Source organism: Thalia democratica, chromosome 5, assembly GCF_965202585.1.
Source record: "Thalia democratica chromosome 5, ktThaDemo2.hap1.1, whole genome shotgun sequence".
Lineage (NCBI taxonomy): Eukaryota > Metazoa > Chordata > Thaliacea > Salpida > Salpidae > Thalia > Thalia democratica.
Window position 1 is genome coordinate 60,168,666 of NC_139169.1, and position 64,014 is coordinate 60,232,679.

Here is a 64,014-nt window from a genome sequence, read left to right on the forward strand (position 1 = left end):
AAGTTAGTTTATTAAAAGAGGTGAAAATTATAAATATATCTTTTTTAAACATTTATATAAACTTCACAGTGTTGAAACACATACGAAAACTAAAAGATTTTTTAACTAGTAAAAAAATAAGTAATGCAAAAGGTTATGATAAAAACATGTTCAAAATTGACTCGATAACCGGAAGGTTTTTTCGTACTACAAGTCCTAGGACTAAATTTTTTGAGAACTTTTTTGTCGTTTGTTCAGCAAAAAGTTTTAACAAAAGTTTTAAAATTAACTCACTTTGTTTCAAACGTATTTTCAACAAATTGCCTAATGATTGAAGTTTTTCCAACTTTAGCAGCTCCCATCACTGCAACTGTATATTGCTTCATTTTGCTTCAAGTAGAATTTAAAAAACAGCTGAAAGCTTTTTAATAATTTTATATAATAATGAAAAAGTTAAAGAAAAATGTGGTTAGTGTGGTTAGAAAATAAAAAAACTAAACAAATCATTACAAACTAGTTTTGCAATTTGTCTAAATATGTTTCTTCTTTTTTTAGGTTAAACTAATATTAAAACAAACCTTAATAAATCTTTTTATAGAATTAGAAAATTTAGAACGACACCTTAAAAAATTGAATAAAAACTAAATAAGTAGTTTAAAAGTTTTGTACTTAAAAAATTTAGAAATGTCATGTTCAACGTACTTATTTGACACATTATAAAACGAGAAATCTAAAAGCAGGTAGACCGTGAAAAGTAGAAACATATAATTACCTAAAAATATAAACAATAATTTTGACCTTTTTATGATTTCTTGCAATTTAGTTTATATGAAGATATAAAGAAGTTAATTTAAAAACTATTCGACTGGCTAAATAATCTGAAGCGTTAAAAATAAAGCTATTAAAATTACAAAACAAAATTTAAGTTTTAAGCTATCTTTAAAGTTTTGTAAACGACATTTCAATAACATATTACCTTTTACTCAACTTTTTTTATTTTTTTGAAATACTTGACAAAAAATACTTTAATATAATAATACAATTGAAAAAGTTAACTTTTGTAGTTTAGTAATTTTTCTTAAAAAATAATTACCTTTTTTATTATTTTTTATATTTTCACTTAACGTGGGCCTTAAACATATAATATGGTGCTACCATATACAAACTATTCAAGTCTATTTACAATAATAAAATTTTAAGCGTTGATTAGAGCAGCGGAAATAATGTAGTAGTTGCTTATTTCTTATGAAACTTTTTAATAATTATAGCTGTTAATAAATCACAGAAAATGGTACGACTTTTTGAAAGAGAATTGTTTGTTTGTTCAAAGTTGACATAACATTATGATAGACCGACAATTATCAAATAATTTATTGTTGATTAAGTTGTTTTAGAAAAAATAAACTCAAATAGTTGTATTTAAGTACAACAAATATCTTAATCTTTTTCAAACAAATCGGTCATGAGTTTTGATGAGCAAATATTATGTACATAGATTTTATTGTTAATATTATCTTTTTACTCTTTAGATATTTAAACTTTTAGTTAAAAGATTTGATGGAAATTTTTAAGTATCATTTTTAGGTTAAATAACAAATTTTTATAACATATTAAGTTATAACATATAATAACATATTAAATTTTTAAGAATTGTTTTTTTTTTTTAATAAGCTTTAGAAAATAGAAATTTAAAAAAAAGTTTGCAAATGAACTCTGTTAAGTTGAAAAATTATCATAGTTCAATATAACTAATTATCTTTCTACTGTACAATTTTTCGAAAGTTTGTTTTTGTTATTTAGAAATATTAAAAGTTGATAGTGAGTAAAACGAACTGAAATATTTACTAGAGACTAAGTTAAGTTCATATATTTTTTCTCATGGTTACCTTTTAGTATGCCAATTTTTTAAACTGCACTTATAGATTTTATGTGCAACAAGTTTTATTTAAAAATGTACTTTGATTGTTAATTCAAACACTTAACTTTGTTACCAAATTTAACTACTCGAACTTGAAAACAGTTAAAAATAGTACAAGCTCAAAGATCAAAGCTACAAGTTTGGTCTTAAATATAACTAAGCTTAAATTTTAATGCAGCTTTTACGTTTTCAAAATTAAATAATTTTAATTTGATTAAAATTAATTAAATATAGAAGAAAACGAGTATAAACTTTTAAACTAGTTTTTTTTTTTAATGAAAGAAAGTACTTAGTACCTAAATTTATTATTATAAATGTTGACAAAAGTATAAAATCTTTTATAAAACATATTTTCTACTTAAAAGTATATAAAAAATATGATAAGATAATAAATTGTATAAAATATAAAAAACAAACAACGTCAGTAACAAAAAAATAACAACAGCTTTTGATATAAGTTTAACACACCATACACTTTGACTTTATAAGCTGTTTTAGCAAATACTTACTAGTTACTGTTGACAGTAATTTTTAATCAATTTTCAATCTAATTAACCGATAGAAAAAATAAGCACACAAGTTTAATTCATGTTTTATAGGTTTTACGTATAACAAAAATAAAATAATGAACATTCTACTCGAAATTAAAACTGCTGACTAAAATACTGAAACGATCTGTTAAACCATTTAGCAATTTTTTTCTTAATAATAAAAAAACTTTAATGTAAAGCTGATGATAACTATAAATTAGCAAAAAAAGTATTTACCACTTTTGAAAATATTGTTTTAAGTTTGCATTAAAAACTACATTTGACTTTTTTATAAAAATTTAAGGTTAGATCACATTAATTTGTTCACTTTTCTTGCAAACTTTAATTTAGTGTTGCTTTTTAGTAAACTAAAACTTCATGATTAGTTAAGTTCACTTTGGTCAAACAGTCATTGTATTTGCATTCTTTAAGTTAGAACTTTAACAAAACAATGCTTAAATAGACAATAAAAATTTTAGTAACAACGCAAGTAAATATTAAAATCTTTTCAATCCAAAAACAAGTTTATTGTATAAATTGAACACATTTTTAACTCGAAGTTAAAAATCAACTATTATAATTTGATATTAAAATAGTTGATTGAAATATCTTAATACCTTAAACCTTCATAAAACTTCTTTATAAAGCAAGTTTAAGTACTAATTATCATAACAAAAACTAATTCTTAAGTTATCAAACCTAACTATGTATAAAATTAGAGTTAGCAACTTAACTTTTGCATATACACAGTTTCTAATCACCTTAGTTTACTTAAAGTTAACTTTTTGGTACACATATTAAAATATTTCAAAACTGTAAATCTTAATTAAGTCTTTGTTAATTCTTTTTTTACTATAAAGTCAAGTTTGTAATATGTAACTTAACTAACGAATATATATATATATATATATTTGTTATAACGGAAGGTTTCTTAAAGTAAATAAAAAGACATGTCAAACAAAAATTTGATTTTTAATAAAACTTCTTTACTTTAAAAAATTCAAACAAGCAAAAACGAGAGTTTGTTTGAAGTAAAACTTACGTCGTATATATACTATAATTAATACTTTATACTACTGGTAGTTAGTTATCTTTTTTTGTAAAAAGAAGTGTATAATTCTACTAATAATACAAAAAAGTTGGAAACTAGATGAAAAATTATTCTACAAACAGTTTTTCATTATAAATAAAGTTCTTTTCCTTATAAGTTTTTTTCAAGTCATTATAACTTTAATGAAAAACTTTTGTTTTTTTGTATACAACTAACTTTTGTAAAAGTAAAATCAAAATACAAATTTGGTATGAAATTAATATTAAAAACTCTATACGAACTATTTTGTTTTAATTTAACAAGTTTAAACACTAATCTACCACTAAAAGGCTTATAATTTTATTCATCTCAACTAGTTGTATTATTACAAGTAGATTTTAAATTAAATCACAAATCTGTTTAGATAACTAAGCTGCAAAAAAAAATAGAAAATAATTATTTTAAGTGTACATAAAACTTTTTTTATACAGTTTTCTTTTCGCCTAAACTACTCTAAAACATAAACTAATTTTCAAATTGATTTCTTTTAAAAATTTGAATATTAAGCAAATAAACTTAGCAAAGTAATTTGAAAAATATACAAATAAAACCCTTTATTGTTTAGACTACAAAATCAAAAGTTTGTAAGATGTTTTACTAAAATAGTCATTTCTCTCAACATTACCTACAGTACTATCATTTTATCAGTTGTTTTTATGTTTTGTGCGGTTTGAGAAATTTTCATGTAGCACAACTTTTACACACACCAGAAAAAAGAACGTAGACAAAACATTGAAACCATAAAATACTTGTTCTACTTTTGTATGACAAGTCGCGAAAAGTTTTATAACTTGTGATAAAAACACCCAAGGCATTTTTATGAAAGTAGAGTTTGATATAATTAAAAACTATTTAATATTTTTATCATTATAGTAACTCAGTTAATGCAACTTGTTGAAGCGAGTGTTAAGATTTTAAAAAGCAATTAAAGTTTAAAAAAGCTCAAACTTAAGTTTTTTAACACTGAATTTTAACATTGGTAAAGCTTATCTTTTTACAACAACATATTAATACAACATTTTAAGACTCTTATCTATTATGCAAGCTTAAATATATAACAATCAACAGTGGAAGTTTGAAAAAAAATTAAAAAGCAATATATATATACATACAAATGATTTTTATACGCCTAAACTTTAATTGATTTTTGCATATATGTCTACTTTTTCAAAACATATTTAAAAGATTTTGGTTAAAAAGTAAAGATAAAAATATAAAATTTATCAAAAAATTCAACCTTTAAAGTTTAATAGCAAGTCTTAGAGATCAATCACCAAATGTATATTTTGTTGACTTATGCTTAAAGTATAACTCTAAATTAAGTATAAAAAACAAATTTGGTGATTGACCAGTAGAAGATGTTTAGAATGAAACGTTTTTATCGTTACATTACGTTTTCAATAAGATACAAAGTGGATGAAAGTAAGTAAATTTAATAACTAAAATTTTTTAAGTTAACTTTTAAAGTTTTAATATTCATATTCACAAATAAATTTCGTAAACATAATTTAGATAGTCAGACTTTATAAAACGATACACTTTATTTCTACAATATTTCAACTGTAAGTCAAAAATATAAAATTCTAACTGTAAGTCAAAAATATAAATGTCTTGGAATAAAAAATTGTATTTACAGCTAAAACTCATACCTTTTAACTAACTGCGTCTTAAACTAAAACAAAAAAAACGTGGGAGAACAATTTTAACAAAAAAAAAAGTTTTTGTATTACACTTCACTAAATTTTTTTTTTCTATTGTTTACATGTTGTCACCTGTTTCATTCATTATCTAAAAGCAATCATTACTTAAAGGAGCTACATAATTTAATTAGATAACAAAGCTTCAAAGTTTTGTTGTTCTTATATAACTGTATCTATATTTTTATTCTGTGAAGAATCCTTAAAATACCGATACTCATTTTTTTTTAAGTTGTTTTGTGTTTGATAAAAAATATATAATTATATTTTTTATTTTTATACCAAAAAAAATAATTATATAGTTTTATTTATTAAAAAACAAGTCTGTCTCTACTACATTTTTTTTGTTGAAAATTTGTGTATAGAATGTTATTTTAGTAAAGTTCATGTGTTTGATAAGGTATTTTTAAAATATTTAAGTTGTTTTATTTTCAAGATATTTTTAACTCCAAACTTTAGTTTAATGTTGTACTTTTTAATAAAACCAGAATACTATTTTGATGTTTGAAAATTATTTTACATATTTTAAATTACTGATAAGCTTAATAAATTTAAAAAATTAAACTTAAAAATAGTAAACCACGGCATTATGTAAAACGTTTACTGCTAGTCTAATTCATTTTTAGTACTTTTTTTTCAAAATTATAGAAGAATTATACGGTTAAGATAAAGGTTATAAGTTTATCTTCTTTAAAAAGAACATATAGTTATAATATAATAGACTATGAAAGTCTCCTCTAACTCGACAATGTTAAAGTACTCAAATACTAACGTGAGCAAGAATAATACCGAAAAAGTTTATTAGTACAACCTTAGTTTCACGGCCTTATAAGGCATAGTTGTACTAATAAACGTTTTTTTATAGTATAACAACCAATAAACTTATAATATCTTAATTTTAATCTACTGTAGTCAAATACGCATTTTTTTGTAACATTAAAGCTTTATAAAAAGTAGCAATCAACAAAATATTTATCTACTATTGTAGAAAAAAAAGTACTACTCAAACAAATTATGTGTTTAAAAATATTTTTAAAATGAAATTTATCTTTTAAGTTAACTTTTAGCTTGTACTCTTAAAAAAGTTTACTATTCAAAAAGTTTTCAGAAAATAATATTTCAATCATCAAAATTATACTATTTTTATTTTACATAATTTTTTTAATTCTTCTTCTTGTAGCAAATCGTTGTTTATAGTAAAACATGATTTTTTATAACTATTTTGCAGATTTTTTAGCTTTTTTACTTGTTTTTTATAAAGTATATAGTTCTTAAAACAAAATACTTTAACAACTTTATCTAATAATTTTTTATACACAAATGTTTATATACTGTTTCCTTTTTACAGCAGCTAATTTTTTTAGGCAATAATCGCATAATTATAATGTTTTTGTTATTTTTTGAAACAACTTGTCAAAAACTTATTTTCAAAGTTTAGCTTTAGATTTTTAAAGTGGTATAGATTGTTAGTTTTCAGATTATTAATATTAATTAATAGTTAACATTTTTAAAACGACAAATTGCAATTCTTTTTTTTTTTTTGAAACTTTATTTTTTATAGACTGTTTGTTCATTAAAACTCAAATGCTTAAAATAAAAAATAAAACTACTAAAATTAAAACTCACTTATTCTACTTCCCTAAAAATTTCATATGTCACACAACAAAGAGCAAGCTAGTAATGTTTTGTATTTAAATATCAAAAATTATTTTACAAAAAAAATAGATTATCTAGTGCATAAAATATAAAAATAGCTTAATTCAGTCTTTAGTTTAAAAGCCATAGCTACTTGTTAATTTTTATTAATCTCTATTAATCGATAATGTTTTATTAAAAGATCATAAGTATAAAATACTAAATAAGGATGTTACCTGTGAGTATTTAGTTAAAACTTAAGAGTACTGTATAATAGTTACATAAAATTTAATTCTACAAAAAAAAAAGTTGCTTAAAAAGTTTAATCTAAGGACCTGGTGTACAAAACAATCTTTCAGTTATCGAGCCATACTTCACGAATACAGTTTAATGTCTTGTTCAGGACTAGACATCGTAATAGAAAAATGACAAAACACATTGAGTATGACGCAGGTGTTTTGTACAGAGTGCTTATTTGAGTATACAGGTATTAAGTTAGCAAAGGAGGTCACTTTGGAATTGTTTCGCTTTTTACGGGTAACAGCAATTTGTTAACACCATATTCCTAACTTTAGACCCTGAATCAAATAATCTACTTATTATTAAACTTTAAAGTATAAGTCTAATTCGTAACCATAAGCATTAACCGTAATTCTGAACCGTATATCTTAAAATCTTAGATATACTTGTAAACTCCTAACTTGAATATAAATATCTTAACCTAATTATTTATTTTCAATAATCCGTACCTTAGCTCTCAGTACTAATTTGATTGTTTAATAACAACATTTATCCCTTATAAATAATCATATTAATATCACAGATGTTCTTGTGCTAAAACTTTATTCCGACTAACGGCGTTTCACTGCTCTCAAATAAATTTAAGAACAGATCTACGGAGTCTCAAAAAGCTCTAAGAGCTTTTTGAGACTCCGTAGATCTGTTCTTAAATTTATTTGAGAGCAGTGAAACGCCGTTAGTCGGAATAAAGTTTTAGCACAAGAACATCTGTGATATACATTCCGATAAGCTTAGCTTATCAGGATCTCCAGGATTTAACGCCTTATAACGTTACATCTTATAATCATATTAATATTAATTTTTCACTTAAGACCTGTCATTACAACCAGCTTTCAGTTGAATACATTTAAAAACATATAATCTCCTAATTTTCCAAAAATCCTGCACAAAAGTACAACTTGCGTGAAAATGATAACTTTTCAAAAACATTGTAAATGTAACAAAAACATCCGCTTAGATGTGAACTTGCTCTTATCACACTAAAGTAATGCATATTTATCTACTTGCAAAATGTTTGCATTTCTAACTCTTACATCGTTTATTAGTAGTTTTGGTAAATTATTAAGCTTAAAGTATAAAACAAAACTATTTTGTTAGAAAAATATCGTTCTGAGTTTCCTTGACTAATTTTTTAATAAGTACCTTCAAAAAACAAAACAACTTTACAGCTGTGTATATATAAGATATCATTCGGTTAAATAGACAGAAAACTCAAAAGTTATAAATTTAAAAACAAATCCTTTTTTCTTGGCGACATAATAAAAAATATATATTGTAAGGTTATACTGAAACATGTTTGTATTTCAAAACTATCCGCTTTGTTTATTTATTTTTATTCGGCATGAAAAATTTAAAATCTTTCATGCATATAAATTGTAAAGCCTAAGTATGTTTAAAATAAATGAAAAATATTTACCAAATATAAGCAGTATAAAATACAAATTTTTTTGATGGTAAGCACGTTAAAAATATTTGAACCAAAAATCATGCAGAACAATAAGTGAAATAGATGATCTTTTTCAAAGTCTAAAAATAACTTTAAACTTAAATTGAAACTGAAGTTAAAACTATAGGGTTTGTGTAAGTCATTTTGTGTATATATAAACATAAAAATAAGTTAATTTTATTGAAGCAAATAGAAATTTCTTTACCTATAGTATTTTAACATCTAATTAGTACCTCTACTAAACTAAAAATTACAATTTAAAAAATAACTTTCATTACAATTTTAACAGGGGTTTAAATCAAACCCTTTGGTAATTACTTTCATTAATAAAATGTAACCTCTAATTTACACTTGTGGATGACAATACATACCTTGGTGACTTGCACACACTTTTTAGACAATATTCTAGTTTAATTTTATTTATAAATTAGTCTATTTTTAAATTTATTCTTATATAACCTAAGCTCTTGAAATTTTTTGATTTTTAAGTCATTAATTTTTTTTTATGTCTGTTGAAGAAAAATCAGATGTCTTTCAGATGTAAACAAGGCTAATAATTTATATATCTGAATTAAGAAACAAGTAAGTATCCAGGAATTTATTAAATGCTATGCCAAAAAATGTTCGTAGAACTTAAAAATTTAAGTTAAATAAAAGCACATTTCAGTACTGTCTTTTATGATTTAGCTACAAGCATTTTTTTTTAATTTATAAATTTTGCTTAAGTTTATGTCAGCTGTTAAACAAGTTAAATTCTTCTAGTAAATCTTTTTCGTGTATTATTTACATTCTTAAAAACTTGTATTTTTAGTTCTTACTACTAATATTTGTTTATTATAGTTCTTTTTGCGAAAATGACAGATGATAATTTTCGAAACAATGGTCAAAATAAACTTATAAAACTGATTTTTTTTTATATATGTTTATAATTATGTTTGAAAGTTAAATTATCTCTAACTGTGTTGTATTGTAAAACACTTAGACTTAGTACTAACAATTAACTAATTTCACTGAAAATCAAAAACTTTATTTGTTACTATTTTTTTATATAACTTGTTTAAAACCACAAATTTTGGATTCCATTATTACATACATGTACATTTGGCACAAAATTCTATAAATTTTCCTTAAAAAAAATCACTATAATTAAATAACTTATTGTGTAAGTATGAAAATTAAAGGCTCAATTACTATTTTTTAACATAAGTTTCAAATTGTTCACTCTTGTTAGTCTAGCTTGAATTTTTTTTAGTTGATACATTTATTTTCATTGAGTTAATTTTTAGAATTTTTACTTTTTATAGAAAGTTTATTTAAACCAGCTTCATAATGGAAGTTGCAAGGAGCTAGATGTAACGTAGTAATCTAGTTTCAAATAACAAATAGGGATTTAATTCTAAAATTTTAGTTGACAGTAAAGTACCACATTTTTGTTTAATATAAATGAAAATATTTTACATATAACAAAAGAAAAAAAACTATTTGACTCAATCTTTAATTTGAAAAGCAAAACTACTCATGGTTTTTGTTTAAATTGTTTTAAACAAAAACTAAATGTATATTTCAAAATCCTAAGTTTAAATGAAAAAGTCAGACATGGCCAGTACGTGGGATCGAACCTGCAACATTAACTTTATTAGCACGTTTAACCAACTGAGCTCTTCGACCCCACACCAAAAAAAAAAAAACAGTTTATTTAATTAACAGATAGTAGTACTGTATGACATCATAATAAGTAAATGATTGCCAAACACATTGAGTGTGATAGATGTTATATATTCTTTAGTTCGCACAGTGTTAACAGTGATGTCTCTTTTGTTCGGGTAACAGCAAGTTGTTAACACAATACCCTCTCTTGTGCTCAAAATACTATTGAAACCCACAACCATAAGCGTTAATCGTATCTCTGGACCACATAGTTTTAAAGTTTAGGTATGCAAACCTGTAAACTTTAAACTTGGACATTAACATCTAAAGCTAAAGCTTTTATTTTAACTCCAAAATCTTATCGATACCTAACGCTTTCGCCTCAGCTCTTAATACCTTTCTGTTCAAACTAAACAGTTCACCTCAATACTACATCATCTTAAAATTAACTATGACTTATTATCAATAACAACCAGCCTTCAATTTAAGACATTTTAAAACTCTTTTACCTCTAAATCTAAGCAAACTTTTTTAGAAACCCTGCAAAAAAATTAGAAATTTCGTTAAAATAATTATTATCAAAAAATGTGTGAATCTAAAAGTGACTCCATTAAATTGTGAATGCGTTCTTTTCAAGTTAAAATATTTTTTTTTATTTTAAACTCGAAAAATGTTTATGTATCTAGCTTTTAAATCGTTAAAAAGTAGTCTTGATATATTATTTATTTTTAGTAAAAAAATCATCTGTATTATTATAAAAACACTGTTTTAAGTCTACTTGTCTAAATTTCTTAACTTCTGAGACTTTCAATAAAACAAAACAACTTTAGAGCTGAATATATGCAATTCAATTTTGTAAACTGCATTAAAAACAAAAAACTTAATAACTCTAACATCTCAGAACTTTTTATTTTACTTCGTTGACAATAATAAGTAATATATTATAAGAAAATACTAAAATATAGTTGTGACTTAATTTTTTCAGCTTTATTTATATTTATATGATCAGCATAAAAAATTTTAAGATAAGATCTGGAAATCTTTTAAAAATAATATTCAGCTCACTTTTTTGAAATCCAAAACTTATAACTTTCAAAACTATTATTGCTAAACTAAAAAATACAATTATAAAATCTTATGTTACCTAAAAATCTAGTAAACGGGTCAGTCTTACCAAAAACTATCTCGGTTCGGACACATTAAAAATAAGTTTTGCTGGGCTATGTAAATTAAAAAAGTTTCACTTCTTTTTATAGGCAAAACTGTATTAAATTATAATTTAGTATGCTATACAATACATAGAATTTATATTTTTTTAATTCAAGTCTCAATTTTGGTCATTTTGCACAAAGTATGTCGCGCATAAGTGTTCAGTTACGTTTCCCAAACTTATCATTATCTTCTAGACTAACTTAACGAAATTGGATAATCTATTTCTGATGTATTTCTTTTCAATTCAATAAAATTTTTATTAGATTAAGAGTATACAGAACCACTACTGCGTTCTAATTACCAAAACCGGTGCTATAATAGAAGTTGATGAAAAAATTGAACACAGAAACTTTAAAGTTTGATACTACTAACTTTTATTGTGACTTAAGTGATAATTGCATGGTTATATTAGGTGCAATGACATATTATAAAAACTTAATTCAATTTTACAAAATAAATTATATAAAGACGAATAAATGTTACTGGTGTTTCAAAAAAGAAAATATTTATGGGTCAATCACCAAGTATTTACGAATATTCATGCTAATTAAGTTATACTACCTATACATTTTTAATCAAAATGCCAAGTATTCCGGTACTACATACAAATTAAGTAATCTAACTTTTGCTTTATGGCTTTACTTTATCATCCTCATCAAGCATTCTTTCAATACTAACTTAAGTCATGGTTGCCACTTTTTTCAAAAATACCAGATTTCCTAAATTTAATTTCTTTCACGTTTAATAGTACACCTTTTTCGGTCTTTTTTAATCTAAAGTTAAGTTGAAGGTAAGAAATTGTATTAGATAATATATATATATTGAAAAGACTGTATCTAAAAAGTTTTTAAAATATTATGGTAACATATTTAATTTATTATTTTGGGTCAAATTGAAATTTTACTACTGGACATGTGGAAATTCTTTAAAATTCATTAATCCAGCTTTAGTATTTTCAAGCTATCAACCGTAAAGCCTAAATTAAAAATTACTATAACTTGTTAAACTATATTCAGGGCAGGATTAGACATTATTGTAAAAACCTTAAGCTGTTTTCAATATAGCTGTTAATTTAATTATCTCGGGTTATCTTACTTTTATGTGAAATATAAGAAGTAAATGTTCAACACAAGTATTGCAAAACATTTGATGTTCTTGATTCATAATCGGCAATGTTAAACAGACTCATCAATCTAGTCAAATTATCAAATATCACAACCCGAAAAAATTGCCTAAAGACTGCTACTTTTTATCATTTGTCTACATTTCTTCTTTATAGTATAGTAACTTCACTTTACCAAGTACGTGTCCCCTCAAATAATTCCTATTTAAAGTTATCAGTTTTCATTTAATAAGTTCCATCTACAGAAACTGTTTATTTAAATTTTTACTGTAGAACTTTATGTAATGTATTAAGAATAATATTTGTTGATTATTCAGAAAACTTATGTTTAACTCACTATTTGTGCGTCGGATAAAAATAATAACAGACAACAAAATATATATTAACACGATTTATTCGAAAGAAACGGCAGCTTAAAAATAGTGGACCAGCCGTGAATTTGCTGAAAACCTCGAAAGCCAACAGTGTTTTCAGCAAGGCATGCGTCCAGCCAGCCATGACACTGTTGGACAAAAATCGTGTTTTGTGACGTCACATCGTCGGAGCATTAGTCGAAGAGACCGAATCCCATATCGTCATCGGATTCCTCTTCAGACTCCACGGCTGCGGCGGCCGCCTCTTCCTTGGGCGCTTCTTCGGCGGCTGCTGGAGCTGCTGCTGCGAAGGCGGTTGGATCGGCAAGGTAGGCCTTCATCTGTGGTAAAGAGATTTATATTTAAAATATTGTTAAGGATATAATTTTTAATACATGAATTACTTCAAATAATAACAAGACTCATGTCATGTAATGTAAGTAACAAACAATCAAGTTTTAAAGTTAAAGAGAATATGTTTAAAACAAACCTGCTCAGCTTCTGGGAAGGTGATTTCAGTGGCAGCAGCAATGGCAAGGAGATCCTTGAATCCGTTGATGATGCTGTGAGGAGCAGATGCCATTGTTGGGTATCCAATGCTCAAAGAAACACTGGCAACGTCGGCAAGACCTGATAAGAAAAATGGTTATAGTACATTTAAATAAATAAAAAAATGTGTTTTCATATGTAATGTCCACATGATTGGAGGCAAGTGGTTAAGTTTGTATTTCAAAATAATGTATCTAACAACAAAATCTTACCCTGGGTGAACTTGGCGCGGAGGTCATCCTCGGTGATGTCAAGAACGGCTGGTGAGAAAGTGGTGCCGTTGTCGTAGACCTGGCAGACTTCAAGACCGTAAGTGAAAGGAGAAATCTTCAACATGTTCAACAAGGTTGCGTCTGAAGCTCCGACCTTGTCACCTGGCTTCAACAGATGGACAGAGTTCTGTAAGGATAAAGCAAGTTTAGTATTGATAACAGCATTTATTAAATATTGATTTGGTTTTTTTTTTAGCACTCAGACTCGTCTTGAAACATTTTGGATATATCATTAACACAAGTTTCACCAAGAAATTGTTGTTATCATTGTGCTTATACACGTATATAAATTCATTCAATAGTATTTTAAACAACATATTAAAAAATTATATTCTTAAAATGGATCAGATACAATAAGTACTTCAGATCAGAAAAAAATCAGTCATACAAGTTTCACATCAACTTACCACGATTTCAATAGAACCCCTGGAAATTTTGGTCGGGATGCTCAAAGCCTGGAAGAAAGAGGTCTTCTCAGGACCAAGACCAGTGTTCTGTGGGGGGATGATGACATCATTGGGTGCAATTGCGTTGGCACGAGCTGGGGCGGCCACCTTGTTGGAAAGGATCAAGTCACGGATCTCTACAAGATCTTCATCAGTCAAGACCATACCAACATTTCCTCTGATGTGTGGAAGAAGTCTGTTTACAAAAAGGTTAATTAGCATTTGAGGTAAATTAATTTACTTAGCTCGAAAGAGCATTTTAAGCACTCAGACTCGTCTTGAAACATTTTGGATATATCATCAACATAAGTTTCACCAAGAAATTGTTATTATCATTGTGCTTGTATTTTATTCAACATTTAAAAGTATTTGTTAGAACTTTCATAGCTATGTTGAAATTTAATTTACAGGCATATATTTCAATTAAGTACAAGTTGTACTTAAGATTAAGCTTTAAATTCTTTATAACAAATTAATATTGAAATTATTTAAAGCTTATAAGCTTATTTCAAAACATTGAACTTGTTATGTAGTTTAAACTAATAATAAGCTTTTCAGACATCTAATAATCATTCAATTTTGTAGTAGAAAAGAAAACTAGTAAAAAAAATTCATCATTGTATAAAAGTTGAAGTATTGTACAGACATATTATTTCATTCCTTTTATAACTATTTTCTAATGTTGACTTGGTAATTAGATTAAAATAGAAAAAAGTCTTATTATGGTTTAATTTACATAAGAAAAGTAAATTTACTAAAACCTTAATATATCATTATCAAAATTTTAACAGTTATTATTATTAAAATAGCTTGTTCTCTATTATCAACTCTATCTGTTATCTATTATCATTTTAAATACTTTATACTAAATGATTCACTTAATACACTTACTTTTCCAACTCAGGATTGTTTTCAAGATGTTGGGTGATGGCACGCCTCATCATGGTGTTCTTTCCCATCAAAATTTCAGCCTTACCTCTCATGGAAGCACGGATCTGCTGCATTTGTTTGGAAGAGACATTGTCTGCTCCGACAATGAAACATTTTGGATATTTGTCCAAGAGTGTCTGAAGTTAAATTACAATTAGCATTGCGGACTCAAGGTGTGGGTATTAAATTAACTAGTTTGCAAACTACATAATTTCCATAGATACTTTGGTTATAGTTAATTTTAGGTGAGTACCAATATCAAGCTAAAAATATATTACATTTAGGGTCTTATTTGATCAAGACATTGAATATATTACATTTTCAGTTTGTTATTGATGCTCTCCTTAAGTTATCCAGACCATAACAGATACTTTTTATCAAACTGCATTAACAACCTCTTTTTTTCAACTTGGTACATTTTAAGGGCTAAGTTGTCTGATTGAGATTTAAGGGTGCTTTTTATTGAAACTGTTAGTTTAGGAATTTTTTTATAAACTAATACAATATACTGATGGGTTTTCTTAAAATAAAATCATTATTTAAGTTAATTAATTAATTGCTGAAATTATTACACTTGGGTGCAGGTTTTACAAAAATTCTGACTACTAGAGATATAATATCTAATGTTTGCTGACAAATAGCATATCTATAAACTTTCATAATTCCTGCAAACTTATCCTTAATTTTATTATGAAATTAAAATTTCATGGAGTTAAATCCTGAATATACTATGCAAGCTGTGTTGTATGATATTTTTCATTTGTAATCTAATTGACTTGAAACTAATTTTACTAAATATCATAGGGATACTTGCACAGTAAGTGGTACTAAAATAAATATTAGCAAATTGAGGCTTTTCAAATCATTAACCATCAATAATAATAAATTATTATAAAATAAGTGTTAATTCAATGTTTGAATTGGTATCATTGGTCCCCAATAACATAAAAGTTATTGTTAGAAGTGTGGGTTTAAATATGGAGCCCAAAAAAAGCATTTGGTTTACTTCAGATATCATTAGTTCAATTCAAATTTATATCACTCCTTACTTTTATAATAAAAATTAGTGATAACAAAATAAAACAATTAAATACACTTTAGCAGACTCTTCTTAATTTATTTATATTATCTAGAAGTTAACTACTTAACTTCTAGATAATATAAATAAATTAAGAAGAGTCTGCTAAAGTGTATTTAATTGTTTTATTTTGTTATAGTTTAAATTCTCATTGTTATTAAATTTACACAAGTTTTTTAAGTGTCAGATGGATTATTGCAGTGTCTTTAAAACAAGATCAAAGGAATAAATTTTTTCATATATAAAAAACACTAATATGTATTAATTTTTATAATTGATTGAAAATAATTTAATAAATTCAGCTTACCACAACTTTGGTGAAGTAGTCAGCTTTCCACTGCTTTTTGTCCCGTAAACCCATATTGATAAGTAAACTTTTTTAAGGTACCTGTTCAAAAACATTTAAGTAATTAGTCTTCTATTTACATTTCAATTATTAATATCTAACTGGTGGTAACTTAAATATCAAAATTTTACAATTGTGCATTTTATAATTTTATTAAGGTATAAATTAACTTTAACAATATAACTATGTAGGGGTTCTAAAACTAATATTGATAAAAGATAACTGCTAATGATTATGGCCAGTACTTAGATTTAATACAAAATTAATTTATACAGTAATCATAAGTTTCTTTTTAAATTACATTTAACCTATTACTTATTTTATTACATTAAGCTTAAAACAGGGTTACAACTTGGTTTTTTTTATAATATTCAGGTTTTTTAATTTTCTTCCAGGTTTTTAAAAGTAAATACATTTGGGTCTATTTTTAGTTAAAAGTTAATTTCTATAATTGAAACTGTGTTAAAAAGTACAAAAACATTTAAAAGATGCTAAAGTTACTTTAAATGTGTTTTAAATAAAAAAAATTTGCTGATGACAAAAAAATCTTGCTTATGTGGTAATTTTTTTTTTGTGTCTATTAAAATTTTAGCACTGATAATAATAAAAATTCCAGGTTTATATCAAAATTTTTCAAATTCCAGATTTTCCTGATTATTTTTGCTAAAGTTGTCGTATTCAAGGTTTTTCTAAGTTTTTCAAGGTTTCCAGGTAAAGTGGCAATCCTGTTAATATTACTCTCTCAAGCACTAAAAAAAAATCAAATTGTACAGATGGATATTTATCTCTATTGATGTTTAAGATAAAACCTCTTATACAGTTATATAACAACAAAATTATCAATGCATCACAACATAATGGTTAGTGTTTGACATAAATTATTTTAAAATAGTTTTACAGTAGCAAAACATTTAAATAATGATCAACAAAATTTACTTACAAGAAGACTTTGATTCCAATACGAATAGAAATGTAGATAGTGAGACTGTTATAAAATATGTTAAACATTATGGCTTTTTTTGAAAAACAAACTTGTAACAATTCGCCCAATAAAATTTCAGGTCCCTTATATAACAAACTTTAATAAATAAAAATTGAAACATTTTGCTAAATATTTACAGTTATTTCTTACTGTTTGTGAAAAAAAATACAAATAAAAATAAAAAATATTTTATTAATATTTGCATCTTGTTTACTTTGTTTTTGATTACAAAACTTAACTTATGTATTCTAAACAAGAGTTGCCAAAAATCTAGAAACAAATAATTCTAGATACTGAATAAAACTTCGTTTAATTTATCTAGTGTGTCAAGTTTGAAAAAATTGGCATTTTGCTAAAAAATACTGGCAACTATTGTTAATGCATTTTTAAAAAGTATAAAAAAATGTCCTTAACAAGGTTTTAAAAATTAACTTAATAATTTTAGCGAGTCAGTAGAAATTAAAGTAACAATAATAATTATCAAAAAACTTTTTTTTATCATTTACAGACCACAAAGTTTAACTTTTTTCCAAAAAATTAAAACGTTTATAATAAGATATACGGTTTGTTCTAAGAACTTAGTAGTTTTAACTAAAAAACTCTTTACTCTTTAGTGTCGCTTTTAGACTATTTTATTTGAAGTTAACTAAAAACCTTCTTTTTTTTCGCATATGAACATTGCATAACGCATAGAATAATTGCTAGATTTTAAAGAGCAAGTTGCCACATGGTTACTCGAGCATTGCTTTTCAGTTAAAAAAAAGCTAGGCTAGTAAACTTAAAGATTAGTCTTAACTGAAAAAAAAAGCTAAGTCAACAAAAAAAGAAGCTTTTGTTTTGTTCATGTTATTTGATATTTTTATTATTTAAACTTATTTTTTAATCAATTTTTCGTATAATAAGTTGAAAAGAGTTAGGATCAGCGTCAAGGATAAGGGTATACATAGAAATAAAAAACAAGCTTTAAAAAAATAATTGCTGACTCAGCTTTCTTTTAACTCAAACTGATCTTTAAGTATACTTTCCCAAAGATTTTTACTAAGTATTCAAAACTTTTTTTTCTGATGAATTTCTGATGCAAAGCATTATTTTTTATTGGTTAAAAAAATGTTTTAAAGTACATTTAGAATCAATGGTAATTTTAATTATGTTTTTTCCAAATCTTAGAGTACAGATTTGATTAAAACAGTTTAATTGAACGGAATACTAATTTTAAAAAAATGAACTAAAACTTTTAATTTTTTAAATTTAATTTTTTGTTATAATTTTGTTAACAACTTTTGAAATATTTTTAGTTTTGAAAATGTAGAACATTTAAAATTAAACTATTTTGCTTTTTTGCTTTTTACTTTTGCATTACATATACGAGAAAACATCTGTAATTAAGTTATTGTATACCATATTTATTTATATGTATAATAGAGTGATATTAAAATATCTCTATCTTTAACGGATATAAATAGGTATAGCAACTTAATTTAGTTATAAAATAAACAACAAAAACTATGTACAATTTATTGCCTTCAAAAACAAACAATTCAAAATGGTGCGCAACGCTTAAGTTTTCTACACATTAATCTTATACGAACTTCAATATCGATAAAGGTGGAAAATACAATACTTATGAACGTAGAAATCCTATCAAAATTGTTTCACATCGTACCACAGCTTACGTCTTCGGCCTCGAAGTCTCACGTAAGCTGTTTTATATCGTTCTCTAGTTAACCTCTGCGGCCGCGCAGTCCCAAGCCAACTATTTTGTATCGTACTGCCATTCACGTCTCCGGCCTCGAAGTCTCACGTGAAAAGCTGCAACTACTTCCACGAAGGAAGAGTCGCCCCGTTGAAGCGGCCTAGGTCCGCTCCGTAGGGTAGTTGAGGTATAATAACCTAATTGTAGATGTGCTTCATCGTTTATATACATTTTTACTCTCTCTTTTGCAGGTGGCTTGACATGTTGACAGTTGCAGGTGGCTTGACTTGTTAACAGTTGCAGGCGGCTTGATATGTTGACAATTGCAGGTGTCTCGTTGCATGTTGGAAGCTGCAAGTGTTTCGGCATGTTGGTATATGCATGTTAAAATCTTCAGGTGTCTCGGCATGTTGGAATATGCATGTTGAAATTTGCAGGTGTCTCGGCACGGTTTTAATAGCCAGCTTACATACTCACCTGGTTTTGCACACGGCAATTAATGAATACAAAATTGTATTTATTTTGCCTTTGTCAATCAAAAAATATCGAGTAGAATTTAAAAGATAAATTAGAGAACTGTTGTTATTATTTATTTGAAACTTGTCTTTAAAAAAAAAAATTAATTTAAAAAGTTTTAAAATTTATTCTAATGCATGCATCGACATATGGACAATTGAAATGAAATAATTATAATTTCACATAAATGTCCAACAAAGTAATTATTATTATCTAAAACTTTTCTCTTTTTTGAACTTACTTGTTAGGACTTTTTTTATGTACTTTTTAAGATTAAGAGTTTGTTAAAATTTCTATTTAGTTGAGCTAACAGTAGATTAAACTATCTACAATAGGGTTTTTATTTATTTTAATTTTTTAAATGGTCCTCTTTAAAAAAATTAAAAGGCTATGGCCCCCTTTAACAAGATTACTCAAAAAACTACCATTAAAAACACGTATGACCTTTTTTTTTTTGCTCTTCATCAACAACTCAAGAATATCTAGTGTAAATTTAAAATTATGACCCCATGTCCCCCCTGTGGCTCTTTTACTGCTCTCTTCCCCCACTTGGCCCACTTTGAGAAGTCTTGATTTGCAAATATCGAATAAATATTTGATATGCAGCTGAGAAGCCTGCATGCATCAACTGTTTTGTTTCTAAAGTTTTTATTTAAAGTATTAAAATTAAAATATTTAAGTAAATGTTGAATCACACATTATTAAACAAAATAAGTCAGTAATTATTTACGGCACAAGTTAGAAATGATTAAAAAGTTCCAAAAAATCCAAAAACTTCTAAGATTTTTCTTAGTAGGGTAACTTTATTAATTAAAACTTACGTCATTAGATTTGTAATATATTTGTTTGCCGAACTACCATCAAGCTTAATTTTGCTACAAGAATAAAAGCCTTGGAAATTATAGCCAAACACACTATTTAAAAAGTAGTTTTTTTTCTTAATAGTCCTTGAATTAAAATAACATTACCATAGGTAATCATTAAAGTAAGGAGGATCAAGACAAGAAATAAGTTATTGATAAATTAGGCGAGTTATACATATTTTTTAATGTGTTAATCAATAAAAACTAGCTTACAATAATACAGAGCTTTCGATAATAAGTTAAATTAAAATAAACTTTTGAATTTGAAATTTATGATAGCTTTTAGTTTAGTTAGGCGTTAAATTTAAAGATGCAGTATAAACAAGTAAATTATGATACAAGAAAAAAATCCAATCTATTAAAAAGTATAAGTATAATGGAAAATCATGAAAGAGTTGATCAACTGAAATAAAAATAGTTATAAATGTATGAATAGAAAAAAAAAGTGTTGAATGTTCGTAAAAATAGTGTGACCTTTTAAAATCTAAAATAAAAATAATTACACTTTAAGTTTAATAGATTAAAGCGGTATTAATTGGTTAAAATATAACTTTTAATTTACGAAAATATGATGATAAAACCATTGATAAATTTTTCTTTCAACCAAAGTTTAAGTTTGGGTCTATCTTAATTTTTTCTCTAATTTTGATCTTGTTATTGTGAAGCTCTTCTTCTTTTAGTATTTCGATTTCATCTATGCTCTGCAAACATTTCAAAAACACTTTGTGAACATCGGAGTATTTTTTCGCCGAAGTTTCAAAAAAAGTGTACATTGGCATTTTGCCGCATTTTAAGTTGAAAACTTCACTCATCCTTACCTGGCGACCCCCACCTACTGCTAGGTCCATTTTGTTTCCAACAACAACAATTGGTACTAGATCACTAATTGTAATATTAAATATAGTTAGTTCAATTAAATTAGTTTAATAATAAATTAAAGTAAAGTATAGTTATTAAAAATATCTCATTGTTTGAACTGCAAGCATTAGTTTTACGTTTATCAATAATCAGAGTAAATTTTTCCAAACTTTAAGCTAATTAGAACTAGGTCCCTAGTAACAAAACTAACTGGTAGTTATATTAAAAACAATTAAACATTAAGCATCAAATATGAAACATACATATTATGTAAAATATTTTTTTTAATAGAGTCGTATGATTTTTCGGAACTACAACTGAAACAAATAATTAAAATCAAGCATGCATAACAAGAAATGCATAAAGTAAACTTATCATTGAAAATTATTTAACAAATAAATTAAGACTAATCAACAAAATGCAAACTAATATATAAAAAAATGACAAAATATAAGTAAATCAACTGTTATATCGAATGAAAAAAACAAAAATTAGAAAACATAATCAAAACAGAGAACTTACGTGCCGAGTTTGCTTGTAATTTCAAGCTTTAACTGCTGCATTTTTTCAAAAGTAGATTTGTCTGTGACCGAATAGACAAGAATGAAACAATCGGACCTGGTTATGGCGAAGTCTCTCAGCGAATTGAAAGCTTCGTCACCGGCACAGTCAAGAATGTAAAGGTCAACATTTTTTCTTTTGTACCATATAGAAGCTCTGTGGTGGTCTTCCATGGTGAAACTGTAGCTGCAGAGAAGATTTCAAGTAAGTTATACACTGACAAAAAGGTTTGTTTGAAGGATTAATCGACACTTTAAATATAGATCAAAGCTTCTTTGACTTTTTTCAAAAGTAAAGTTTTGCTTTTCTTTTGTTATATTAATCTGTAGTTTACAAAATACTCTTAAATAGTAAATATGTATTGAAGTATTTGAATAAAAAATATTGCTTTTAAGTTTCATAATAGAAAAATAAAACTTTACTCACTATTCTGGAAAAATATGTTGAGTGAATTGTTTTACTATAGCACTTTTACCAACTTTAGAAGCTCCCATCACTGCTATTTGGTAACCTTCTCCAATTACTTTGGAATACTGCATTGTATTGTTATAATAAACTGCTGTTTGTATAGCTTTTTCAATGTTTAAACTTTAATCAATTTATTCTTTTGTTAACTTAGCATTAATGCGATCTATTAAAACGTATTACTTGATAATTAAAATTTGTTAACACTTAAATTGTTTGTTAGCCTTGATAACTTTTCTTCTATTTCTTCTTTAGTTAAAATAACCTTCTATAGTTTTTGAAAAACAACCTTATTCAATTAAATAACAAATTTAGCCTTAAAGGTACAATGTAAAAATTTTATTTGTATAATAAAGCTTTGGTGAAAAAACTCTTTGTAGTTAGTTTTTTGCAAACGAAAAATTGTTATCAAAGCATACATGAAAACTTTCACCATTAACAATTTTTATAAAAAATCTATTACCTAATGTAAAGAGCTTCTTCTACGACATTTAATAGTTAGTTTATAATATTACATACGTTTACAACGTCTTATTCTTTTAAAAAAAACTTTAAACTTCGATTAATAAAATATTTTAGTATACTGCTTACTAGTTTTTCGAAAAAATTCATTTTTATCTTTAATTTTTAGATTAAATTGTTTTATTGAAATTAACTATAATTGAATAACGTCTTAAAAACATTTAACAAAAAGTATGTTTTAGCAGTTTAAATACATGATATCAAATTATTTATTCTTTTATTAGTTTTTTAAACTATTTTGCGTAAAGTACTTTGACTTATAATAGTATAACTCTGTAAAGCTTTTGGAGTTAAGTTATTTGTTTTGTTTTAAGTTTACTAATATTAGAAAATATGTTTAGTATTTTGTGATTAAATTGATTTGAGTATTTAGAAATTTTTTCTGAGGTATCTTATGTAAAAAGTTTAATAAACCAAAAATTATTCCAATTATGTGTTTTACTTTACGTTATATTTATTTTTTACAAAAAATAATCACCAACAGATAAAATAACCTGGGTTATACCAAAATAAATAATGTTATATAATTCAACGCAATTTAATAAGTTTCGCATTTTGATTCCAAAAATTAATCATTTTTTGATTATATTGAATTAAATTATTTTGTTGCATTTTATTTTTTTTGAATTATTTATAATCAATTATTTCTAAGCCTTTAAAAGTTTTTAATTTCTAAGTAAGACATACACGAAAGCTTAATTTTACTTAGGATGCTAAAAATTGTTTGATAAGAGTATAAATGAAATTGTAAACATGTCAAACGTTGTTTGTTTTATTATGACAAAACAATTTATCTTATTATTAACAAATCAGATTGTTTTAGTTTAAAAAACAAGAATTCAAAAACCTGAAAAACAAGAACTAAATGATGCAAAATTACAGCCACACGGTGAATAGTTTTATTAAGATTTTTTATCAAAAAATATGCTTTTTAACAGATTTACAAGCACAAATTAAAATGTTAAGTTAATAGCGTAAACCTAAACATTTTTTTTATTTTAATGAAGATTAACTTTCGATTTTTACTTAAGAAATAAATAAAATTAGTTATTAGTATGTAAAACCTACTTAATGTTCTTAAAAAGACGTAAAGTAATAAAAGAGTTTGAACTTTAGAAATTAAATAATCAACTTTTATCTTTTTTATAGGTTTGAAAAAATCTTAAAGTATTTTTTTATTAAGCTGCTTGCTTTAAGTTTCAAAAGATTTGAGAACAACTTGTTATTAATTTTTAGGAACATTTAACAGAAACGCCCATTAAGTATGTAAAACATAAGTTGTCTTCATAGGTTACACGGCATTTTTAAGTTAAATTCAACAATTTAATTTTAAAAAGTTTTCAGTGATTGTGAATTATCTCTTTTAATATGTTTTATCATGTTTTATTAACCATCTTAATCACTACAAACTGAAAAATTCAAGTGTGTAATGTTTTTTAAATTAAGAACATTTTTGAGTATTGCCCCTTTAGAAATATTGAATTTCAATTTGAATGTTCTGAATAGTTTTATTTAATGTAAGCAGTAGGTAAAAAGTTATTTGCTTGAAAATGATCATAATTTATGAAACTGTTGTTCTTGTAGAGCATAGACAAGTTAAATGTAGATATTTGCGACATCCAACTTTTTTTTTATTGTTTTGCATTTTTAATTAAAGAGATTCGGTAGTGTAGGGAACTTTATAGTTGGAGAGAAAACTGTTATGGTTGAACTTTTGCAAGATAAAACCCGTAAACACTTATAAAAAAATATAAAGACTAATTTATGTTAGGGATTAAAAATTTTTCTTTTTTAATTCTTAAAAAGCCAGTTTTTTAGCTAACATTTTTGTTTTAAAAAAGTAAAAAAAAAGATCTTTAAATTGCGAAAGTAGTTTTAAATTATCATTTTAATAATAGATTCTAATAGTATTTATGTAATAGATTCACTAAACTACTTAAGCAGAAAAGTTAAACCAACTTCAGTAGCTTCGATTAATTTTTTTGATATTGATTTTTTATCTGATTTTCTATAATTACCAAATCAACTTGTTTTAGGTACTATTTTTAATTAAACTAAATAATTAAACGTTTAAGACAATTCATTTTGAACACTTGATTATGTTTCAGAGCATAGTTTATACTTAACTTAAGTTATTTTCTTAAATTTATTAATTAACAAAAAATTAACCTAAAGTAACAAAAGTATGAAAGTTTAAACTACTTTTTGATATAACTAAGCAACTTTTATTTAGTAAAACTTTCTAATAAAATATAAAATTTTATCTAAAAAAAAAAAAAATTATATTTCTGAAAAGAGTTTGTAATGTTTATTTTAAACTTCTAGAAGACATTGACTAAATAACCTAAAGAAAAATAAAGTATTTTAACTTTTATAGGTAAAAAAACAATTAAATAACTTGTTTTGAACTTTAAACGTTTAATATATAATCTTAATTATTTAACAACCTTCAGATTATATGCTTACTAAAATTTTAGTATACAGACAATAAAAATACAGTTGTTGTTTACTAATAGTTTTGATACCTTTTTGAGGACTTATAATATAAAAGAAACTTGCTATCTAAAATAAAAAAAAAACAAGATTAATTTTTCTTAACTAAGTTTTTTTTAAACTTTTGAAATTGTTAATATTAAATGAGATCTAAATAAATATTTGTTTTGTTTATAAAAAGCTTATTACGGTTAATAATTATGCGACATTGTAAAATTCAACTTTCTAAAAAGAAGCAAAAAAAAGTTATAAGGACCTTGTAAGTCAAAGAAGAAAGCAACATTTCGTTTAAATGCTAAAAATGAAAACTTAGAATTCGAAAACTTTTCACGCACTGCTATGAAAACTTTTAACTTTTAATTTAGCTAAATTTTTGTTTGTTTTTTACACTTTGGTAATAATTCAACTCTTTGCTATTTCTACTTTATCTTTTTATTTTATTTATGTTTTAAATGATAAATGTTTATTGAACGACAAAAAAAATTGCTCAAAACATTTGGTCTTAGGACCTGGTTTACGAAGAACCTTTCGGTTATCGAGTCGAACACCACTTGGATACCTTTCAACGTCTTGTCCAGTACAAAAATTAAATATAAAAACATTTAAAACGTACCTAAACCTAAAGTAAAACATAAAAAATAAAAAGTAAATCATTTTGAAGTATTTAATTTCAAATACCTTGAAAAATAACTAGTTAAGAAAAAATAATTTTTAAAAACAGAAGATAGTTAAAAAACATTTTAGATTTTATAGTTGATTCGTTGTTAGTTTGCATGTAGGTTTTAAAACACATTTAGAAAAGTTTAAATTAATCTAAAGCAAAGTTTAAATTAAAAAATGTCACAACAGTTTAATACAAGATAAAACGAAACGATATACTTTAAAGTTAACAAAGGGATAAATATTGCATAGATTCTACAATTAAAATTAATCTAAAAAATATTTATTGTTTTTCTCACTTTTTTTATTTTTTATTACAAAAAGTAAGATAAAACTTTCAAATAATAAAGTGTTACATGAGTCTGCACTTATCAATTTTGTTTTTATTCTTTTCAAATTTCTCAATAGTTTGTATACACTTATGCATAACGTTTTGAACGTCAAAGTAGTTTTTTGCTGATATTTCATAGAATGCATAGTCTGACCACGTTCTATTTAAAACTTGCGCTTCTCTTTTCGCTACTTGACGATAAAAATAAGTTCCTTCGGCCAGATCCATTTTGTTACCGACTACCACGATCGGAACTTTATCACTAAATATCATGAAAAGTTTTAGTTAGATCAATTTGAAAGTATAAAAATTTATATTAACAAATAGTTGAATCAGAACTCACGTGCCAAGTTTACTCGTAATTTCAAGTTTTAACTGCTGCATTTTTTCAAAAGTAGATTTGTCTGTGACCGAATAAACAAGAATGAAACAATCGGACTCGGTTATGTAAAAGTCTTTAAGCTCATCAAAGAACGCTTCATTGTCAGATGTATCGATAAGACAAAGATTTATCATTTGGTTCTTGTACACCACCGAAATTCTGTATTGATCTTCTATGGTGGATTCATATCTGCATTGAATGGTGGTTAATAATTAAGTTTTTATAAGTAAAATTGTTATAAAAGATACACATTAACCTTAGTAAAAATTCAAAGTTTGAAAGATATCTAAATAAGAGTAAACTGCTGTTTTTAAAAACAATTTTGTTGATTCTTATTTAATACATAAAGTGTTTAATTTTTTTTTGTTTAAAGCAAAGTATAAAATGAAAAATTGTTAGAAAGTAAGTAGCTATTTTTCAAATATTTTTTTTAACAGGCTGATACTAACTTTTTCTGAAATTTTTCATGAACAAATTGCTTTATTATGGAAGTTTTACCGACTTCAACCGCTCCCATTACTGCTATTTGGTTTTTTTTTTTTGTTTGATTATTTGCCATGCTAAAGATACTTATTATAACAATTGAAAACAATATTTGTAATTGTTTTTGTTTATAAGTTTATAAAACTTTAAAAGACTGTTGTTGGTTGTAATACTGAAACTATGTTGTTTAATATGTAACACTAAACTTTTATTGCTTTTATTTATTTTTGTTTTACAGATATTTTTGAGTGTTTAAATCAAAATTTAACTAAAACTTTATTATATTGCCTTAATTCTTCAAGTTTAAACATTTTGTAATAACTGTTGTTTAAGCATTGTCATAGTATGTTAAGCCTAGTATACTGTTATAATATTATGTAATTTATTTTCTTACTATTAGTAGAATAAATTTTACTGAATATTAACTCTAGTTTTAGTGTTGTTTTATTACTTGTAAAATTTGTTACTGTAAATGCTTGGGAATATAAAAACATACTAAGATGAAACAAAAAGTAAAAAAATGTAATTCAAGGTTTGTTTTTCTAAGTAAAAACCTGTGTTATATATAATATTTTTTTTAAACCTTTGCAGTAAAAAAAAAATGTTGTTCCAACAAAAAGTTTGAAATCTTTTACAACTCAGCGAAATTTTTTTCAATTCTGTATTAATCAAATTGTTTTATAGTTAATCTATTAAAAAAAAGTTTTATGAGCGAGCTACTAAAAAAGTCAGAAACAAATTATATAAAATCTTAAGTTTATAAGCTGTTTGTACGCGATAAAAAACACTTTAAAAGTTTTTAGTACTTTTTGTTTTATCTTTTGTTTATAGAATTTTGTTTTTTTAACTAACTCTTTTGTCAAAACATTTATATTGAAAATTTTTGTTGTTATCATACACTTATATAGGATAGCTTAAAAAAAAGTATTTTTTAATATATTTTTTTGAACAAAGTTTAATGCATAACTTTTATAATATCTCGAAATAATAAAATTTAATTACAATATATTTATCTGTATGTGTACTGTGGTAAATATATCTTTAAAACTTAAAATATGAGTTTTTATTTTACTTGTTAAGAATTTTAATTGTTCTTCACATAATTCAACTATGAATAACTAACTTGAAAAATAGCATTTAAGGACTAAAGTTTTTAGGTTGTTTTTACAACTTAATTTTACAAACCACACAAAAAAAAAACTATTTTTGTTTTTAAAAGTCAAAAAACTTCTAAAAAAATTAACTAAAATAAAAAGTAAATATAAAAGTAGGTTGTACATTTTTTTATTTTAGTTAAATTTTTTTTTATATAACTAATTAACTATTGTTTAACGACTGAGTAACGTTACAAATTTATAAGATAATATAAACTTCTACAAATTTAACAAAAATATATGTGTATTGAGAATGTATGTTTAGTTGTAGATAATATATAAAACTTTTTGCTTTATACACACTTCTCTCTAAAATTATAACAAATTTGTAATGCATTAAATTTTTCAATTAAGTTATTAGTTTGATGAAAGTGTTTAAAAACTAAGAACAATGACTTAAAGCAGTTTAGCAGTTTAAACTATTTTTTAAGATTTTAGTTATTAAATGAAAGTTTTTACTTAATTAAAATAAGTATTAGTTTTAATCTAAAATAAATAAATTTTCCAAAAAAAAAAATCACAATAATTTGTTATAAACAAAGCATTTTTAGAAATATTTAAACTATACTAATCTTATTAAAAAAAAGTTAAGTATGGTAACTAACTTTATGTTGGTAAGTTTTTAAAGGTTTTGTTTAAAACTCAACTTTGTGTAAACTATACTATACTGCTGAACAGTACTAGTGTTATACTGTATTATGATAAAATAAGTTTTTATAAAATTAAAGTATTAAACATAAGTCATTTTACTAATACTTTGATTTTGTTAAAGAAAAACTTGAAAAAAAAATTGCCAACAGTTTATTTTAATAAAGTAAGAATTTAGCTAGATATGTTTTTAGATTAAGCTGTTAAATAAAAACAAGAATATATATAAAATATAAGGTTACAGTTTTGATAAACCAAAGACATAAAAGAAGCTTGATTTGACAAGAATAATCAAAAACATAAGCAAGTAATTAATATGTTTAATATTACTTAGATAACTTACTAATTGAACAAAATTAAGTTTTGTTTGTATAGTTCTTAGTATGCACGCTCTATATAGCACATAATGCTTAATAAAATTTTTAAACAAAGCTATTTTAAACGTTTAATCTTGGTTTAACCATATTTTTAAAAAGCAAGATATCGCCGGTCGATAAATCATTATAAAGATTGCTTGCATCATTTAAAGTTTTTTTTATTTTTTTTCTCTAAAAGTTCTTAATCTTGCAAAGTTATTTCTAGGTTTAAATTATTTAGTCCTAACAAAATAAAGAAGTTATAATCGTTACTTTTTGCATAGAGATTAAAAAGAGTTTTATATAGAATATGATTTGAAATACTTTCTGTAAACTAAAAATCTAAAGATTTTTATAATTTATTTTTTAATTTTCTGTTTTCTTTTTAAAAATTAATTTATTTTAGAACTTTTATCTTTGCACTTCAAACTTTATTTTCAAACTTAAAAATTAATCCTATTATGAAAACACTATGATCTTCATGTATTTTTACAAAGCTTTTCGCAGTTTGAACTTTGTTTTTATCACGAAAACTTTGTTATTTGTTATAAATATTAGAACTAATTCATTTGATAAAAGTTTAAAGATTATAACTAGCTTTTTATTTGATAATAAGTAATTTTTTAAAACATAATAAAAAACATTTCTAGTTAATTAAATCTATAAAGCATTAAAAATTAAAAAAAAAAAATTATACAACAGTTCGCTTTTGAAATAAAAAAGTATTGCCGACCGAAATAGTGAACAAAATTAAGTAAGTATAATTGACTAGGCTTACACAATGAATATAGTAGTAATTTAAACATTTGACAAACTTTAAAATGTCAAAAACTTTTAACCGGTATACATCTAAAATCTACATGTATAAATTTGTTTTAAAGTTTTTGTTTATTTTTTATTTTAAAGTTTGAGCTTTAGAAGCTATTTACCTCATAAACACTTTTTTCAAATATTTTTTAGTCCAAAATTTTTTTCTATAGATATCAAAAATAATTGGCTATAAGCTTAAAAAGTTGATATAAAAATTCATAAGTTAGTCAACTATTTTAATTGTAAAACTTTAAGTAAATATTCTTGAAATTAACTTTAAAAAATAGAACACTGTACAAGCCTATTCAGTTTAAAGTTTCTTTTATTTATTTAATGTTAGATTTGTCGTACTAAAAAGTATTTATGCTTCATATTTTGCATTTATTAAAAAAAAAAACGCGTTTAGTTATTAAGTGTTAAACAGTCTGAATTAAGGACTTATTTTTTTGTACAATCAAATAGAAAACGCTGAAAAAATCCGGCATTAGTGGTTTTGATAATTTTTATTTGCAAAAACTTGTTTAACTAACTTTAAAAAGCTGTCGGTCTAGTTTGAACCACAAACTTAGGTGGTTTCAACGATAAGTACTACAAAGGTGAAAATATGTGCTCAAAAAAATCCAAGAAAAACTATTATTTAATTTTTACAAACAAAAATAACAATGTAATTACATTGACAAGCAAGTTTATGATAATCAAACAATTTTAAACTGCTAACACAATTCTATTTAAACATACGTGTTGTGAAACAACGTACATAAACTCAACTTATAATCTCATTTGCATACTGCTGAGTTAAAACAATATAAAAAAAGAGAAAAGAAAGAATTTTTTTGCAAATAATGCTAAAATTAAAACTTGTTCATAAACACTAATTCGTAACGAAGGTTTGTACTTAGCTATTCGCCATTCAGTTTCAAGTGTTATATTCAAAATGTAGATAAATACATCCGGTAAGGTTTTCGCAAAGAACCTTTTTCCTACCAAATTACAGCACAAAAGTCTTTGGCATGTTAGGGTAGTAAACTGTGGACTAAAAAGCCTGATGACTTAAAATATCAGGTTAATTTTGTAAGGTACCAGGACGTTCTGAGAGACTTTTTACTAGAAGAACCAATGACTTGTTAAAGTATAGATAGGTTACAATGGCATCATTCATCTAAGACCTAGAGCACAAGTCACTGACAAAAACAACAACGCTCTTAATCATATCAAAAAACTTAATAAACACCAAAACTTCTTGAGTTTGAATAGTCAGTTTAATAGAATATGACTTCTAGACAACAATAATTATTAAAAAGATTCGAAAGGATTAAGATTTTAGTTGAACTGTGCTTTTATTCTCAAACTTTTTAACAAACTTAATAAAACAGTTTTTTATTACATGAAATTTACACGAAGAGTGAATTTTCAACTTTAAAAAAAATCACGTTTGCTTAATAGTATGTAGTGACCTGTCGGATTTAGGATACGGAAGACGGATCCAGCCTTTTTAACAACGATACGGTTCTGGCCGGATCCTAGTTTGAAAAACAGTTCGAAACTAGTTTAGACCGGATTTTAAACATTATTGTTTGAACCTTACTTGAAAGTTTTATTCAACAATTTTTCATTTTATTTGTTTAGTACAAACTTCTATCATTAAAAGTTAGTTTCAAAGCAGGTTTTATATGACTTATGTTATTCACCCCTTTTCTACAACAAAGTTGATTAAACTGAACGTCAATAAACGAGAAATTGTCAAAATAACTTTATTTGGTCATTATATGGAACATAACAAACTATTCTAAAACTTAATACTTACATTAGATATTCTGGAATTCTCGATGAAGATCAAAAAATGTTCTTAAGGCTAATTCTAAAACTTACACTAGAAGTTCTTGATGAAGAGCACATTAAGGTATATAGATTTTTTATTTTGCGATTCGGGGGCACAGACCTTGATCAGCCTGGTAACCAATGATCTATATATTGAGATAATAAAAAGTATGCTAATCATAGTGGTATATACAGTGTTTTTTTTTATAGTACTGTACTTTCTTATCGAATTTTAGATAGATACAAATCATTTCACAGCTTGTACAGATTAATGTAAAAGAAACTTAGAGCAAAAAAATAATTTTAACTCTCAGTTGGCCTGACAAAAATACAACTGATAATATTAATAAACATAATAGTTTATTGTAACTTGGTATAGAGTTAAATAAATCCATTTAGATATCGAAGAAAGTTTTAGACTAGATCTAGAACGAGTTTAAGTTTTATAATATCAAGGTTTATGGTTTCCAACTATAATTTTGTTCCACTCTATTTAAGTGGTGAATGGTGAGAAGGTACCCTTTTTTGTTTACACGAAAAACCAACAGATAAGTAACAAATTGCTAGTTCTTTATGAAAATATAAAGTTTTAATCAATTGACTAATATATTTTTATTCAATACAACTTTGATAGTTTTTACCGACAGCTAGTTAATAACTACGCTTTTTATTGTCACAAAACAGAAATTGCATAATTGAAATCTTATTACACAGCCATTAAATGAAAAATACTGTAAAAAAAAAAAACTTTTTATTATACTACAAATAAACTAAAATTTTGCATATTTCCAGTACAAAACAATAACTTCAAAATGTATTTAGTATGATAAAATCATTAGTATTTATAAACTAAAATAAAACTTAAAAAAAATTAAAATTCTAATATTGTATTTTAAGTATACTTTTAAGTAAATTTTCTTCTTGTTCTCAATTGCAGTCAATAAGTGTATATAACTATATTAAAGACCAAATAAATTTTGATCCATACTGAAAAAACTTAATTTTTTTTATTTCAAATATTACTAGTTGTAAATTTTCAAGGACGTAGCCTAGTTAAAATGTCGTAAAACTAATATAAACGCAAAAAAATACATACAAGTTAAACAAATAATGTAAGATTTATATATACAAAATTATTATTTCAAGTAAACTACAAGATGTTTTTAATTGTATATAAAAGATTATTTATTTCTTTATATAAAAATAAAAAAAGAATAACTATACATAGAAATGAATAAAAATCCAGATATATATGATCAGACCAGTCAAAAGCAATCTAGTCACTTTAAAAGGTTTTATAGGACAAATAAGTTTGTAAATTTTAATGCAATTCTAATAATTTGTCAGTTATTGTACAAGTGATACAGATGTACAAATATTTTATATTCTTACAGCTTTCTTCGTTTTAAATTCAAATTATTAAACTAATAAAAATCAGCTTTTGTATGACTATAACATTTTTAATGGTTTTTTGAAAACCTTTGATAACAGTTTACTAAGTAGTGCAAATAATTTAAAACAGTTAAATGTTATCCGAAATATTTGCATAAAAATTTCAACACTTTACTTGTGTTTTTAAATGCAAATGTTAGAATCAATCTTTAAATTAAAGATTTGAAACTTTAGTTTTTTTAATAGGTTTAAATATAATAAAAAGATGTGGTGTTATAAAAGTAGCGAGTAATTAAAAACTAAATATTAAATAAAGGTTCTAAGGATTAAAAATAAAAATACTATACGTACTTCTAAGTAAAATGAAATGATTAAAAACTAAAGCAATGATTATTAAACAATAACTTGTAACGGACTTGCAAATAACATAGAGATTACGCCCTTAGTACAGTGACATAATTGAGGTTAAAACAAAAAGAAAAAATAAATAAAATTTGAAAAGTGAACACTTCAAAAATGAGCATCATGTCTTTTGGCGACCATTTCAAGAAAAGTAGAGTGACTTGCGAAAAGTTTTAACTTTTTGTCAATTCGCTTCCATTTAACTTTCCGGGACTCGTCTCCTGGCTATAAAAATAAATATTTTTCATTTTAATCAGTTTTCATAAATTATATAAGATAAATAATGTAAAATTATCCATTTACTAGTGATTTAAATTTATTGCAAAACTACAGTTTCACAGTGGTAACACAACCAGTAATAACTATCTGAAGCTCTTTAAACTTTCAATTTGACCAAAGTTTTATTAGCTTACTTGAAGTAATCTTGAATATAAAATTTACCGTTAAAATTTTAATTAAAAATATAAGCAAAGTTTAATGATTTATAATCTATTTAAATTTAAGCTAAGTTCAGTTTTTTATCACCATACAAAGTAACTGCGTATTTAATTTAAAATTAAAATGTACTTGTATTATTGTTTACTGAATAAATTGTTTTTGGTATGCACTTACTTTAGTATGCGTTCAGTTTTACAATATTTATATATAAGTTAAATTAGCCAAGCTTAATACAGTAACCAATTTGTAATTTTTGTATTTTAGTACAAACACGACAACTATAAGGAGTTTTATTTTTAATATTTTAAATAAACTTGTAAAACAACACCAAGCTCGTTATTTACTGAAAAAATATTAAAAAAAACCTGAAGCTTGACATTTTGAAAGATTTCGTTATTTTCGTCGTGAAAGTTCATCACAACCGTTTCAATCCACGAACAATCAGTATTTCTGTAATCGTCACAATAGCCACGGAATACCTGTTGGATTTAATTCACTTTGTATTGAAACACACATGTAAGCGGTTTTATTACACAATAAATTCTGCATAAAATCTGTATGCAGCTTTAATTTTATAATTACGGTTGATTATAAGCTAATAAAATAAACGAAATCAAGACTAAAAAATTACAGAATGATATTTTTTTAAAACTTTGACAGATTCTGCTCTAAAACAGTAGATCTAAAAAAAAAATTGCTGCTATGCAATTTTTTTTTTTTAAATATTTAATCAATAAGTATAAGTTTAGAAGTATATAGGAGTTTATATTAATAAAAAATACAATTAAAAAAAAACATTTACAAAGTAAATAAACTAAGAAACATTAAATAATCTTGAGTTATTTTGCTTTAACAAAAATGTCTAAAAGCATGTGCAAATTAGTAATGACTGGTTGAAGGTATTTATTAAACTAAACTGAAATTTACTTTTAAGCAAACACTTAATTAAATACCAGCCCACTAAACAAACAACTCATTAACACTTTAATATGCTTTACCAGAGCTTTTAATATTCGGTATTGTTTTGCTAATAATTTAGATGAGTTTCAAAAGATTGGTAGATAATAAAATGTTAAATAAAACTATCAAACTTTTTTTTTGCTATTTTACAAAACAATATATCATTGAATAAATTCTTAAACTTTAATCGTAAAAAATATTCAAACTTCAACTCCGTCGAATTTAAGAAAATCATCGATTTTGTTTTTTATTGATTCTTTGTCTTCTTCACTTTCAAAGTTAAGCTCAACTTCTTCTAAAAATTCTCTTTTCAGAGTTTTTGTAAATCTTTCCCCTGGGTCGACCATCCCCTTAAAATTATTATTTTTAAAACTTAAACAAAAGCGCTTTAAAAATTGGTTAGCTTGAATCTAAATTAAAACTTTCGCCTATAGCATTTTTTATGAACAAGTTCATTAGTAAAAAAATTTAATAAAATTTGTAATTGCAGTTTTTAAAATTAGAAATGCTTTAATTTTAAACATATGTCTGCTAATTTTAATTTCTATACATAAAACAAGTCTTTTTCAACAACACAAATATATTTCAACAATTTTCTTCAGTGTGATTACAATTGTAACAAGGTAAAACAAATTTTAAACTTATATAGCCTTTTTAATTATATGAGAAATTATCAATCAATTAGTAAAAAAAAACCCTAAACTATAACAAAAAATTAAAAACAACAAGGAAAACATAATAAACTGTAACATTTAAAACAAAACAAAACTAGTCTAATTTAAACAAGGATAATGAGTAATCAAACTCTCTTTGTTTGCATAATTCTGGCTTGTCTAAGTGAATATAAATAGCTTCTATTTTAATTAAATCAAAAATGTTCGTGCAACTTCTTAAAACTTTGAACTTTGTCTCACTGTAATTATTACCACATTTAGGATTTTTTACTAAGTGCTCTGAAATTGATGATCTTTTTGTTGCATTTAAGGTTGCAATACTCATTTTCTTCGGTTGATTTTTGATATGGTCTTTCACGCACTTAGGTACGTGCTCTTTTATTCTTGTTTCTAAATGCCTAGATGTTTGTCCTATATAGCTGTTTGCGCAACAGCATTTATACTTGTATACCACGCAACTTTTGTGTTTGTAGGATATTAGATCTTTACCTCTAGGATTTAGGATAGCAGCAGATGTAAAAATTACTCTTGGTTTAGAAGCATGGTAAACTTTTTCTGTCATATTCTTGATATCTCTTTCAACTTGTTTTGATTTTTCACCCACATAGGGCAAAATTAATAGAACAGGACATTTCTCTGGTCCATAAGGTTTTGTGTACTTTAGTCTTTTCAATTCAGTTTTGAATACCTTATCAATCAACGGATTAGGGTATCCGTTCTTTATTAGTAATTCTTTTATAACCTTAAGTTCATTCTGAAATACTTCTGGCGAACATATTTTATTTGCTCTATGAAATAGGGTTTTAATCAAACCAATTTTTCTTCTTTTACTGCAATATGATTGAAAATTAAGGTATTGACCAGTAAATGGTTTTCTGAAAATAGACGTTATGAAATTATTATCCTTTCTTTTGATTAAAACATCTAAAAATGATATTTGATCATTTTCTTCATTTTCTTTTGTAAATTTAATAGCACTATGCAAAGAGTTCAACCTCTCAAACAATAAATTACTAACTTTTACACTATCACTGATAACAAAACAATCATCCACATATCTCATGTACTTGCAATTTGAATCGAATTCTGGTAGAACTTTGTATTCAAGATAGCCCATAAATATGTTTGCCAATGTAGGTCCTAATGGGGAACCCATGGCAATACCATCAATTTGTCGGTATAATATATTATTAAAACTGAATTCAACTTCTTCTGTTGCGAGTCTCATTAGTCGAACAAAATTACTTCTTTTCAGAGTCGGATTTTCAAGGTTATATAACATTTCTGCACAAATATCTATCACTTCATTTAAAGGTACACTTGTAAAAAGACTTTTTACATCAAAAGAACAAAGAAACGTGTCTTTAGCTCCCTGGAGTTTTAAGTCATCTACAAACTTGAAAGAGTCTTTTACAATATATCTAGAAAAATACTTCAACACAGGATCCAAAAGACTATTTAAGTATCTTGCCAATTCATGTTGTGGAGATCTTATCATAGAAAGTATAGGCCTCAGAGGTATATCCACTTTGTGTAATTTTGGTAAACCATATAAACGAGGTCTTATGGAACCTACCGGTCTAATTAAATTATAATGTTCTTGAGAAAGTTCATTTTTATCCACCAAATCTTTTAATATTTGAATAATTTTCTTTTCCAACTTAACTATAGTTAGCTTATCTCCTACAGGACCTATTTTCAAAAACTTCTTCTCATCATTAATTATGTTCAACATTTTAGAATTATAGTCCTCTTTATTAAGAATTACGATTCCTGAACCTTTGTCAGGTTTGGTAATGACAATATGTTCATTACTTTTAATCTTAGTCAGGCTACTTATGATTTCTTTTGAATTAATTACAGAACTATGTTCTGGCTTAAGTTTGCAAAAGTTGTGTGCAACTGAGACTAAGTTTGCTTTCAAAGCAACTTCATCCTGTTTTGAACTTGGCTGGAGTTTTAAAAGTTGATTTAAATATTTCTCAAATCCTAAATAAGTAGCAACTTGATCAACCTTTTTTGCTGGGAGTGAAAAATTCATTCCATAGCTTAACGCAGTCAAGTCTTTTTCATCAAATTTTTGAGAAGATAAGTTTTTGACACTTTGCTTGGTGAAGTTTCCAAATTTAAGTTCTACCAGTCTGTTTAGGTTCTTTTTGTTTTTTGTCAAATACTTCTCTTGCTGCTTTTTAGTAATATTTTCAGAATAACTAATAAATTCATTAAAATGTTCTTCTTTTAACTTTATTTTTAAACTATTTTTAATACTAACTGCAGAGTCTTTTAAGTTAATTAACCTCTCTTCAATTTTTCTGATTTCCAACTTTAGAAAAATCTTTTCAACTTTGTAGCTGTATTTTAATCTACTTTTGTAGATTCTAGCAATAATCCACTTAGGACAAACCAATTTATTCAAACATTCCTTTAGAAAATTATTTAACAGTTCATTTCTTTTCACTTTACATTCTGTTGATATAAGCTTATTACCCAGCTTAACAGTTGTCAGACAATAACTACTTTTTAAAATTTTAAACATATGTCTGCTAATTTTAATTTCTATACATAAAACAAGTCTTTTTCAACAACACAAATATATTTCAACAATTTTCTTCAGTGTGATTACAATTGTAACAAGGTAAAACAAATTTTAAACTTATATAGCCTTTTTAATTATATGAGAAATTATCAATCAATTAGTAAAAAAAAACCCTAAACTATAACAAAAAATTAAAAACAACAAGGAAAACATAATAAACTGTAACATTTAAAACAAAACAAAACTAGTCTAATTTAAACAAGGATAATGAGTAATCAATTTGATTACTCATTATCCTTGTTTAAATTAGACTAGTTTTGTTTTGTTTTAAATGTTACAGTTTATTATGTTTTCCTTGTTGTTTTTAATTTTTTGTTATAGTTTAGGGTTTTTTTTTACTAATTGATTGATAATTTCTCATATAATTAAAAAGGCTATATAAGTTTAAAATTTGTTTTACCTTGTTACAATTGTAATCACACTGAAGAAAATTGTTGAAATATATTTGTGTTGTTGAAAAAGACTTGTTTTATGTATAGAAATTAAAATTAGCAGACATATGTTTAAAATTTTAAAAAGTAGTTATTGTCTGACAACTGTTAAGCTGGGTAATAAGCTTATATCAACAGAATGTAAAGTGAAAAGAAATGAACTGTTAAATAATTTTCTAAAGGAATGTTTGAATAAATTGGTTTGTCCTAAGTGGATTATTGCTAGAATCTACAAAAGTAGATTAAAATACAGCTACAAAGTTGAAAAGATTTTTCTAAAGTTGGAAATCAGAAAAATTGAAGAGAGGTTAATTAACTTAAAAGACTCTGCAGTTAGTATTAAAAATAGTTTAAAAATAAAGTTAAAAGAAGAACATTTTAATGAATTTATTAGTTATTCTGAAAATATTACTAAAAAGCAGCAAGAGAAGTATTTGACAAAAAACAAAAAGAACCTAAACAGACTGGTAGAACTTAAATTTGGAAACTTCACCAAGCAAAGTGTCAAAAACTTATCTTCTCAAAAATTTGATGAAAAAGACTTGACTGCGTTAAGCTATGGAATGAATTTTTCACTCCCAGCAAAAAAGGTTGATCAAGTTGCTACTTATTTAGGATTTGAGAAATATTTAAATCAACTTTTAAAACTCCAGCCAAGTTCAAAACAGGATGAAGTTGCTTTGAAAGCAAACTTAGTCTCAGTTGCACACAACTTTTGCAAACTTAAGCCAGAACATAGTTCTGTAATTAATTCAAAAGAAATCATAAGTAGCCTGACTAAGATTAAAAGTAATGAACATATTGTCATTACCAAACCTGACAAAGGTTCAGGAATCGTAATTCTTAATAAAGAGGACTATAATTCTAAAATGTTGAACATAATTAATGATGAGAAGAAGTTTTTGAAAATAGGTCCTGTAGGAGATAAGCTAACTATAGTTAAGTTGGAAAAGAAAATTATTCAAATATTAAAAGATTTGGTGGATAAAAATGAACTTTCTCAAGAACATTATAATTTAATTAGACCGGTAGGTTCCATAAGACCTCGTTTATATGGTTTACCAAAATTACACAAAGTGGATATACCTCTGAGGCCTATACTTTCTATGATAAGATCTCCACAACATGAATTGGCAAGATACTTAAATAGTCTTTTGGATCCTGTGTTGAAGTATTTTTCTAGATATATTGTAAAAGACTCTTTCAAGTTTGTAGATGACTTAAAACTCCAGGGAGCTAAAGACACGTTTCTTTGTTCTTTTGATGTAAAAAGTCTTTTTACAAGTGTACCTTTAAATGAAGTGATAGATATTTGTGCAGAAATGTTATATAACCTTGAAAATCCGACTCTGAAAAGAAGTAATTTTGTTCGACTAATGAGACTCGCAACAGAAGAAGTTGAATTCAGTTTTAATAATATATTATACCGACAAATTGATGGTATTGCCATGGGTTCCCCATTAGGACCTACATTGGCAAACATATTTATGGGCTATCTTGAATACAAAGTTCTACCAGAATTCGATTCAAATTGCAAGTACATGAGATATGTGGATGATTGTTTTGTTATCAGTGATAGTGTAAAAGTTAGTAATTTATTGTTTGAGAGGTTGAACTCTTTGCATAGTGCTATTAAATTTACAAAAGAAAATGAAGAAAATGATCAAATATCATTTTTAGATGTTTTAATCAAAAGAAAGGATAATAATTTCATAACGTCTATTTTCAGAAAACCATTTACTGGTCAATACCTTAATTTTCAATCATATTGCAGTAAAAGAAGAAAAATTGGTTTGATTAAAACCCTATTTCATAGAGCAAATAAAATATGTTCGCCAGAAGTATTTCAGAATGAACTTAAGGTTATAAAAGAATTACTAATAAAGAACGGATACCCTAATCCGTTGATTGATAAGGTATTCAAAACTGAATTGAAAAGACTAAAGTACACAAAACCTTATGGACCAGAGAAATGTCCTGTTCTATTAATTTTGCCCTATGTGGGTGAAAAATCAAAACAAGTTGAAAGAGATATCAAGAATATGACAGAAAAAGTTTACCATGCTTCTAAACCAAGAGTAATTTTTACATCTGCTGCTATCCTAAATCCTAGAGGTAAAGATCTAATATCCTACAAACACAAAAGTTGCGTGGTATACACGTATAAATGCTGTTGCGCAAACAGCTATATAGGACAAACATCTAGGCATTTAGAAACAAGAATAAAAGAGCACGTACCTAAGTGCGTGAAAGACCATATCAAAAATCAACCGAAGAAAATGAGTATTGCAACCTTAAATGCAACAAAAAGATCATCAATTTCAGAGCACTTAGTAAAAAATCCGAAATGTGGTAATAATTACAGTGAGACAAAGTTCAAAGTTTTAAGAAGTTGCACGAACATTTTTGATTTAATTAAAATAGAAGCTATTTATATTCACTTAGACAAGCCAGAATTATGCAAACAAAGAGAGTTTGATTACTCATTATCCTTGTTTAAATTAGACTAGTTTTGTTTTGTTTTAAATGTTACAGTTTATTATGTTTTCCTTGTTGTTTTTAATTTTTTGTTATAGTTTAGGGTTTTTTTTTACTAATTGATTGATAACTTCTCATATAATTAAAAAGGCTATATAAGTTTAAAATTTGTTTTACCTTGTTACAATTGTAATCACACTGAAGAAAATTGTTGAAATATATTTGTGTTGTTGAAAAAGACTTGTTTTATGTATAGAAATGCTTTAATCACAAAAAACTTACAAAATAGTTAGTAATAAACATTTTTGAATTCTATTTGACGCAAATTTCGTAACTGTCAAAAAAAATCAATAATTTAAACACGATTTTTATATTTAGAGCTAAAAGTTAAAAAAAAGCTAAATAAAAAGTTAAAAAAATTTAGAGCTAAAAGCTAATGTTATGAAGTTTATAACTTGTTCCGAAAAATTTAATTAGCTAGTTAAAATAACTTTCATTTGTTTATAAACAAAAAAAAAACGCAATTAAAACATAGAAACTTATCGTTTCACTCGTTTTAATGAAGTTGATTTGGTTCATAAATAACTTTTGAGCAATAAAATAATTTTAATATGAAGTTTGTTTATAAAATAAGGCCAAGCTTCAAATTCAATAATCAAAACTGAAGTTGTTGAAATTACTTACACTACATTTCTTTAAATTATATTTGTGAAACAAGTTCAACTTTACAGCAATATAGCTTAAAAAAAAAAGGTTCAAAATTTTATTAGAAAAACCCTAAACTTACAGAAAAAAAAACATATGTATTTAAAAATAATTTTTATCCATAAGGGTTTTATATGTAAAACTTTTTAAAATACAAAAAAAAAATCTCTCACCCCGGGTATGGCCCAATCGCCGGTGTCATTTCTCTTCACTGCGATGAACTCCAACACTTTCTTTTCGTCAACCAACACAAAATTTCCGAACTCGTCCATTTTCCACCTGGTCACTATGGGGTCGGCCGCGTGGTTTGGTCCGTACCTGCCCAGCAACCCCCTGCCTTTCAGTCCGGTCCTTCCCCGTGGGTTTCTGTGGCAAAAGTTCAATTTAAGATCTATTTGTGGTAAAATATGCAAAATTCAGATGTTTATGTTTACATTCTAATTCACCTACGTATAAAAACATTAAAAGTACACATTTTTTGTAATTTATAGTAGTTTATGTATAAAGATTCCTTATTTGTAAATACTTTGTTAAAAATGATTGGTTAATTTTTTATTTTTTAAATAAAAAAACTAATTTAAGAACAAATAAAAATTTATGTTAAAAGATATAACTTATTTGTAATTGCCAGGTACGAAAACCTGACTTTTTAAGTTGTTTTTTGTTGAGAAAACTTAAGAACGCGCATTTAAAAATATACTATTCAACTTTAATTTTATGGAGTTTTATAGAGTCTAAACTGCCAACTAGTTATGATACTAATTTATATATAACAAAAACTTCGTTACTGTAAAGAAAAAAAAAAACGATTATTTTAATAAAGAAAACTAGTTGAAGTAACCGTGTCTTGAAGTTTACCTCCAATCGGAAACATTAATACGCAAATAATTATTACAAGAAACCTGGGGAACCCCCCAACAATCTGGTACTTTCCCAGGTGGCTCGTCCTATCAACATCTCCGTCCAAGCTATTAAAGTGGAAACGGTTGCCATCGATACCGGGGTCGGCCCACTCGGGATGGGACAGTACGATCCGGTCTGTGTGATCAGGCGGGTCGTACTCTGGGTAGGGAACCTGAAGTAAAAAAAAAAATGCTATAACTTTTTTACTTCAGGTATCCATAAAAACAATAATAAATGCTTCAAATTTTTTTTGGTTTTGATTTAATTTTGGCATATTGATAATAAAAAAACATTTTTTTATTTATATTTTAATATTTGTCAAGTCGTTTAAGCAAAATTAAAATTAGAGTAAATAAACTTTCAATAAAAAAACATTTAAATAGTGGCGAATTTGTAAATTTTGCGTTTATGCATTTTAAATAAAAAAACACTTTAAGATACAAACATCTCATGCCAGTATATTTGCTTATTACTTCCTTGTATACATTTGAATATGCGCAAAACTTATTAGTAGACTTTCGAAACTTTTTATTTTCTCAATAGTTTAATTTCATATTGATTTTTTAAGTTTTTATTGTAACAACTTATTTTCAGAAATATAGCGGCCTTTTAAAATTTATTTCTCTCATAAACTAAACTCAAGACAGAGGGAAAATCAATAAATACAAAAAAAACTTATCAACTATTTTCTGTTTTAAAATCCACATAAGTTTTCTATTTAAAAAAGAAAATATTATATTAAAGATTATTATTTATGTACAAAAACCCTTTAATTTCAGTTAAATAAAAATTATAAGGTATTGCCTCTACATATTTTATTTGTACATCCTAATAAATAACACTAATGTTCAACTTGATATAGTTATGGAAACTAAGCACTTACAAACATTATCATTTATTACAAGTCTAAAATAACCATTTTAGTACCTTATCAAGTTTCTTTAAAAATTATAGGGTAAACTCCAAAAAACTTCCAAGAAAAACTATAAACTTTAGTAGAAATGTGTTTAAAGTAAACATAGAAACTAAAACACTGAATGATGTTTTTAACATTTATTGTTGTTGTAGGTTGTTAAACACTTCAATCTATTGTAAGCAAAAACACGACAGCTTGAACTAAAGTTACAAATACATAAGTTTATGTTTAACTATTTGCCCTTTCGCTTTCAATAAAAAAAACATCAAAACATAAATACATGCAAAAAATAAATCGGTCATACTAATAGTCATGGGCGCTCTAAGCATTTATTTAAAACCTTAATTATAAACGTTTCAACTTAACTGTAAAAATCTAAACTGTTCTCAACCACTCATCATACCAACAACAAACTGTTATATCCTTCAAAGTGCAATAGTTATCATTATTTCAGTTTTTGATTTTATATATATAACTCAAACCAACCGTCCACGAAACCAGATGCGGTTCAACTTGGAACCGGACGACCTCACTGTTCGGATAAGGGCTCTGCCTCGATTTTACGTGCACCTAATAATGATTTAAGTTATAATATAAGATGATTAATAAAAGTAGTAATAAACTTCGTCATTATAAAGCTTGAGGTGGCTGGAGTTGTCGTTAAACTATAAAAAAAGTTTTAAAATGAAAAAATAAAATGATAAAAAATAAAATACAATAATAAACCTCGTCATTATTCAGCTTGAAAAGGGTGTAATTGTTGATATAAATTAATAAAATTATTAGTAATAAATAAGTAACAAAATACCTCATCATCGTGCAACTTGGGGTGGGTGGAGTTGTCGTTCAATGCGGTGATTATCCACTGGAGGGCCTCGTTCATCGCAACCATGGTCTGCTCCAGGGATTTGACTTTCCTCTTGATCTGTTTCTGGTTCTTCAAGCTGCCCGTGAGAGCCTCCACCGATTCCGCCAAGTTGTCGATCCTGTATAAAAGATAACAAAATGTTGTTATGAATTACAAAAAAAGAGAATTGTAGAACCTATGCAAAGATTGCTACTACAAATAAAACATTTAAAAAGTAAAGTTTAAATATCGTAGAAATTATAACATAATTGAAAAATAAAATATATCCTGGACGTTTAAGCAAAAAGTGTTTAAAGGAAGGTGTAATGGTATTTAAAATTACAAAAATGTGCAACATATAAAAATAAATTCTAAACCAGTAAAAAATAATATATGACAATATTAGCTTTAAAGTTCTAGCTTAACAAGTATTTTAAATCAGTGATCTAGATTCTAGACAACAAAGCTGATAGATACACCTTAGTAGTACAGTTATTAATTTAGTTTTACATTATTTAATCAATTTATCTTGTAAATCATTAATAGTTTTCAATAATATATGTTTATAACATAAATATTTCAAAATAACAAGTATTAGCTTATTTTAATCCACTAAAAATTTAACATTCCAATAAGCATTTGTCTATTTATACAATTAAAAACTATATAAAACTATTAACACAAACTAAATTGTGAATATTAAATTTTTATAGGATGCACTTTATAAACATTCGTTTTTATATTAAATCTATTTTAACAGTATATTGATTTTTTGACAGTGGCAGTTAAAATAGAATTCATATACTCGAACAACGTTTTTTTGAACTTAATTAGCAAACTTAAATTTTTATATCAAAGAAAAATGACTGTTTGCTAACGTACTTGACTAAATAAAAAAAACAAGTTGATGTTTTATTTTTAAAATTTCTACATTATTACAAGTTTTCTAAATATTAACTATAAAAAATTAGAACACTGAAAGTATTCAATAAAAAATCTAATAAATGTGACTTTATACCTACCTCTCAGTAATTTTTTCAACTTTTATTGCCGCATTTCCTTTATTAGCTTCAGTTATTAACGAGCTCTCCACTCTCCATTTTATCCAAAGGTTGAGTTTCTGATGATTATCATTTGAAATGTTTCTTTCTTTAAAAAGTTAGTAGTTGAGTTTCAATGGAACAGTCTAATTTTCACTTAAATAGTAACAACTAGCAAAAAAAAAACGTTTTTTTAGTTTGCGTAATCAAACATTAGTCAATGTCGAGAGGTTTAAAGTAAAATATAAAATCAAAGTATTTTTTATAGCATCTGTATTAAATGTTTAAATTAATTCTTAGCTACTTTTCTAAGTATTCCATCTGTTTTATAAAATTTAAAGATCTACAAAATATGTTATTATTACTTCTAGTATATTTAGTTAATCAAAAAAGTAAAACAAATCAAAAGTATTTAAGACATACAGTATAATTTTTATCTTATAATATTTAAAAACAGTGTGTATAAATTAGAACTGTTTTTAATATTATTTTCTTCAGTCAGTCATAACTGAAAATCTTGTAGTCGTCAATCTACAAACGGTTTACCATGCTTTCACATGAAGCAACCATTTGCTGGCAATGATCAGTGACTGTCTGATGAGTCCTAATAAGGACGAAACTGGTCTCAGTCTACCGAGAGCTAGATGATCGAATTTGCATAATCAACTCTTTGTTAAACTTGAGCTTGTCTCGCGGCAAAAGAAAGTCGAAGCTTCTGCTCTGCAGACTTTCGCCAATGTTTTTGTTGATCGTACTTAATACGATCGTACCAGATGTCTTGCCTAGTGAACAATGTCTTAAACTTTGCACGGCAAAAGACATTGCTGACCTCACTGATCATTGCCAGTAAATGGTTGTTTCATGTGAAAGCATGATAAACCGTTAGTAGATTGACGGTTACAAGTTTTTTGGTTGTGACTGACTGATGAGTCCTAATAAGGACGAAACCGGTCTCAGTCTACCGAGAGTTTGTGATCTGATGATCGAATTGGTATGATCAACCCTTTGTTATTCAAATTCATTAAACTTTTATTTAAGCTTAAAAATCAAAGTTTAAAGCAATTTAGCTAGCTTAAGTTAGAGTAAAAAATTGTATAAACAGTACCTTAAAATAAATGATAATTGCTCATCAAAAACGCGTTTTAATTTTGGACAAAGTAATATTTTTATATTATTAAGACCACACTTATTTGTATGAATTCAATTGTTTTTATATAGTATGTTAAGTAGTTTACAGTAATGAGCAAAAAAATTATTTCTTTTAAAAAACAATGAATTTAAAATAAAAACAGTATATCTATCAGTAAATAAGCCGTGATTTCACTTACAAAAAGTTAATTAAAAAAATTAATCAAACTAATTTAACTAAAAAAACAATGAGCATTACATTTATCAGCAACAAAACAAACTGAATGTGTCGTGTATCACTCTACTCAATCTGCTCGAGCTTCCAACTCTCTTGTTCTTCCACAGCGGTTCTGACAGGAACTTCATGAAGCTGATCACGTGGTTGATGACGCTCAATGGGGTGCACAGGAACGGCTTGTAATAATACTCTTCAATGAGCTCGAACAGCTGAAGCTTCCAAATTTTATCCGAGTTGTCTACCAGGTTGTCGAACGAGTAGCTGGAAATGAATGATTAAACATAATTATTGATAGTCTGCAATAATTAAAGTTTTTTAGTTGTACTGTAAACTTAAAAAGTTATAATGCTGTTAAACAGGTTCATCAAAATAAATTATCTTTAAATACTCATTTCTATTACAAAAGACTTTAAAATACTGCTCTAATTTTATAATGACTGTTTCTATTCAGAAAAAAACTAAACGAAAGTTAAGCAAGTAAATAAATAGAAAAGTTAATCGATTTAACTTTATAAAACCATGAAGTTCTTTATAAAATTATAAAATGTTTACATAATCAAAAATAAAATTTATGTATTAAAACTAACGTGAACATGGCTATGAGCAAGTTGAGCAGCAGAACATTGGCGAACAGCAAATAAATGGCGGAAAAAACCGGCACTGCTGATTGCACTTGTGGACACCTGTCTGAGCCTCCCGTTATGATGTCACTTTCAACTGTGGAACAGGATAAGTCGTCTGAATCTGTGAAAACAAAATGTTTGAGAATAAATTCCAATTAATGAAAAGTTTTAGTTTTAATTGATTATATTATATGCATACATGTTGGCTCCAAATCGTTTTTTATTTAGGTTTCTAGACTTTAAAGAGGCGTAGATAATTTGTTGTAAAGTTTAAACTTATAACGAGTAAGTTTAAAATACATAGAACAAGACTGGTTAAAATCAAATATTTTTTTAGTTTAAATATCAGTTTTTTATTTTTGTACTAAATAAAAACAAAACCGTTTTTTTTTCAAATATATATTTTTCAATTATCATCAGAATAAGCTTTTTGTTTATAATTCTTAAATCTGTCCAAGACACAGTCAAAGTTTTTATTTTCTTTTCACTGGCATCAGATAAAAAACAATCTAATTATTCCAAGTATCAATTAATTTTTCAGCACACCATTGAAAAGTTTAGTTTGTTCAAGTTTATAGAAACTCTCGCTATAAACTTTGTGTGCTAACGTTTTAAGAATAATTCGATTGCTTATTTATAAATTATCATCAGGAAACACAACAGAAAAGCGGCACGAAACAGAACTAAATTTAGATACTTTGAAAATTTTGTAGGCTAGTGATTAGAATTATACCTAAAATACAAAAAAAAAATAATAAACAGAATTATTTTACAAAATTAGTTAAGTATATAAGTTTGTTCTATTATGCACTGTTTAAATTTTGTCCCTGATGATAATTGAATGAATAAATTGAAAAAAAAAGAATCAAAGAGCTATATTGAGAAAATTCTTACGTGAGCTTATAATTTTTCTGCAGTTATAGAATGACTAGACACGACAAGGAAACAGATTATAATAAATTTCAAAGAATTCGTAGGAAGTAAAAAATTCAATTTTAGTTAATTAAAAGTTGCACATGGTACTTCATTCAGACATTGAAATAAATGAATAAAATTTGAGTAATGAAAAATTGACAACTTGACACTTAATAATTCAAAGCTTTAAATATTAATAGCTTAACTTTTGAAAAATAAACGATATGTTCTTTTAATATTATCAAAAAAAAAACTTATGCCAATTATTTTATAAGAAAAACTTTAAAAAATATTTTTAAAGTTGAAGACAACATGTTTATGATATGGAGGTAGTATTTCATAAACAAACCAACTTGGGTTGTAATCTATTTCTTCCAGAAAAAGTTCTCCGTAAAGATTCCAATAGGGCTTGTTGAACACTCCGATCACGTTCGTGCCGATTCTGTTTTCATCAGGGTATAAAAGAGACTGCCTGACCACACCGTAAGCTATCAGGAACACCAGAAGAATGAACATGAAGAATATCATGTCTTTTACCTGCAAACAAGAAGCACGTTTTAGGTTTTTTATTCGTGGAACTTAATTTTAATGAAAACGAATATAATTCAATAATATAAAAATAATTTGAATGAGTTTATAAACTTGTTACCTTTTCTTTTTAAACTACTTAATTATTGAAAAACAAGATACTATATTTTTGAGTAACTTTTAATGCAACTAATTTTTAAAAGTTCTTAAAGTATACAAAAGTTTAGAAAAAAGTATATCTAAGTGTAAAATAAAATAAAATTAAAATATAGTTTTTACATATTCATTTGACTACAAAAATATATAGTTAGTTTAGTAAATACTTAAAAGTTAACAGAAAAAAGTTTAATGGCTTATGGCAGTGAATTTAAGACTTTAATAAAACTTTGCAGGTTTTTTAAGAAAGTAAAGTTTTTCTGCAACCTAGATTATTTAGCATATCTATTCTAATTATTTCTAGTACTATTAGGTTTAAATGGTTTTATACACAAAAAATTTTGAAAAAATAAAACAACTTTTTTATATAAATAACAATACACCATCCAGTTTTGTAAACTAAAGTCCAAATTTAATTGAAAATACACTTAATAAGTTTACGGAAAATTATAGTATTATTATAGTATGTTTTTATTAGCGAATGATTTGCTATTTAGTTTAATGTCATCTAAAACATGAAATAACTTTTTATTATTTAGTTTTTATGTAAAAAAAATATCTTAATTAAGTAAATAAACACTATGTTGGAAAACTTTACGTCAAAAATCTAAGCTAACTTAATTGTAGAAGACATACAAAAAATATGCAATAAAATTACACACTATAGAAAAGAGCTTTAATTACTAAAGATTAAGACATAACTTTCTACAACAAAAAACAGTTTTATCTAAAAATTTAAAACAATTGTTCTAGAAAAAATAAACACAAAAACAGAAGTGGCTATTATCAAAGTTTATGTTTTCATATCTTTTAGAGTACTTTTTTTTTTTCATAATTCAAAACACTATAAGAATTTGCTTGAATTTCGTAGAAAATTTTAAACGCCAAGAACTTCAGTTGCAATGGTTGCACAAAGTTTTTTTTTATGTTAAAATAACAAAAAACTTGTGTACCATTTTTCCGACCATGATGATCTTAGGTCCTAGCAGTCGGTGAATGGTGAATATTTGGAGCAAGCGGACGCAATACACGACGAATGCCATGCTCAGCAGTATGCGCGACCAGCTCATTGAGTAAAACCTGTCAATTATTGATGAAGTTCAAGTGAGATCGAAAGTTGTTTGCCAAGCTGTTTCAACTTTCGATATTTGATGACATTAACAACCAAAGCTAAGTTTTTATTTCAAGTTAAGTAAAAAATAGGTGTAACTAGTATCTAAAAAATATAATTATTATAACTAGTTAGTAGTAACAAAAATTTCTAAGATTAAAAATATTTACGAAAAAATAAAAACCACTGGAACTTTTTGCAGTGCTTGATTTAATTTGAATTGATAATTACTTAGTTTATTAATTGACAATTTATGTGTTTATAAATAATAAGAAAATACCAAATAATGTATCAAGAAAAACTAAACTAACAGTAAATAATTTAATAACCTTTTGAAATTTATCTAAAAATAAAAAAGACAGAATTTTATAATAATTTTGTAGGTTCACATACATTTTATATTTTCATGCAGATCAGGCTAAAATGTAATGAAAAGTATATTAAATGTAGTATATTATTCAAATTTTATATATGTACACCATTTTATAAACCTTAAAATAAAACCAGCTGTGTAAACACAAAGTCCCATCAAATCTAACATGTTCCATATATTTCCAAACCACATCGCAAAACGCTTGATAATATGCTTGTCTCTTTTCCTTGCAGCAAACTAATATTTTTAAACACCATAAAAAAAAACTAAACAGTAAATAAAATTTTTTAAAATGAGTGTAAGTACAAGTACATATAATACTAATAAAACAACTTTACAATTTTTTAACAAAAGCTTTTAGAGCAGACTTTCAATAAGTAAAAGTAATTTTTGACAAAAGTATAATAGAATCAAGTAATTTCAACATTCAATATTATTACTACTTTTAAATCAATTATTTTTCAATAACACTCAACATAACAAAACACCTCATTGACTTCGTCCAGAGCAAGGCAGCAAACCCAAATAAAAAGAACAATTTCCCAGGTTGTCAAATTTGCAATAGCAGACGTGGATGTGGGTAGGTTAAACAGTAACACGACTGAAAATAACAGCAGGAACAACTAATAACAAAAAACAGCTGTTGTAAACAATAACAAGTAAAAAGGTTAGTAAGTTGTTTGCAAATTATCAAGTTTTAACTAGTATTTATTTCGGCCATCAACAAACAAGCTGAGATGTTTCGCGCCATCAACAATAAAAAATTAACATCACCACACGACCAACAACAACAGCACCTGAGACCGGTTTCGTAAACGAGGTTTCGGATGCTGTTGTTGTTGGTCGTGCGGTGAAGTTTATTATTTGTTAAATTACAAATTATCAACTATAAGAAATTTTGAAAACCCAAGTTAGTTTAAACAGAAAAAACAGTATTTTAATGCATTAAAAAAAATCTTCGTACATACCATAAAAAACTTTTAGAACAATAGAAAAATTTATAGTGTATTAAAGTAATATGTATAAAATTTTCTTGAATGCCAAAAAATGCAATAATAAAGGTGTTAAAGACTTACCAAATATGAAAACGTGTTCATTCCGAAGGAAACCACGGGTGATTTGTAAAACATTTTTATTTGCTTAAGATACGTGTAGTCATTTTTATTTGCCTCAATAATACTTTCAATTGTTTCCACCTCTGGCTCTAAAAGTTTTATTTGCACTAAACAAGCTTATCACAACGTTATAAAACCTAGTTTATGACTTTTGTTACAAGTCACTGTATGTAATACATATTAAATAAAACATAAATCTATTTATAGACCATAAGATATATTTATTATCTTACGTTTAGTAAAACCTAGCACTGCAGAAAAATAAAAATGTTTTAAAATAACCCAAAAATGTTTAAGTTTAATTTGTTTTTAATTCTCTTTAAAAGCAGTATAGTTGAAAATATATAATCATACATACGGAGGAGTTACAAAATCATTCACTAAAATCTAAAAAGTAAAATTACCTCTTTAACGTTATAATTTAAACAAAATTATTATTAAGACATGGCTTTCCGGTCTTATTTTCTTATAATGCATATTTATAAAGGTATTGTACGGTTCAACATGTAAAAAGGTGTAAAATGATTCTTAAGTCAAAAAGAAAAAGTAATTGTAATTAACGCCTTAAAACTGCAGCTATCGATTAAATCAAATAGCTTGTACTTCATTAAGTACTAACCTACGTCATTTTAATTTTATTTTTCATGATATTCAAACTAAAGTGAACAGATTAAAAAAAAAGTCGCATACTGTATCATTTGAAGAGGTTTTTTCTAAGTACTTTAACTCAAAGTGTTTTTTAAAAGTTTAGTATTTTAAGTAAAAAGGAACCTAGAAAAATCTTATGTAATTTCTCAACATTAAACACATCAGTCTTTTGAACAAATTTATGATTTATCTAATTAATTGCAACTATAGTTAAAAATTAAACTTATAACATTAGAGTAGTAAAACACGTACCAGCAACCTTGTCCTGCTCTTTCACAGGTTCAAACTTGATGATCAATGGCACGAGTGTGGGAATCGCGCAACAAGTTGCCACCCTCAACAAGTTGGTGTCCTGCTTCATACCTCCGAACCACACCTCGTTTAATAAGTACTGAACTGACGAGTGCGACACTAAATCCTGTAAATTCATTTTGACTGTCACATAACTTTGTTAACGTTTAAGTAGACAACTGCAGTTTGAGCGATTTTTTTACTTTTACTGTCACAAGTATCAAAATTAAAGTAATTTTTATTAGTGTTTTAATTATTCCACCCAAACAATCTTAAAATGTAATTTAATCATATAATCATGTAATTATTACGAATACAAACAAGTTTTTTTCAACTCACTACATCTCTTGAATCCACCATCATCTGCAGGCACGTCAGCTGTCCCCACACCGGCACGCACCTGGTTATGACGTCACAAGTCTTGCTTCTGTCGTCACTGTAACACTCGTCCAACAAGCTCAGCGTGAGGCATCGGTACATGTCCATGTGGGCGATCAGCACCTCTGCCTGTGAAGTTAAACTATAACACTTAGATCAAAGTTTTCCAATATTTTTTCAAATGGCCCCCTTTAAAGAAATTAAAAAAGCTATGGTCCCTTGTACCAAGATTACTTAAAAACTAACATAAAAACACCTAAGACTTTTTTTTTTTGCTATTTATCAACAACTCCAGAATATCTAGTGTAAGTTTCAAATTATGACCTCATGGCCCTCCAAGGGGGCCATTTGGCTCACTTTGGGAAACCCTGATTTAGAGCAATAAAATCGTGAAAAACTGTCAGTAAAAATGACATAAAAGCAATATAACTTTAGACTAATTAGATATAATTTTTAGCTGGTAGCTAATTATTTTTCAGTTGAAGAAATATCAAATATTATTGTAACCAGAATTCTATTTTATTTATCAGAATTTTCAAAGAGTTATAATGCTAAAAACCACGTAAGAAAGTATAAAATAATAATTACTTACTATATAATATATATATTTTAACAAGCATGTACAAACCCTAATCGATCATTTCAACCAACCTCGTCTTCAACGAACGACGTTTTCGAGATCGCCTTCAAGACCCTGAATCCGGCCACGGAGGCGGTCAGCTGGTCCCTCAGCACCTTCCACACCGTGTACGACATTTCCTTCCAGTTCATCAGCAGCGACAGAAAGTAAAGTTCCTTCATACCGTCGAACGTTCGACAGTGTGACGTCACAAATACTTCGGTTGGTTCCTCGAAACTCGGTTTGAAGAGCTTCAAAAAAAAACAAACTTTTGATTTTAGATAGATCTTTTTTTAAACTATACGTGATATATTTTTACCCTATGCTTTTGGGAAGACACTAAAAAGAAATTCTTTTAATTTTTCTATATGTTGTTATCTATTACAGAAACTTTAAATTTTTTTACAAAAGTTTCAAACAACGGTGTTTTAAACAGTAAATCTACTCTATGTATTTTGTCATTACAATTAGTGTTTTAACAACTTAAAAATAGTTTAAAGTTTAAAACAAGTATTTGAATTAAAGCATTCAGACTATTACCAATGCTCAAAATTTAAAAACATAAATACCTCCTTACCTTTCTTCTTGAAGAATAATTTACGTTTTTGCTTTTATTTAATTCTTTGGGATAAAAAGTTTCATAAATTGAAATAAATGACTGTCCAAGCAAACTTTTTGCAATCCTGAAATTTAAAAAAACTATTAGAAAAGTTCAAATACAAGCTTTATATATTAAATTATAATAAAAAAAAATTTCACTAACTTTGAAACTTCGTTGTAACTGAAATCACTGTGGTTTGCGTTTTCAAATCCGCTTAGTTTTGACAATAAACTGTTCATATCAGTGTTTTCAATAACACTTCTATAAATGTCTAAAATTTCATCTTTACTTAATCTTCTATTGAACCCAAATTCGAAAAACAAGTCTATAAACTCATGACTGTTCTGAAAAGACAAAATAAATATCACGATGATTAAATATTTTATTCAAAACAAGTTTAAAATTATATTTTTTTAGTTTTACTATCACTGTCACCCCACACAATTAACATGTCGATTAAAGATTTGACACAAAAAATGTTAAATTTATACTTGGTTTTTACTACTATCGCGTCAGTTTACTATGAACATTATAATTTTTGGTAGCACTTTGTATAGTTAACTATATGATCTATTACCATTACAAAGGACTCTATGAAGAAAGACTTCAACGAGCCCTTAGTTATGTTCCACGAATCGTCTTCAAAAATGTAGCTTCGCGCCAAGTCGCATCTGTTCCACGCGATGCACAGCTTCAACTGCTCGTCCACCTTGTTTATATTCGAAGCGTCTGTGCAATTTTAATTATTTACAAAAAATTAAGTTACTCACTTAAAATAAGGTTGCTTTAACTTTTGCATCTTTTAATAACGATTTCAAAATTGCCTTACTTATGTTTAAAACGTCTGTAGAATTTTGACAGCCTACAAAAATAATGTAGTTTAATCTATACAAAATGTTCTCATTTCTACAATGCTCATACACAAAAACAAACTTGTCAACAACGACTTCAAAATTGCCACGTCCAAGTTCTTGATCGAGTCTTCATCGAATTCAGTTTCGAATATGGTTATGTTGTCCTTCATTTTTATGCACTCTCTGGTCAAATTCGTCCACCTTGACAAAACTTGCGGCTTCAAATTGTCAGACAGCATTCCTTGTTCTGAACAAAATATAACTTTTAGGTTGAATTACAGTTTTTAAAGTTATTTTTAAAGATCAGTCTCAACTTTACGTAAAAAGCATGCTTGAAGTTTAATGTTTCACAAATACAGAGCTTGAATAATGAGCTACCAAATAACATAATTTAACATTCTGTACAACAAAAAAATTGAGCAGTTAAATAATAAGTAAAGATTTCAGCCACCAAAACCTTAATTATAACTAGTTTGAACATTTCTTAGGAAAATAAAAATAATAAAACTATTGTATAGAGAAAACTACTTATGCTTTATTTAGCAACTAAGCTTACAAACAGTGTAATATCTCACCAGACAGCAAGCTACGTAGGTAAACTTCAGTCAAGTCGGTGGGATTTTTGTAGTAACAAGTCTGAAGCACTGAGGCCCATCCGCCTGAATTACCAACTATCACAACTGGTATGTCCTGCTTCAGCGCATTGTACGCTGTCTAGTTGAACATTAAACTTTATTTACTGATGTATCTATAAAACAGAGTATGTACTAACGATAGATAGTAAAAAGAAGTCTAATTGAACATTGAGTTTTATTTGTTTTTTGATTTGATCTGTATAAAATGTGTGGAGGAGAACTTGGTGCATGAAGCATCAAGTTTAAAATAATAGTAACGTATTGTCTGTTTTTCTTTTTAATATATACAAAATACAAGAGAGTAAAACCAACCACAAGCGAGTTGGGGCCACCCTGTACCATGAGGCACACATTCAACACACGGACACCTCCAATGGACTTTTGTTGTGCTAAATTATCATGGTTTGAAACTTTTTTTTAGAAGCAAATTTAACATTATTTAAAATAAATATAATATATATAAAATGTAAATACATTATAAAATATGGTTATTAATTAATAACTGATATTTATATGTTAAAAAATACTCTTTATCAAATTTGAATGTAGTCTGACTAATTAGTTTCAAATTTAATAGAACAATTATCAGTTATATAATTTATATTCTACAATTCTTATACCCGATAAAATTACATTTGTAGTTCGTACATTAAGCTGTTCGATTTTTATTAAAAAATGCCTTGACTTTAAAACAAGTTAAAAAAAAATTCAAATTATAAGGCATGATCTAGTCAAAATGTTAATTAAAGTAAAGACTAGTTTATTAGCCCATACTTATTTTCTTATAAGTTGTTAACACTCAAAACAAGCTTTATATAATTAAAAATAAACAAACAGAGATAAGCTTCAAATGCCGCTCTGAACTTAATTTCTTTGCCATATTCATTTTCTGTACCATCATCAACCAGAATAAAGTGTGAGTGGTTCTTATCTAAAGCTGCTAGACCTTTTGAAGGCTTACTTAATTCGTATTGCAAGACCTATGTAAAAAAATAATCGTTAAAAAAACTTGAAACAAAGTTAAAAACTCTCGTAACTCAAAAACATCAGATTAACAATACTGCTTAACAATACTACTTAACAATACTGCAAAAAACCTGGCATAGTTTGTAAAAAACTGCAATGAATCGCTCACTTACTGTAGATTACTAACATTCTGTATAAAGTCTTAAATTTGTTATATATAAAATAGCTCACAGGATTTGCTCTGTGAAAGTTCTGCTTGATGAGTTGGTCTCGATTGTGAAGTGTTCCCCAAGTTGCTATTCCTAAAGCTACTAGCTGCGTTTAAGTGTATTTTTGTTGATATAATATTAATTTTTTTAGAATATATCAAATTTAAAATTTTAAATCAATAAAGCAAAACTTTACTAACATGTTCTTAATAAAACACTTCTATGCTACTTTTAGATTAAACTTTTTTGTTTATTAAAAACTATTTAGTAGCTAACACTTTGGTTTTTTGTTACATGTGCGTATTGCCTGACAGCTTTGCCAACATGGAGCATTACTCCCGTGTTTGTGCCACCAGATACTATCCAAGATCCTGATTGAAACAATTTAGCTTAATTAGATGTAATATACTTGTGATAATTGAACAAACGTTTGTTACAAATAGACAATTTTTTTTTCAATCCTAAAATTTTATTATTTTCGTACATACTTTAATGAAAAATAAAGCTTTTTTGTAAGTAATTTAAAATAATAAAAGACTGATTATTATTCAATTAACTAATTATTAATTACAATAATTTTAAAAAAAATCAACAAATAGATTTAAATAAAAAACATAAGAAATATATTAAGATGGAAAAAAACAATAACTATTGTCATTTAAAAAAATATATTCTAAAACTAAGAAAGGTTTTAGATTTGAACTAAATAAGCTGAAACTTGAGAATAAAAACAAGTTTATACAGATTTATTTTTAGTTTGTAGTTTAAACCTGTGCTTTCAGCTGCTTTGATCAAACTTTTTCTGAATATCTTTGTGAGGTTTGACTTCATTTTGAAATTTTTAGCCCCTCCAGTCACGGAAATAATCAAGTTTGGAATTTTCATTTTCCACTGTTTTGTCATCACCTGCAAAACTTTCTCCGGCGGTGTGGTGGTCCCAACTTTAATGAACTAAAAGTATTCTAAATTTATTATTTAGCAAAAAAAAAAAAGTAATTTCTATTCTTATGTATTATTTTAGTTATACATTTATAAACTACTAGGCTTAATCTTTATAGTTATTTAAGAAATAATTCTTTAAACAGTATATACTTTAGTGTATGTACACAACAAGTTTCTATGATGACTCTAGTCAATATAGTAAGACAACTTAGTGTTTTGATCAAAGTAAGAAGAAATAAACATACTAGTCTTTTGTAATCAAGTTAGAGTAGTTAGATTACTAAAACAAAACAAACATATATTTAACGAACTAGATACCAGAGATTTTCAAAAGTTTGTTTTAATTTTTTCAGAGGTACCTAAATTAAAAAATCACTCTTAAACTGGAAAGGTTTATTAAAATACTTATATTTGATTATATACTTATCTTTTTTTTTTAAAGATTTGCTAAATTTTATAATTTAGTAATGTTGTTTTTTTTTGATTTTAGCTTAGCAACTACAGTTCTCAAATTAGTTGTTATTACAGAATGTATTAAAACAAATACTTGTCTTTCTTATGATATTTTAATTATTGTTCAAGCTGATGGCTGTGTTTGTACTTATAAAAACAATTCTACTAACAAAATAATAAATCTGTATAATTTTTTTAACTGGCAGTAAAAGTTTTTAAAAGCAAAGAATACTTTAATAAAATAGAAATAAGAAACTGTTAAGCTTAAAACAGCGAACAATGTTAGTTCTGTTTCTGCAACAACTATCATTCAAAAGGTTAAATTCAATTGGTACTGATTTTTTTAAGTTGAACTAAGACAACAAAACTTTTAAAAAAGAAATTTTTGTGTTCAAATTTTATTAATTTAGGAAATATTTAAAGTTAACAATAATGATTTTTTTGTTTATTATTATAATGGCAGTACTTGATTAAAATAGGCTAATTAAAATTTAGTCTAACTAAATGATATTTTGTTTTGAAAAACTATTTGAAATGTACTTATAAAAAATCAAAAAAAAATCAGAACAAACATTTTCACTTAAAAAAATTATATATATAAAATAAAAATTAGTAAAACTAAATAGAAATTTAAAAAATACTCAATAATTTTATTTAAATAAATAGCTTAATAAGTTGGCTTCTAAACAGTTTTCACAACTTTAGTATGTTTATGATTACCTGTTTACCCTACTTTAGTAGCAATAAACTTCTAGTCAATAATTTTGTATACAAAGTCAAAAAATAACAATTTTATAAGCTATTCTTCAAAATAAAGACTAAAAAGTAACAAAAACAAATTATATAAGGAACAATGCCTTTTTTATGCAACAAATAATCAATGTTTGTAGAAATAAAAAGTTTAAAAGTTTGATAGTGTTGCAAAACTTTAAAATTTTAACAAAACTAACTTTTGAGATTGTCTGATCCTTTGTTCCAATGAATTCAATTTCACCATATGCATCAGTAACATTTCCATCATCAAGCAGAACGTTACTTGGCCAGGCTGAGCTTTCTTTCATTTGGAGTTGGAGCATATTTTATAATATTTACATTGTTATCCGTATCTAGAATCGTTTTTTTTGTATAAAACTTGTTCATAAAGTATACTATTAAAAGTGTTTACTGCTACATGGTTTTGTTTAAGTCTTTATTTTGTTTTAATTTGATTTAATAAAAGGTATATTCTAATCAGTTTTTAATTAGGCTGTGTTAGTCTTTTTTTTATTGAAAATAAATTTGTGTTTTAAATTTTAAAACTATTACAATATTTATTTTCAAATGATACTAAATTGATATCAACTTATTTTTTAAAAAGCACTACTATAATCATGCAATCAAAGGTTGATGTAAGTGTTGTGGAAACGAAGTTTTTTGAAACTATTTCTTAAAATTGGAAATTATTGGATTTTTATAAGTCTTCTAAAAAAAAAGAGAGCTATAAGTAGTTTTAATTTTCTATAAAACTCTGTGAAATTAAAATTACCCTTAATGATGTAAGGTATAAAAATGCTAAGTCATTTTGTTAAAATATATAATATAATTATAGTTTTAACAACTTTTTTCCGTTGCACAACTTAATCAAAAAGAAAAAAACACAATTTTTAATTTTATTTTTTTGAGTACTTTCAAGTAAGTCTTTTCAAAAATTGTATGTGACTAAATTAAACTAAATTAAAGTTATAATGTAGTTATAGCAATAAAGATTAACAATATAAAATAACATAATAATCAATTTAAAAAAATAAATACATGCTAATACTAAAGAACTTTGCTGTACTAATAAAACTTGTTTGATTAAAATCAAACTAAAATAAACCAGCGATAAAGACTAACAATAACTATTATCATAAGAAATGTGTTTTGTTGTGTTTTTTGAGCAGTTATAGTGTAAAAAAATATTTTTTAAATAAAACAATAAGAACCAGATAGGCTAAAACTTTATGAAAGCATTAAAAATCTTACTTTGCAGCACTACTTTTAAAAAAGTTCAATTTTGTAGATATATTAAAAAAAAATAAAAATTGTTATTTATAAATCACTGATTCAATCTAGTTAATTACAAAAAGATAAGATACTTGCACGTTTATAGTCTTTAATGCTAAAATTATATAATAAATTCTTAAACAGTTTTAACTTTTTTGTTCTAGCATTGTTTTTTATTATAAACTTAATTTATAAATTTTTAGTTTAGAAAACAAAAATTTTTTGTCTTCATTGTTTCTGTGTTTGTATCATCTATATTAGAGATATAATTAGTGTATATCTGTATCTTACAGCCACCATTTAGCAATTAAACAACATTGAAACAACAAAACTAATAGTAAACAATAATGGAAGCTTTTGTTTCATTGAAAATTGAACACATATTGTGAAAAATTTAAACTAAAAGATAAAACTTTGAATCAGTTGAGATTTTCATACACTAAGTTTTATAAGCTTTAATACAATAATGTTTATATATAAAAATAATTCACAATAGTATTCATCAGCTTTAAAACACAAAAAAGCAGGTATTTTAAACCTTTGAGATGAAAACTTTATGATTGTGGGTTTAGCTATCTTTTATCCATAAGTAAATAATGTGTCCCTAAATGTTACAAAAACAATTTAATTTACTTATCACTATAGATGGCTCACAACTAAAGGTAAATGGCTAAAGCTGAACTGAAAAATAAACCATGGAAATATGTAAAAAATTTAGTACAAAAAATTGTGTGGTTGTTATTTTTCTAGTGAAAACTATTAAAAAAAATATATAGTAAAACTTTGTTCTGGTTATTATCAAATGTAGTCTGCTGCTTAATTTTTTATTTCCTGAATTCACACTACTGGTTAAGTTATGAACTTTGAGTTAAAATTTTGTTTTTATTTTGTGGTTGTTATCTTTAAAACTTTTAATAAAATTTCAAACAGAAAATAAGTGAAAAAAAAACCGTTTTTAACCAAATTTAAACCTTTTTGAAGTAGGCAAACAACTAATGTAAACAATCAGTACAAAAATTAAAACCTCTTTCTATTTTTAAAACTTATTAAATACCATATAACTCAGTATAAATATGTCAATATTAACAGGGTTGCCAATCGTTTTTTCAATTTTTTTTCCAGGCTTTTCAAATTTTTTACAGGTTTTTAAAAGTACACATTTTTGGGTCTATTTTTAGTTTTAAGATCATTTCTATTTAAGAAACTGTGTTAAATAGTAAAAAAATATTGAAAAGATACTGTAAAGTTACTTTAAACGTGTTTTTTAATAAAATTTTTTTTGATGATGACAAAAAATCTTAATTATATGATAGATTTTTTGTGTCAATTCATAATTTTACAACTGAAAATGCTAAAATTATTAAAAATTCCAGGTTTTCCAGTTTTTTTTTTTCAAAATTTCTCAAGTTCCAGGTTTTTCCAGGTTTCCAGGTAAAGTGGCAACCCTGTATTAAATACCAGGCAAATTTTTTTTTTATAAAACAAGTACAATTTTTGGTGAAAACCACAAAAAAAAACATTACAAGAATAAAAAAACATTTTATCTGGTGAAAATAAATTGAGATTCTAGCTAAGCAGCAGACTAATATAAAACTGGCTGAAATTTAATTTATATATTTTATTTGTAAAATATTTATTAAATAGTTTTTAACTAACAATTTAAGAAGTAAGTAACTTTCTTAAGTACTTAGTTATAGAGTATTTAGTAAGTATTAAATACAATAGTTATTGTAAAGAATTAATCTTGTATGCAGGTTTGCCACTCTTTGAGTGACCACAAACTGTCCTGAAACATCCTGAGTTTTTTAAAAATGTTATTATTTTTTTCAAAACAAATAAAATCAAGTTTTTCAACAAAATTAGTTATAAGATAACAACATATAGAAATTAAATGAACTAAATTTCATTCAAAATCTATTAAAACAAACTGGACTGAGACCTCAGATATCTTAAAACTATGCTGATTCTTTGTTAAAAAAAACTAAACTGGCCTGAGTCATCTTAAGATTAAAAAAATTTCAAACTGTCATGAGTTTTCCTGAGAAAGTGGAAAATCCTGTGTACAACCTGTACTAATTTTCAAATACTAAAACTTTAATCAACAAATTATATGCTGTAGAATACTTAATAAAAATTAATTTTTGCCTTAAATTTTGTTAGTCAACTAACTTAAATCGAGAAAAGACTTAGACAATACAGAAAATAAGGTTACTGTTTTTTAACTTTTATAAAATTTATAAAAATATAAAAAATCTAATTAAAACTAAACTGAAAATTTGAAAAGTTTCCATTGAACAAATAAAACTATTTCAATTTTTAAGAACATTTTATACAATATGTAAGAAAACAATCAGTTTAAATTATGTCAGACTTATTTATGAAATAAAAGAGTCAAAACAAAAATACACAACATAATTTTATTACAAAAGTTTGAAATACTCAAAAAAAAAATCTTGATAATTTCAGTAATTGCATATTTTCAATATATTATCGAAATTTATCTGTAGTCAAAGTTGAAAGAAACAAGCTTAAAGCACTATAACAAAGTTAATTTGAAATTCTAAACAGTAAAAGCTGACAAAATTTAATTAGAGTTATTAACAGAAAATTTTTCAAGGACATAGAGTAAAAAATTTCATCATAATTTCAACACTAAATTTAAAAAATATGTGTTTAAATAAAAAAAAACCTTATAACACCAACAAAACAGTTGGTAGAAAAATTAAGTACTAGATTTTGATGAAAAAAAATTGATTAGAGAAAAAAAAGAACATGTATTTTCAAAACTAATAAAACAATAAATGTAATTCTTAATCAAGTATTTTAAAACTTTAAAAAGATCAGTTTTCTTAAAGCTTTAAAAACAAATACATTAAGCTTTTGAAATTAATAAGTATACATCGGCCCTTTGCAATGATAGAAATTTTCTGGGATCTGAAATGAATTCAAATTTTGGGATTGTTTAACAAACAGTAAATTAACCTTAAATATGAAAAATGATCATTTCAGTTATTTCAATTTTTATTTAAGTTCTGAATTAAAAACCTGCATGTATTTTTAATTTAATTAGTGTTTAGTAGAAAAACAAAATAAAGCTTAATGGTTTTTTTGTTTTGAAGTTTTTTAGCTTTATTCAAAAGTTAAGCATCTGCAAATAAGAACAGTAATGGCTATTTTGATATTTTAGTACGTATTAACCAACTCTAAGTTTGAAGAATAACTTTAGTTTTACTTTTATCAAGCAAATTTCATATAAAACTACCCTTTTATTACTAAC

General features: G+C 25.7%; 3 protein-coding genes across 3 annotated transcripts in view; all 3 read right to left on the reverse strand.

Moving 5' to 3' along the window:
• The window catches only part of LOC145836693 (ras-related protein Rap-2c-like), a 1,448-nt gene extending 1,083 nt beyond the window's left edge, over positions 1-365 (reverse strand). The window contains exon 1 of the mRNA XM_082944475.1: positions 274-365. Within this exon, the coding sequence (XP_082800601.1) occupies positions 274-365 (92 nt within the window). The remainder of the gene's footprint in view (positions 1-273) is intronic.
• A 12,591-nt stretch (positions 366-12,956) lies between these two features.
• LOC145837279 (large ribosomal subunit protein uL10-like) lies at positions 12,957-17,543 on the reverse strand. The gene is made up of 7 exons (XM_082945080.1): positions 17,493-17,543; positions 16,514-16,594; positions 15,090-15,265; positions 14,160-14,394; positions 13,693-13,879; positions 13,422-13,561; positions 12,957-13,272 (listed from the first exon to the last, which is right to left on the reverse strand). The coding sequence occupies exons 2-7, from the start codon at positions 16,565-16,567 to the stop codon at positions 13,126-13,128; spliced, it is 939 nt and encodes a 312-aa protein (XP_082801206.1). The 5' UTR covers positions 16,568-16,594; positions 17,493-17,543; the 3' UTR covers positions 12,957-13,125.
• A 16,404-nt stretch (positions 17,544-33,947) lies between these two features.
• Positions 33,948-59,778, reverse strand: LOC145836694 (transient receptor potential cation channel subfamily M member-like 2). Its single transcript, XM_082944476.1, has 28 exons — positions 59,663-59,778; positions 58,088-58,268; positions 57,594-57,688; positions 57,340-57,423; positions 56,978-57,122; positions 56,455-56,531; positions 56,083-56,221; positions 55,587-55,754; positions 55,231-55,382; positions 54,824-54,997; positions 54,085-54,303; positions 53,395-53,562; positions 53,017-53,182; positions 52,078-52,205; positions 51,490-51,624; positions 51,120-51,238; positions 50,471-50,597; positions 49,187-49,370; positions 47,883-48,039; positions 47,339-47,556; positions 45,912-46,038; positions 44,851-45,028; positions 44,529-44,612; positions 43,126-43,298; positions 42,397-42,589; positions 35,546-35,689; positions 34,745-34,858; positions 33,948-34,166 (listed from the first exon to the last, which is right to left on the reverse strand). The coding sequence occupies exons 1-28, from the start codon at positions 59,771-59,773 to the stop codon at positions 34,050-34,052; spliced, it is 4,077 nt and encodes a 1,358-aa protein (XP_082800602.1). The 5' UTR covers positions 59,774-59,778; the 3' UTR covers positions 33,948-34,049.
• Positions 59,779-64,014: the final 4,236 nt, after the last annotated feature.

Excerpts from the sequence above, each read along its gene's own strand:
- LOC145837279 (XM_082945080.1), bottom strand. The coding sequence starts at position 16,567 with ATGGGTTTACGGGACAAAAAGCAGTGGAAAGCTGACTACTTCACCAAA. Across the intron at positions 13,880-14,159 it reads GGGGTTCTATTGAAATCGTG|AACTCTGTCCATCTGTTGAA; the intron begins GTAAGTTGATGT and ends TTATCCTTACAG. Across the intron at positions 13,273-13,421 it reads CCTTCCCAGAAGCTGAGCAG|ATGAAGGCCTACCTTGCCGA; the intron begins GTTTGTTTTAAA and ends TCTTTACCACAG.
- LOC145836694 (XM_082944476.1), bottom strand. The coding sequence starts at position 59,773 with ATGAAAGAAAGCTCAGCCTGGCCAAGTAACGTTCTGCTTGATGATGGA. Across the intron at positions 50,598-51,119 it reads ACAGCTGGTTTTATTTTAAG|GTTTTACTCAATGAGCTGGT; the intron begins GTTTATAAAATG and ends AATAATTGACAG. Across the intron at positions 48,040-49,186 it reads AGAAATAGATTACAACCCAA|ATTCAGACGACTTATCCTGT; the intron begins GTTGGTTTGTTT and ends TTGTTTTCACAG.